Source organism: Brachionichthys hirsutus, chromosome 1 (genome assembly GCF_040956055.1).
Source record: "Brachionichthys hirsutus isolate HB-005 chromosome 1, CSIRO-AGI_Bhir_v1, whole genome shotgun sequence".
NCBI lineage: Eukaryota > Metazoa > Chordata > Actinopteri > Lophiiformes > Brachionichthyidae > Brachionichthys > Brachionichthys hirsutus.
The window spans coordinates 7,195,159-7,265,048 of NC_090897.1; the positions used below are offsets into that span (position 1 = coordinate 7,195,159).

A 69,890-nucleotide genomic window follows, 5' to 3' on the forward strand; every position below is an offset into this window, starting at 1 on the left:
GTGATAGTAATAGGAGGTGAATACAGACGCAATATGTTTGTTTAAACTTTATTAGCATAACAGTGATACAAATGCGTGCAAAAGGAAGGAAAGAATGAGAAGGACAAGAAATAAATAGAAAAACAAGAAAAACATAATAATATACTATCGGAAAACACTATCGATGGTGATGGTGTCATCATTTGTGATATCCAAAATTAGTGTTTTAATAGTTACAGTATTCCACATTTATTCACGATGTCTTTTTTGGCCTGCGCGTGTCTGCCTGTGAGATGGAGGCGGGGCGTCAGCGCTCGGAGGGGCGCGCGGGGCTGACAGTCGGAAGAGGACCTGTGGGCTCGCGGCTCGCGGCACGCGCTCATAAGCTGCGCGTGAAGGTCACATAAGTAGATGAGTCAGTCTCCGCGCGACGTGTCGCTACCTTTCCGGAAAGACACTTTAACTTTGTTAAAAAAAAAATATAAAAAAATAGTGGCGCCTGGAGACATTTCACGAGGGGGAAACGCGTGCGTGATTCCCGCACGGCGGAAGGAAAGGTGAGTTCATTAAAACCAAGACAAATTGCTGCCGTCCAGAAAAGGTTTTGGTGTCACGGACCGTAAATGTCGGCCGAACTTCATCCCAAAATGTTAGATTGTTACCAGACTGGAATTATTTTCTCTCTCTCACATGTTGATGCATTTCGGGGTTTCTCGGGGTTTCTCGGGGGTTCTCGGGCCAATGAAACGGCGAGGCTGCAGCGAACTGTCTGGGTTTGAGCCGCATCTTTTTATTGAATTTACAACCCAGATTCGGCGATCAATCAGCCACAAATTCATCAAAACAATAGGTGTATGTCTCTGATCTTAAAGTTATGCCTCTTTTTCAAAATATGCCCACTCTGGAAAAACACATTTGAACCTCTGCTCGTGTTTCCTGCAGCCATTAAGGTGTTTGTTGTTTGTTTGTTTGTTTGTGCACCTCGCAAATGAGTTTCTTTGAGTGAGAATGACAAGTTGCTGGTAAATCACCTGACCCGACCCGAACATTTGCAGGGCAGGAAGTGTTTTTTTTTGATTTTTGTATGAAGCATGCAAAATACTGCAGCTAAGATCAATACCACGTGTTTGCATTGTGAAGCCTGAATTCAACGTGTTTGAAACGGGTCACAATTTGTCATTCCTGCCACAATCGCTCCCAGAGTTGGGGGAACTTCTACGATTACCTTTGTCTGATTATTTGTCACATCCTGAAAGGTTGGTAACGAATATTCGTGTCATTTGTTCAAGGAATTGGTAATAACGGACATTTTTGATAATCGTTTTAAAGATTTGGGACATTCCCATTGAGTCTGATCTCATTCTATGTACTCTACTATGGTGGAGGTTATGGTCTGTAGCAGCCATTGAGTCTGATCTCGTTCTATGTACTCTACTATGGTGGAGGTTATGGTCTGTAGCAGCCATTGAGTCTGATCTCATTCTATGTACTCTACTATGGTGGAGGTTATGGTCTGTAGCAGCCATTGAGTCTGATCTCATTCTATGTACTCTACTATGGTGGAGGTTATGGTCTGTAGCAGCCATTGAGTCTGATCTTATTCTATGTACTCTACTATGATGGAGGTTATGGTCTGTAGCAGCCATTGAGTCTGATCTCATTCTATGTACTCTACTATGATGGAGGTTATGGTCTGTAGCAGCCATTGAGTCTGATCTCATTCTATGTACTCTACTATGATGGAGGTTATGGTCTGTAGCAGCCATTGAGTCTGATCTCATTCTATGTACTCTACTATGGTGGAGGTTATGGTCTGTAGCAGCCATTGAGTCTGATCTCGTTCTATGTACTCTACTATGGTGGAGGTTATGGTCTGTAGCAGCCATTGAGTCTGATCTCATTCTATGTACTCTACTATGATGGAGGTTATGGTCTGTAGCAGCCATTGAGTCTGATCTCATTCTATGTACTCTACTATGGTGGAGGTTATGGTCTGTAGCAGCCATTGAGTCTGATCTCATTCTATGTACTCTACTATGGTGGAGGTTACCCTTGTCGCTGAGCTGAGATACGTGGGGTTAGAAAACAAGTTTGAATACAAACAGGGCATTGATTTTTTGTTACGGAGCTCATTTGGGGTTTATTGGGAATATAAAATTATAGAGTGGATCATGAGATCCGTGCGCTGCTGCAGTGCACAGGCCATTCATTCATGGAAAAACCGAAATGTGAGTTGTGACGTATTTACATTCTGTCATGCGCCTCATGTGATCGTGTTGTCAGCATAATGCGGCGGTTCCCAAAGAGCGTTTAAAGTACTTTCTGGCCTCTGTCCAGAAGGCTTCTCCAAAAACGCGCTAACGGTACACATTGAGTACTTCCACTGTCCCACCCATCATCATTTCAGTGGTAAATCTGAGTCCGTAGAACGAAGTGAAGCAGATCATTTAGGCCTTTGTGGACTAATGAGCATGTGTTTGGGCTTCTTCTTCATCATCATCATCATCATCAACTTGCATCCCTCGATGTGCTGTCAGTCTGACCAGGCTTTGGCTATGGTTGCTGATGAACAGGTGCTCTCCTCGTCTGGTTCTATGAGAAGAAGTATTTGTTCTCCTAAGTTAGATGTTTGTGTTTTATTTTTGTGTGTGAGGCTTGTTATTTATGCAAAACAAACTAATTAGTGTTTTCTCAACGCTGGTCTCAGAGAGAATGCTGCTGGCCTGCGTGGCCTGTCTGAGCGTACGCACAAATCTGCAGACAAACACCTCGAGTATTCCGTCGATAGGAAGTATGGGGAATCTCCACAGGAAATGCGAACGTGACTTGTTGCATTTCATCACAACTTGACACCATCTGTCAAGAAGAAGACCCGAATGCTTTCTTTGCTTTCTTTGCTTTCTTCTGCTACAGCTATCAGTATTTTTTTCTTATCTTTAAAAAGTTACAAAAAAAAACAAAGTTCCACAGAAAAGCAAGCAACGTTTGATTCGTGTGGCGATAACGCAGTAAACCCCACCCACCCCTCCAAAAAACATCATTTCCTTAAACGTATTTCATCACGATGAAGGTGCACTTCCTCTCTCTCCCGACTCGTCTCGGCATCTGGTTCTGCGTTCTCTAAACGCGAGCACAGACGCTGGCTTGCTCGTGTGGAGATTTCTGCTGCCGTTCCAAATCCTTCTGGCTACACACGGAGCTGCTTGAACGATTTCTCACCTTTCTGTTGTCTTCCGGTTCCCTTCTCTCTCTCTGTCTCTGTCTTCTTTAATCTACACGTTCTCGGATCCACTTTCGGAAAGTCTCCCTCCTCTCATGGACAGTTTGCTAATCCCCGAACGCTCTCTGGCGACTAATCGCCCCCAGGACTGAGCCTTATTCAGGGTAGCCCTTTCCGTACATGTTCCACACGCTAGCAAACTTTACAAAACTATGGAAAATGATGCTGTGGTCCACTTTTAGCTCCAAACATCACCCAAATGCTCAGAATGTATTCATAATGCACATTTATGAGTTTGTGACAGGGTTTGACGTGGCAGGGATGAAAATACAGGTCTAAAAACGGATCATAGGTCAGTGAGTCATTTGAATTGTTTTTAATGCTGTTTTCGGCTTGTTTGATCTATTTAAAGTCGACTCGACCTCATTTTAGCAATCAGTGGTCTCAGCATGTGAGGCTAAAGTGGAGGTGGAGATGACATTTGCTTGGTTGACTCCTCTTTCCATCTCTGACTATGGTGATGCTACTCTGACCATTCAAATGCGCCACCATCCATGTACAAAAACACGTTGAGTACGATCCTTGTGTATTCACTCGCTCTTGTTTTGTTCTTCTTTAGTGAGAGGTCTGAAGACATTGTTTCGTTGAGTCGATACTGGAGTTATATTTTGTATTATCATGTTTTAGCCGATGCAGATTCTTCAGTGACACTCAACAAAGAAACTTTGTGGTATCCTTATTAAAAAAAAAGGTTTCGCTTTATAATTCTGCAAATCATCGCAATACTTAATCTGTATACATAGTATACATGAATATCTCCCGTACACAGTCACACCACTTCAAGACTACTAATGTATTTTGCTCTGAAACGCCCTTGAAGGGCCGTAAAGGGCTGTGCACCAGGGTTATAATAGTTTTGGATTTTTAATTTTAGTTTAGTTTTAGTTAGTTTTGAATTTGTTTTCTCCAATTCAGTTAGTTTTAGTTAGTTTTTAGAGTGGATTTGTTAGTTTTTATTAGTTTTAGTTTTGTTTTTATTAGTTTAATTTCGTTTTTATTAGTTTTAGTTTTTTATACTTTCAGTTATTTGTCAGATGCAGGATTAAAATATAATAAAATAATACAACTCAACAAAAGATAACATATAAAACATTTATTCAGTAATTTTAAACAACCAACCGTAACAGTCTGCAGCATAGCTGCTAACGTGCTACAATCTCGGACTTAATACTTCATTTGCCGCTGATGATTTGCTCTCAGCGTGGACGAGCTTTCTGGCTCTTGATATCAGCGAGTTCTTGGGTTCTTCAGGCAGCGTTCAGGGTGAGCTGAAGGGTGAGAGCACCCTTCAGCTGGAACTTGTTGTTTTCTCCATCTGGCAGGTCAAGCTCTGAGCAAAAAGAACGAACAAATGTAAAACACACAAAGAATAGTACAGTTAAATAATTATGTATTAATTAGGACTGTCTGTAATAACCCTTGTTTTTACAGCAGGGATAATAACGTTACTTGTTTCATGATGTTTAATTTCTTACACTGTTAGCACCCTAAACTAGTTTCCCCAGGATAACCCATTTAATATTGTATATTTATAATGAAGCCCAATATTAGATATGAAATCATGACATGACAATAACGATGATTTCAGTGTGACAATTATACATTTCAGGTTTTAGCAGATGGAGGCTCCAACATTTGTGATTGGCATTTTAGGTTTTGGATCAGAATGAGTAAAATAAATAATTTATTTCCTCTCCTTTTGGGACTTTATGGGGTTTTAATATCAATTAAAGTTTACAACACTGATTATTGTTACATTTTATATCAGCATAAAAGGTCAACAAGACTAATGTATTTGGGACTAGTACCACTCACCAACGTGTTCAGTGTCCTCGTCGTCCGTCTCTAATCCAATCCACGGTTCATCCAGACCATCTCCAGGGCCTCCTGGCTGAGGGGGGCTCCATCAGGGGGGCTCCATCAGGGGGGCTCCATCAGGGGGCTCCTCACTCTGGGCTTGGCCTCTATCTCCAAGCAGCTCGTATTCTCATGTCTCATTAATGCAGCGAGCCATGCCCCCCCCCAGTGTGTGTGTGGGGGGGGGGGGGGGGGCTCCAGTCGGTGCAGGTTAAAAGCAGTCCCTTATTGTTGTCTCCTTCGCGGTGCTAACTGCTAGCCGGGGGGCTGCTTCTGTTACGGGGGGGGGGGCTACTCGCAGTTAGCTTTCTTGTTTCTCTCCGTCGTAATAAACACATCCCACACGGGGCTGGAGCGCTCGGCGCTTCCTGCCCTTCCGTCGCTAGTGACGTCACCAACCCGATTCTCAACGAGCAGTGACGGGAACAGCCGGACGGAGCCGCCAGCACGCGTAACTCCGAGCAAAATAAATCAATTTCAAAATCGATAAAAACGAAAACGAAGAGATTCGTGTCTTTAATTTTTATTAGTTTTAGTTAGTTTTGTGAACGGACAATACCGTTTTAGTTAGTTTTCGTGTTCTATTTTAATTATCGTTTTTATTAGTTCTAGTTAACGAAAATGTTTTTTCAATTCTCGTTTTCGTTTTTTCGTTAGTTTTCGTTAACTATAATAACCCTGCTGTGCACTCTTTTATTCCAGCTGTTTGGGGAGGATGAGCGCTGCGGAGAAGGAGAAGGGATGTTTTGGAGCGCTATTAAATAAATGCCTCTTCACCCCATTGTCTGTTCAATTGTTCAATTTGCTGGACACCTTCTGGCCCCTTTGTGAAAACACTAATCACAGTCTGCCTTTAGGAGTCTGTTGTTGAAATTAATTTCAGTGTAAGCACTCGCTCAAAGTGAATTATTTATAACCAGAAACATCCCACCAGTCATTCTTTCATATCCTGAATGGTTCATAATATGTCTGTAATGCACTGAGAACAGATGGATGGGTTGGCGTTGAGATGCTTTGGGCCACGTGTGTATGACATGACCTTTCAGAGCTTACGCTTCGATCGAACGCTCTGCCAAATGTTGCAGAATGGCCTGAAACCGACAGGAACTGATGCACGCCTCCTGTGCGTGCTCGTTTGTGTGGGTCTCTCGTTCGCTCCCTTTTCCCAATTCCAGTTTTTCTCTTTTTGTGTGCTTGCTGTGGTTCAAGGACATGATGGAGTGTCTATGAGAGCCCCCCCCCCCCCCCCCCTCCCATCTGGAGATGATGCTGAGCAGTAACCGAGGACACTCAACGATAAAGCTATTTGCAGTGCAGCAGGTAGCCAGCTCACAACACAGAATTGTTTCCCCCCCACCTCTGTTTTGGTGGCGAGTTTAGAAGACATGCTTTAGAAGACAGTTTGTTACAATCTGAAATTCTTCAGTGATGAAATCCGACTTCAAAATTGAAAGTTTAATTGTCATCACATAGAGGACTACGGCCGAGTTTTGCTCATGCACCTTCTGAGTAGGCCCCATTTGGATTATAGTACTTTGGAGTATTTTCACATTGCACTATTCACTTTTACTTCAGTACAGGATTCAATATGTCTTCCATCACTGAGTTAAATTTTCTAAATAGAAAAGCACATACTTTGTCCATGACTGGGCTTTATTGTGCCGGTATTTATGATATACTGTATACATTTAGTTTGGACGTGGCCTGTTTCTAAACATTTAGGAGGTAAGGCTTGATCTTTTCACTCACCTGACTGGAGTTGAAGTAAGGGAATAAAAACTATGATGCTTCTATGAGTTTCCTTTTGAGATATAGTCAACTTAAAGTGTTATTCCTGTTAGGATCACATGGCAACTAAGGAGAGGTGTCAGTAAAACCAGGATGTAGCACTGGTCACCAGTTTGCCAGATGAAATCAGAGCCCTGGAACAAGATACTGTTGGAAAACGGGCCTGTTGAAAGATGGAAAGATGGAACAAATAAAATATCTGCTGCTCTGATGCCAAGACTTGCAGCCAGTGGCCCAAAAAATATCATTTTCTCTCATAATATGTGTTTTAAACAGAAATCTAGCAGCTTTGAAGAAGCTGCTGGCTGCTTCACCTGCATGCAGTATGCCACTGTTGTCATGGTGACGCTGCAGCATTGTTAGGGAATTGATTCACTCCTACTGCTTTCTAAAAGATAGAGAAAGCGGTGTCCTTGTCCCTGCAGCATTGTCAAGGAAATAAGTAACTCTCGGAGGGATATTTATCGTTCATTAGAAAAACGCAAATCAATAAAAAACAGCGTTGGGACTTGACTAACTTAACGAAGTGACTGTTCTTCCTGGCGTTACTTAAACGCAGCGGTTGCTCTTGCAGCAGCAGCCGTGTGCGACTTGCTGCACGGGGGGGCTTCTGGTTCCTTTGTTCATGAAGCTGTCCGTCCAGCATCGTTAGGGGAATCATTCACTGTTGCCAAGGAAGTGCGGTGGTGCGCAGTCGAATGCGTGTCACGTGGTGCGCTTGGCCCTGACTCGAGAGCACCGCGGGCCGGCCTGCCGACTGACGTCAGCGCTGCGTAGAAATACGTTCAATTTGGGGGGAATTTCCTCCAGCGTTGTGCGGTCTGCTCCAGATGAAAGGACGGTTAACATCGTTTTTTTTTTTAGTAATAAAGCCTTTGATGCAAGACTGTGTGAGGATGCCTGTGTGTCAACACAAGGTGACAAATAAAGGTGGTGTTCATAAAGTAGAACTCCGCACCGGCTGGGGTTTGATTCACTATTGTTTTTCCAGCGGTGTTATTAGGCTTTCCACATGCTGCATTTAAAAATCCATTTGTCACACATATCTTTTATTAACTTGACATTGTGCCTCTTAAATAAACAGAGGATATAAAGATTGTGTTTTCTCTGTGCGGCATGGAGAGGGCTGCAGTTCTTTTAAGGGAGACGCTGGAAGCCAATCCCTCCTCTTCCCACTCAGCCCCAGAAATCCCAGGAAGGGTGCTGCTACACGCAGACATTCCTAACTGCGTGAGTGTTCAACAGCCATACTTTTTTTTTTTTACACATTCCTTGGCTCGCAGTGGTAGAACCTGAGGGCAGGAATAACTAGCTGTGCGCCGTATAGGAAGACGGCCACAGACAAAGCCTCCATTGAGAGTCGGTCGGGGCGGCGTAGCCACTGTAAAGCCCGACGTGAGGCGGGCTAAAGAAGCGCACCGAAAGCGGTTCTTCACTCCGAACCACAAGTTGTGAGGCGCGCTAATGTAGACGCTCGGCGTGGAGACAAGGATGCGATTAGTGTACTCCCCAGGGGCGTTTGAGGTAATGGGATCCTTCCGTGGTCCGACCGCATCACTCCCGCCTCCCGGCCTCTCTGCTGCTGCACAGCCGTAATTAAAGGTTCAGCAGAATGTGCCATGATATGACAGTCAGCATTTATGTTCCTTGTTACACGTGGGTTTATTTATTTCCACGAACAGCGATTCAATTCATGCAGTTTGACACGTCTCCACCAGGGAGATGCGAGCGGTTAAAGGTGGAACTCTTCATTTTAGAATGATTTCCATACTTTAACTAGGACATCCATCCCTTCTTTTTGATTGATCCTTATACGTATAATACAGCAGAGATGTGTTCCATGCCTGTGGTTCATGGAGTAATCAATCAATCAATCAATCAATCCTTTACTCTCTTTATTTATACGTGCTGCATATCTCAGAGGTTTGTACTCGCCTCCGGCTCCCTGCACACAGATACTCTGACCAATCACGCGCTCGTACGTCCGGCTTGACTTTCCACCCACACATTTCTGCAACAGCTGTTGAAAAAGGAATAAGATAATTAAAAAAAAACAGGCTCTTGTGGAAAAAATGGACCGAGTTCAGTGTATCAGTGTGTAGTGCTGTTGCCTCACAGCAAGAAGGTCCTTGGTTCAATTCCACCTGAGGGTCTTCTGTGCGACGTTTGCGTGTTTGTTCCGTGTCTGCATGCGTTCTCTCCAGCTTCCTCCCACCACCAAAAACATTCAGCTTGGGTGAAGTGGTCACTCTAAATTGACCGTAGGCGTGAATGTGGGAGTGAGCGGGTGCGTGACCCTGCGATAAACTTGCACCCTTACCCAGGGTGCATCCCACCTCCTGCGTGACCCTGCGACCCGGATTAGGATAAGCAGCTGAAGACAAGACGTTTACTGATTGTCTCATCTTCAAGAAAATGAATGAATGTATCCTTCGTCACAGATTTAAATGTTAACGTGACGTGACCACAGTACATTAAAAAAAAAATCATTTAAGTTAAATGGTGAGTATGCCTCACGACAGTGTAGAGTGCATTATGTGAAGCTGTTTTTGGTAATGCTTGAGCGAAAGGAAATCTCTCTCATGGTTACCATTGCATGAAACTGAAGCTGGACATGCACAATGTATGTTTCATACGTGACGCAACTCAAATGCAAAACCAGGTTTCTATGTAAACCTTACGTAGTAAGGTCATTTGAAAGCTGAATTTTCAATTAAGAATCAAATCGGAAGGTGACGGTTTTGCTTTGCTGTGACAGCCTTGTGAGAAGGAGACATTAAAATCCTTTTTTAAACCCAAACAGATGTGATTTACGCAATCGCCCGTCGCCATGTTGGCAGCGCTTCACATGAAGACCTTGAAGACTGCACGAAGAGGCACGAGCATGATTGTCGCATTTGCATCATAGAAACCCCATTTGATATGTTCCATGACAAAAATGTGATTTTTTGGGGATGAAATCAGTCTAGTCTGCGCTTGTACTCGCCCGGGGAATCTTAATCCCCTCAATCTAAAAGCTTTATTCCAATCTCACACTAATGCATCCCATTGTGTGAACACCAGATCGGCCAGTATGAGAGTTGCTGTTTTGTGTTCCAGTAAATGCTGTGTGGGGATTGCTACTTTTATCCGCCTGATGTTATGGAGCACAGGAGTATAGCCTAGAACCGTAATAGCTGCTACTTCATAGGTCAAATTCATATATGATCAGCATAGTGGCACAATACTTCCTGTCAGGACAGCAGGACGTATCCACAATGGAAGGAATAATACACCTGTGATGAACTGGCGACTTGTCCGGGGTGTACCCCGCCTCTCGCCCGTTGACTGCTGGGATAGGCTCCAGCGCGACCCGGTAACAGGCGAAGCCGTTAAGAAGAAGGATGAATGAATGAATGAATGAATGAATGACACACACTGCGTAGTCGGTCTTGACATGCAGAAGCCCTCTTATACTTATCATACCTTATATGTTCCTGCGTATTCTTGCATGTTCACATGATGCTAAGTGTGCATAGGAATAATATCGATATCGAGAATAACATTTTAACGGGACTGGTGGAACAAATAATGAAACTGTTTTAATAGAAGCAGAACCTTTGAGATAGCAAAAACAAAGTAAACATATTAAATATGAACACTGGCCAGTATATGCTGTATAGAAACTTGATAGTACACGCATTTATGGATTAATACACATAAAGGACGTCGGGAGGCACATTGGTAAACTCTCGTGCTCGGTGATATTTTGTAACGTAGAATGTAATCCCATTGTCAACACGGTGTGGAAATCACTGCTGTCGAGGCGCCATTAACCCTAATTCTGCTTTTGAAGTGGAGCGAGACCTCACCCTGTAATACAAACATTTGTGAGTCACCCAAATGCACGACGGTGTGTACGTTCACACAATGGGGCCGTAAGAGTCCAGGCCAGCGCGCTGAACAATGGAAACGTTTCAGTCTATGCCGAGTCATCACTATTTGAATGTGGACTTTGATCAATTTAGCTAAACACTGGTCAGCCTGCATCTTCACAGATTGTGTCGTGAGGCTCATTGCTTCCACTGATAATGTTCTATTTAATCATGCATCCTGTTGTATCTTTATTTCAGTCCGTTATACACACATGGAAAACATGAACAGCAATGGCCCCTCATTGGGTTCTGCTTTCACTGTCTATTGCTAGAAGTTAGGCCACGCATCAGTGACATTTCAGGGCGTGGCTGTGATCAAAAGCTTCACACAAGAAGAATTGGCTTGCAGGTCAAACTATTGCAGCACTGCAGGGATTTTCCTACGGCTGAAGAGCGTGCGGCGGGACCTGACGCAGGCGTGGCCTCCATTGTCTGCACTTCCTAACGATAACAGAGAATAAGCTTAATGAGGATGGCCATCATGGAATATGTCTCCCTCTGTTGCACGGGGAATATTTGATCCGTCCCGCTGAAGCCTTATCGTTTATATTCATTTCTTTCTCTGAAACAAATCATGGCCAAGTGCACGTGCGCACGCACGGCATGAATCATGAGCAGAGTTAAGAAAGACAGCGTTAGTTACGACATTCGATTGTGGTAAACATGCACCAGATGGCCCCGTCAGCAGCCCGGGCTTTATTGGAGCCTGGAAAATGACCATCATCAAGCTGATCTGAAGCCGCCACCCGTCTCTGCTGCGGCAGCCGCTCTTCATGTTAGCCACGCCGGGTTCAGTTTGGCTGTGTAAACGGCGCTCTGCCGTGCTGGTTGCAGACGTTGGGGCTTCTCTTGGAAGGACGGCGCCGGTTGGGAACTGGCTGGCAGAGGACGCGATCGTTCTGCTTTTCTCATTGGTGGTGGAGCAGTTGAGAGGCCTCAACTGCTCCAGTTGTGAAACCTGAAATGGCGATGTGGGTAGAAACGCCCAGCGGAAACGATGGGTTCTCTCACTGTAGTACTTTCTTTCCTCGCTGTTTTTCTTTTCAAGTTTCTTCCCAGAATATGAATATTGTGGGGGAAAACAACAGATTTAACAAAAAAAAAAAGCTCCTCTGTCGGTGTATGTGTGAGTGTGTGTGTATACAGTATATACAAACAGACACACTCACACTCGTATACATGTACAGTGTATAGTAAAATTCCTACAAAGGTTTTATAAAGAGATAAACTTTGTAATGTCAGGCTTAAACGAGAAATTGTACAAACGGTAAAGAAATGAGTGAATTGAAGTTAGAATTTACGATTATTATTATTCGGTGTGCTGAATATCTAAAGCTCCCCAGATTTGACGGCACACTTCCTTTGGCCTTCAACAACTCACATGACAAGTTTAAAGCGAATGAGGGGAACAGTTATTGAGGTGGGCAAATTACAGACGGGGAGTTTCCTCACATTAAAGTTAGAAGAACTACATTGTGGTATTATCATTATTATTATTACATTCTGCAGCTTACACACCCCTCTAACTAGCTTCTGAGCCTCGTCTCCTTCGGAGGCTACGCTAACGTTATGCTAAGTATGGCTTGTGTGACTGATGAAGAACATTTATTTCCTTTTGTGCAGGTGTTTTTCTAACCCAAATGGCCGATGAGAAGGAAATGGCTGCCTAATTCAATGAATGTTCTTTCAATATTGGATTTGCCTCTTGGTTGATATGTTTAGATCTCAATTCTATGTATCTTTAAATCAATAAACCTCTCTTTGCACTGCCGTTTGTGCCAAGCAGCAGATTGGTGGCTTCACTTGTGGCGGAGCGACTCGACTCCGGTTTGTGGAAGTGAATGTGACGTATTTGGGTGGTTATGGTGTCCGAGCAGCGTTCTTCCTGAATTTATTGTATAAGCAATGGCATTTGAAGCACAAGTCGACGCGGAGCTAGCATCCTGTTAATAATGTTTGGTTTCAGCAGCTCCTTCTGGTGAATGCGGCTAATTCAATACCAGTAGAGAGTACTGGGAGGAGGGAAGGGAGATGGGGAAAGGACAGAAGGCCTAATCTAATCTATCTATCGTGCATTTCTGTGCATGCATCAGTCATCTGTTTATGGAAAAGCTCTGAGTATGAACAGGCTCCTGCAAGATGATAGCACACACACACACACACACACACACACTCCTCACGCTGCTGCTGTTCTGTCCATCAGCAGTGATGAAAGTGTTCTTAAACTGCAGCACGTCTTACTGTGACGCTGCATTTTAGCACTGCAAGGGGAACGCACTCGCACTCGATGCAGGAGGCGACGTGCGTGTGTTTGATTTGTGGGTTTTCTTACTTTATGGCATGAAGCATCTGTTGCTGTTGCTGTGTGAGCGACAATCATGAAGCAGTGACTTACGCACACGCGCAGGCACACGCACGCACACGCACGCACACGCACACGCACACACACACACACGCACTGCACAGTGATATTAGAACCAGAGGGAAATTGGTTTTCTATTGACAGTGTTGCAAAGTTCACATGTATTAGATTCAGATGACCCTCGTCTAGATGAGGCACATCTTAATTCAGGGATCTGAACATTTACTCTCGAACCCTTTCCAGGTAAATGAAGCCCCCAGTTACAGCCTGCCTTTTTCAGAACTTGTGCTCGCGTTCTTTTTCAGCCCAGTAAAGCCAAATATTTTCTTATATATGCCTGAAAAATATGTCAATTAAAAATAACATGTTGGTGTAATTGTAATTATTTGGCAGCACTTGTTGTGTGTGTGTGTGTGTGTGTGTGTGTGTGTGTGTGTGTGTGTGTGTGTGTGTGTGTGCGCGTCATCAAACGTTTATTCACTATTTGTGCTTTTTCTGCTTGTCCCACTAAGGAGTGGAGAGTCCAACGTCACCGCCGTGTTACATTCCAAAACCTGGGGGGGGGGATCGCTGATGACCTTTGTTGCTGCCTTCAACAGTTCCTGCTCTCCTCCTGTCTCTCTCTCCTCCCCTTTGTCTACCCAAGCCCTGGGTTTATTACTCAAGCCCACTAAAGGAAGCAGCACAGTAGCTGGCAAAGGATGAAGCGCGTCTGCCTGCCAGCGCCAGACAGAGGATAGAAGACTCCAAAGAACTAGTGAAGGGCAGAGAATCGGAGACGCGCCGAGGACGATTAGTGGGGAGAGCCACAATGAAGCTGTGAGGGAAGCAAAAGCAGCATTCAAGATGCTGCGCGGGAGGGAAAGCATCATGAGCTAGTGAGGGAACCTCGCAGAGCTACGACTTCTCAAAAAAGGACCGACCTCTGGCTCCGACACTCGGAACGTTGCAGAGGCAAACACTCCTGCTCTCTGGGGCGCTCTGATGTGCCTCTGTAAGAAAGGAGAGCCATGCCAGCAAAGGGGAAGTACCTGTTGAATGACCAGGAGCTGAAAAATGAGGCGTTATACCGCAAATTCTCCTGCATCAGCCAGTATCAGCCGCTGGTGCTGCTGCTGGGCCTCTCCATGCTCACCTGTGGACTCCTCCTCATCATCTTCTTCGCCCTTCAACTGGTGAGTCTTCGCTTTGACATGTCCTCCTGAAAATGAAGAGAAACGTTGTTTCTTTTTTCGGATCTTCGGATCATGCAACGTGAAAAACGTGTTTATTTGCCCATGAGGCACTCTTACTGCTTATGTTTATTTCTCTGAATGGAAAACGGTAACTGTGTATTTCTTGCAGTGTAGTTCACTGTAACTCAAACCGTGTGCGTCTGACCATGCGCGCGCAAAACGATTAGTCGTTGGTAGTCTGCGTGAACTCCTCAGCATGGATTATGCAGTGACATGAAACATTTCTAGTTGCACATTTTAAAGCTGGCAAATGGGATAATTCCTCTGGAAAAATATGGAATATTTTATGTGAGCACTTTATTATAAACAGCTGTATAATCCCATGCTGCATTTTAACGAGTGCTCCGTTCCTTTCTCTCCTGGTTTGTAACCGACATATTATATTGAAATAGTCATTTAAACTTTGTTTTCCTTTCCGTTGGGATTTGTTACTGTTCTTTACAAATGCCAACGAAGCAAGTTAAAGAGACCACAATCCTAAACTTGGCCCAGTTATTATCTTCAGATTCTTCGTGTTGTTAATGAGTTCTAATCGCGGCTGAGACGCACAGAAAGCATAAGATCTTTTGCAGTTTATCATATCAGTTTAAGAGACTTTCTAAATCCTCGTGCCACAGGTTCTTGTTGCTCATTGAATAACAGTGCAGCGACTTCAGCGCTGAACCGCCTTCGATTTTGCTTCAAAATACTCCCAACGGAGGTTCCCCCGAGGCTGCCTACTCGATGCAGAGCCCCGCCGATCTCACCGAAACCATCGTTTTAAGCTTTGTCGGAAAGCTGAAAAGCAGAGAATGACTCCTGAAAGGACCATGACAGGAAACGATGGTTGAAACAAAGCCGCTGTCACTGCAGAGAGAACAATCGGAGCTCTGACTGTGAGGTATTCACTGGCGCTGACTGAGGGGAGGCGTGCGGTCGGTTTTGGCAAGATAGCTGGTAAGAGAGCAGTCAGTCACGCTGTCACTTCATCTGGTGAACTGACAGCATCTGTCGCTAGAGATTATATTATTCTCCCCGTTGGATAAAAAGCATCTTAACCTTCCCTCTATCGCAGTGGTCCCCAAACTACAATTTCTTTTTTCATTATTATTATTTTACTTTCCATACAACATGAGGGGATCAATAATGGTATGGGGTGCATTTAAGTGGGGGTCATTAATTTGATCTTTTGTTTCCTACGAATAATATTGATAGAGGAGAATATATTAATATTCTGAAGAAAAGCATTCTTCCTTTCGTTTGGGACAATTTTAATGATGATCACGTACGACCAGAAAGGTAATGTTCCATGGACTTTTTTTATGTGACGAACCCGGAAAGGGTTATTTGGTTATTATTTATTTCATTAATAGTGTTATTATTCATTTCCTGACTTTTTTTCTGTCAAGAAAGTGTTATTTTGCGGCCGTCTGGAAAACAATAAATGTTTTTTCATCCTCGTATCGACCTCTGAAATGGGACCATCCCTTATGTAAATCGATATTCCCGTACTCGCACGCACTTTCCGCTCACGCTGTCCTCCTTGCCACTGAAATCTCAACATTCACACGCCATTCACATTTCTCTATTCCTCTTTCTCCCTAGCTGTCGTCCCACACACTGTTGCCAGGGATACGGAAGAGTTGAGGGAAAATGTTGGGATGGAGCTTGTATAAAGGGACGGCAGAATACCTGTCAGGCGGTGACGGTGTCAGAAAGTCACTGTAAACTTGTATAACCCCGCAGCCATTATGGGATGGAGGGGAACACGGAGGAGAACGGAGCTGAGCGGACGACCCCGTTGTTAGTAACGACACTATCCTGTGGCCGATGCGGTTTAACGAGGTTAAAGGTCATCGAGCAGCCTGTTCTTGGGGTCTTCACGTGTTTAAAAACAACCTGGATTCTGGATCGCAGCTTTGTGGCCTGTAAAATACTTACTTTTGTACTCTTGATTTACATACATACCCAATATGCAATATAAGGGAAGTGTTATTATATTTATCTATAGAAGTACAGTTTTATAACTTTAAGACAACAATGCATTTGGTTTGGCCTTTCCTTTTTCCACCTCTGTGCCATGCTTGGAACATCGCAGCAGTATTCTGTCTACAATAAGGGTTTGTCGAGACTCGAAGCTACGTAGGGAGCAAAGCGTTTGGCCTTTACCAACGCTGCCATGGTAACTAGAAAGCTCAACATACAATGCTTGTAGTGGCCTTCCACTGAGCAGCGATCTATTAACACTGACTTTGTGCATCTGTCTTTCATGAGCACTCATTTAACCCTTTGTTTTCACTCACCTTTTGCTTCAGATAGCGATTCCCTTCCTTTCCCACTGCTGCAGATATATATATATATATATATATATTGCATGCACGTGCATGCACAACAATCTGCAACCTGGCACAGACATGGATGTGGGATACCTGAGGGCAAAGTCGCAACGGCATCATTTTCTGTCCCGTCGAAACTTAAATAAAGTTGTAAGAAAGTCAGCTGTTGTCGAAACAAAGCAAACAAAACTTTAATTATATCACACCTTTCAAAAAATGTGCTTTACAGTGATAACGATTTAGATTCCACAACAAGGTAAAGAATAAAACATGACACAACAAGAAGACAAGAGAAAATCAAATAATGAGATTCTACAAATAAGTAATTTTTATAATCATTAAAATTATTAATTTTATTTAATTTAATTAATTAATTAAATTAAATAAAACCAGAAAAGCAGCTCATTCCAGTCATAATTAGACGTACACCGTCCACATGGTGATCTGGATCATCACCAAAAGGTTCTAAATCGGTGTCTTTATAAACCAACCGTGAAAATTAAAAGTGAATCAGAGTTTGTGTATTTTTAACTGATTTTTGAATCTGTAAATGGAGTTTTAATGTTAAAATGTATCTTTTTTCCTGACCTCATTCTGGAGCCGATCCGGATGAGATTCGGTGGTGAGATAGAAGCCCCCACCCTACATGACTGTGTCACATTCCATAAACATTGGTCAATAATCAACCGAGATATTGAGGAGCAAATTATGAAGCTCCTTTGAATGCAATGTTACTGAAAATGTCAAACTAATCCTTAATCCAGGATCTCTTCTGGATATTCACCTAAATGTAATAATCTGTTCCTGGTAACATTCCCAGAAAATTTCATCAAGGTGCGTTCAGAACCTTTTGAGTTATCTCGCCGACAGATAGACGGACAGACAAACGCCGGCGATCACATGACCCCCGCCTCGGCGGAGAACAAGACGTTGATCTCTGGAAGACTGAGCCAGTGGCTTGGAGCCCAATAGAGCTCTATAAAGCTTGTGTTTTTAATATGACGTTATGAAACTCGGTTGCATGATCTGCACGGAGTGTAAGATGTTTCAGAGGAGTAAGTCTGTACGATGATGAAGCCTTTCATGTTTCTCTTGTCCCTCGCTGCTGGAGCAGAGCGCCGTGGAGCACTGTGCGTTCGTGAGCGTGGTCAGCGGCAGCCTGTGCGTGTTTCTGGCCGTGTTCGTGATGGTGTGCACAGAGATGCTGTCGCAGCGATGGAGGCGTCTTCTGGGCCTCGTCGTGTGGGCTACTCACCTCACCATGGGCTACACCTTCGTCTTCAGCGGCCCCATTGTCGTGCCGTGGGACCAGGTAGCCTCACCCCTAAGCTGGGTTCAGTTGTTACAGTGCAACCAACGCAGCTTATGCAGACCCGTTGGCTTGGTGATATCACACGGCCAATGTGCATAGCGCTAGAAGTATTTTGATTAGTAATAAATTCATTCTGAAATATTTCCTATGTTTAATTTGTATTGCTTGATCAGATCTTCCTTTACATGTGTCAGGGACACCTCATAAATCTAAATAGCTTTATATGGGCATGGACATGACTCCTATGCTTCATTGGTTGTTTAAAACTGTTTTAATCTCCATTCGTTTTAGCTGCCGAGTAAAAATTGGGTTTTAGACTTTTTTTGTCTTCATTTATTTGATTTTATTTGTGACGCAACAGGCTGACATGAATGAACCTTCCCATTTCCAGGTGCCGTTTTTCCTCTTCATCATCTTCACTGTGTACACCATGCTGCCTTTCCAGCTGTGGTATGCTGTGGCGCTGAGCGTCATCTCCTCGTTGTCCCACATCATCGTCCTTACGCTGCGCCTCACCATTTACAGTGAAGCTACCGCTCCTTACCTTGCCAATCAGGTACAAATGGTTACAGGCCGTGTCCTGTATTTAGTTTATTTCTTATTTCTTTAGATGTGATGTATATGCATTAAATAGATTCTATAACGTTGCAGTGATCATAACTCTGGAATTGTGGGAGATTATTTGTTTATTTGAACATAGCAATAAAAACATGCAGACATATATAAAAAAATAAAAATAAGCATGGTTTGTGCTGAATTGTGAATAAACTGCTGTATTGTATTAGAATAATTTGGACATGGGTCTTACTGTGGCGTCTGCTTCTGTGTCTGTCCCTGCAGCTGCTGTCCAATGCGGTGGTGTTTCTGTGTGGCAGTGTGGTGGGAGCCTTTCATAAGGTCTTAATGGAGAAAACACTCAGACAGACTTTTCAAGACACGCTGAGGTGTCTGAGCATGCGGATGAAGCTGGAGATAGAGAAGCGTCAACAGGTTGGTGGCTATTAAAAACCTGTTTATAATAAAGAATGGTTTAACAGCGTGAGCTGTGAAAGCCTGCAGTACGCGAGCAAAGCCTTTCGAATCTCTGGTTAGGCTGTTTTAAAAGCAGTTTAATGCAGTACGGAACAGAAAGAGGCACGACAGACAAATGGAGAAGTAGCGCGTGATTGTTATTGTCGTACTCTCATGGTATTTCATGGTTGCCCTCACATTGACTCCCGTGGATGTTCTCATTGTTACAAACACATGCTGCTCAAATTAGATTTGACTGTGATGCTGTTTTAAATTAGACTCGTCTTGTATGGACTGGCTTTGACTTCAGAGGCACTTTTACAGCCAGTTTCCCTCTTTTGTCTCGTTTGTTATAACTGTTGCTTAGTGCGTGACATAAAACACGCTGACGGGGGAAGCTGCCGTGTTGCCTGGCAGAGCAAAAAGGAATGACGTAATCGTTAACGTTGAAACCTCCTGTTGTGTTTGAGCTGGGGCTGAAAAAGGGAGCCTGTCCTGAGAACAGAACATAAAAAGCTCTAAAAGTGCTACTACTTTGTCCCGCATTCAGTCCAATATTTCTGTGTATCGGTGTTTTTAAGCGGGACAGGAAAGATGTTAAATAAGAGATCATCTTGTCCTTCTAGACCAAACGTTTTAACATCGCTGCATGCATTGAACCCTGTAAGAGGTCAGTCACAGTGAAAGGGAATGGTTCATATTACAGCCGCTCTCACACACACACAGGTGCACAGAGAATTAACAATTTGATATATTTTCATAACATTATGTTTTTATATGTATGGAGGTTTTAAAAAAAAAATGTGAAAAATGGAATGTTTGGTTCAAAAGTTCAAAACACATTCGCTTCATTGCAGTAAACCACCAAATTAAGTTGTTATTTCATTAATCTGTAGTCCTTGGATCGTCTGTACAGCATGGAGAGAGTCCAGAAACAAAGATAAAGCAGGATATAACAGGGCAAAGGGCCACTGGACATTCTAACATGATAAAGCAAGACATCCAGAGGTGTCATTAAAAGTACGCTGAATTTGCTGTGGACAGACTATGTTGCAACAGGGTTTACATATGGGGTATAAAGACAAATGGAACTGCTCCCAAACAAGAATCGGAATGCCATTAAGTGAGCTGGATGAAGCTCGGAACTATTCAAGGAGGCTTTTATTTAATTTCATTGTGAAATCCAGCAAAATCAGTTAAATGGTGTGGCTCGTCGGAATTGCAGTTACGCAACTGATTCCGTTTGCTGTGTGTGTGTGTGTGTGTGTGTGTGTGTGTGGGTGTGTGTGTGTGTGTGTGTGTGTGTGGGTGTGTTTGTGCCTGAATTTACAGGAGAACCTGCTGCAGTCTGTTCTTCCGGTCTACATCTCCATGAAGATGAAGCTAGCAATCATGGAGCGCTTGCAGGACTGCAAAGACATAGAAATGCAGCAGCGACTTGTCAAAGATAACAACTTCCACAGTCTTTACGTCAAGAGACACGAGAATGTCAGGTACATCCCAAACTCACCTTAAAATACATGGAACGCGGTAGATATCCAATCAATATAAGGAGCGAAACAGGGCGCTTTGTGTTATTATTCTTTGTAAAGGATCGTTGGAACTATATTGTCCCTGTGGATTGGCCTCGAGACAGAATCTCAGACTAGACTCAAAGATGAAAGTTGATGAGCTGTTAAAAGCTGTGTCTTTTAAAAACAGAAAGTTACAGCATGTTTATTTTGCATGTGCGCTCTAACCACTATTATCTCTTAAATAAGAAAGATTTGTGAAGCTTACTAACGTAATCATTTTGTAAGCTATTGGAGCTTGCTATACGTCTATATTTCTAATATAAAAGTGTGTATTCTCCTTGCTGTGAATTCTCCTATTCTCAAGGAAAGTTTATGCTGATGCCTTTTCTATCCGCATCATTAGAGCCTTTGAGGAACGGTTTCCAGTACCTAGCGACGGAGACCAGTGTGTCTGTTTGTTCTCTGACCGCTGACCTAGTTGCAGCCCTTTGTTTTATGAGGCTTTCGTCGATTTAGCAGGCGATGACAGATATTGGATCAGCTTGAATTGAACTCTGGCAGATGGCTCAGATGCTCAATTGTGGGATGAATACAGGCACGATTCCGTGTTTGTCCTACCTCATTAGGGGAATTATATTATAGAGGTTTGTAAGATTTTAAAGTTTTTGATTTTACATGTTTATATCATTCTGCAGCTTCCTTATGTCTCAAAATTAACTCTCTCTCTCTCTCTCTCTCTGTGTTAAAATCTTTCAAACTCACATCCTCCAAGCTAACATGCCAGTTAATCTCCATTTTAAATTCATCAGACAGTCTTTCTTGACTTGGTTAGTAAAGATTTTCTTTTTTCTTTTTTGTCTCGACTAACCAAGGAGCCATTGTGAAGGAATCCGTCATGTTCATTTATGACTATAGTACGAAGGCGTTGAATGATGGGCTGCATTACCGACCTATCCTTATAATTACCCTGGTCAGACCAGCCATTATCTGTGTTATATCTATGTCATGAAGCACCTGGCTATTTTCAGTCTGTGTCCCTCAGCAGGTGTTCTGTGCTTGTTGCCCTGAGACCCATACTTTGCTGTTAACCCTGGTCTCGGATGGACAGTCGGGGTATAATTCCTCAGTAACTTGACACATAACCTGCTCTGGAGGAGCTTGTGTTCAGAAATAACAGGGCGTTTTGCTTTTACTGGCTCCGTAGGGGTGGTTGCTCCGGCGTTTGACACCTGTTGGGATAACATTCGGTATACCTACCTGTCTTGTGTCTGACTTCATATCAAAGCAGTTTAAAAATGTCCGTACTTGTCCAGCCCTATGTTGTCGCTCCGTTTAGAACGGTGAAGGCTCGCGTTACAATGGCTAGAATTCCAGTCTTCACAGTGCAAAGCTGTGCTAAGGCGGGACGGCAGGGCGCATATTCTGAGTGTGCTGGCCTTTTGCCAAACGTCCAGCTGTTGGAGACTTTATGAAGTCAGAGGATATAGATCATAGGTCTATATCAAAGCTATGACACCGCTTTAATCAACTGTGACATTTTCTTTTATTGAACATGGTGATCACAATAGTTTTTGTTTGCATGCAGATTAAACCTCAAGGCATTACATATGTACTCACTCTTTCTTTCAGTATTCTCTATGCTGACATTGTTGGTTTCACCCAATTGGCCAGCGACTGCTCTCCCAAAGAGCTGGTCATTATGCTCAATGAATTGTTTGGAAAGTTTGACCAAATCGCCAAGGTGAGTAACCATTCAGAATTTCTTTATGCCATTATTAGAAAGATTGTGGCTAACGGATTTAGGCTAAACCGCAAAACTGGCGAGCTACGCCATCTTCTTATCGTGCTGAGACCACGCACTGCCAATGCGGAGAAGGTGACGCGTCTTCTGTTTCGTTTCTCTTCTATTCACTTTCAATTAGGAAAATGAATGCATGAGAATCAAGATCCTTGGAGATTGCTACTACTGCGTGTCGGGGCTACCGGTTTCTCTGCCCAAACATGCTAAAAACTGTGTCAAAATGGGCCTGGACATGTGCGAAGCCATCAAGTGAGTTTGAGAGCTTTCCCTTTCAACCTTTTGTTGAAGCATTCTGCACACAGTGGTGTCTCCTTCTACTAACGAGAGGCTATGAATGGTTTAGATTAAAGATGTTAAAGGTTATATGTGGACTCGCTCGTTGTTGAATGGTGTTCTATCTGTATGTCATGTCTCTAGTTTAACTGGCACAATTTAACCTGTTTGCTCACTGTTGCTTGTAAAAGGCTGTTGAGGAAAAAGACTCGTCATTTTAAAGAATACTAGGAAAGCCTGAAGGAGATCTGACTTGGACGGACCGCCGGGCACAGAAGTCTTTCCTACACGGGACGCTGAACTTAGTACTATTGCAGCTTTGCTTTCTTTCAGATTGACTATAATAACCCCTAGATATGCTAATGTGCCTTGAAGGTCGATGTTCTGCATTTAGAAACTAGCCTCGGCAACAATGAGCTGTAGCTGTGAACCTCCTCCAGGCAAGTTCGCGAGGCCACGAGAGTGGATATCAACATGAGGGTCGGCGTACACTCGGGCAATGTCCTCTGTGGCGTAATTGGCCTTCGCAAGTGGCAGTTTGATGTGTGGTCACATGACGTCACACTGGCCAATCACATGGAGTCAGGGGGCGTTCCAGGGTAAGTGGTACTTTTGTTCTAGCTCACTCATTTCTTTCCTAAACCTTTGTACACGTCATGCAAAACTACACACAACATCTCTGACAAGATGAATAGGTCATATGCCATTATATTTAGCATCAGATATTTATCACCGGCTGCAGCACAGGCTACTTGCATTAACTTAAAGGCGGTAGCATTTGTAATGCTAAGCAGCCATTCTGTAACCGCTTTGACAAGGGCTTGATGTCACACTGGCCCAAAGTGTGCAGCTGTACCACGTCGCTCTTTCTGTAAATTGGAAAGCATTTTAAATGGCATCAAATGAGATAAATAAATAACCTGCTAGTATTTCACTGTCCCCTGTTCTCTGTCCTTCACTGTCAGACGTGTCCACGTCACAGAGGCGACTCTGAATCATCTGAACAATGCGTATGAAGTGGAAGAGGGTAGCGGCCACCACAGGGACCCCTACCTAAAGGAGCTCAATATCCGAACATACCTAGTCATTGATCCACGGGTGAGTTTACTACACGTAGGCATATTCTATTTAAATATCCACATTGGGATCAGGAAGTATATTTGGAAAAACACTTTTTTGATAAAAAAAAATGTGGGGGATTGTTTAGCCTTAGATTATATTTGTTGTCCCAAAGTGCACTCTAATAATAATTTATCTTTGTTACAGCTTCGGCTAAATGCTGTGATGATATAAAGGTCGTATTAATTGTGTGTTTGAAGTCTAAAGACCCATTGCTGAACAGCCGGAGTGCGCCTAAACCTCGGGTGAATGATGGCTTGAAGATGCGGGCGTCTGTGCGTATGACCCGTTACCTGGAATCCTGGGGGGCTGTGAAACCTTTCGCCCACCTTCAGAACCGAGAGGGCTTCGCCCCTGACAGCATTGTCAATGGCAAGACCCGCAGCAAGGTTAGCATGCGTGCTCTTTTCTCACTTGTTAGCAAGGCAGCAAATACTTCTCTGCTGCAGCCGATGTGAACGCGTCTGAAATGGTTTAATACATAATCTGTGGGTATTATATATTATATATTATAGACGAAATACGCAGTGTTGAAGAGGTACCGCTATGAAAAGCAGAACACACGACGGAAATACTTTTCTTTGCGAGTGGGTCAAGTAGCTCTCAGATGGAACTGTTAGATAACTTTGGCGTCAGTGGGTTTGTATTTTTTAATCATGACTGTCTCTGTCTTTTCTAGGACATCCCTCTACGATTAGCCGCCGGTACCAAGATCACTGAGAGGTGAGAACGTCTCCGAGCAGCTGCTAAAGACATGCTATTGTTGACTGTACTTGTACTCTAACATTCTATCGAATAAATATATTCATCATCATCAAAGAATGAATTCCCTCATTAAGTCCACATTTGTTGACTATTATTATTTTCAAGGTTTATTGAGCTTTCACAGACTTAAGTATTCACAAGATGATTACGACGGTCGCTTCATCAAGAAAATGAATGAATATGTGAAAATGCTTCAAAAGGATATTCTACTATTTTTATGGGATAATGTTTGCGATGAGAAGTTATTACCTTCATTTTCCTCTTACGTCCTACTTCTCTTCCTTTCAATGCATTATCTACGTTTGAGACATTTAATATCCAGCTCCTTGTCTTATCTAAAGTGATTTACAGCGATCGTGCAGGACGGAGGCCGTTGTGACGTAAAGGTGTGTGAAATAAACATGTAAAAAGCCAGGTCTAACAGCACGGACGTGAGGAAACGACTGTGCAAGCCGAAAGTCTTAGCGGCACGCATTCATGTCGATGATGCAAGGTGTGTCGTCTCCCCCTCAAACTGGACGTACACGAGTTAAACGGAGTTCTAGCAGTCATTGATCATGTTGATGTTTAATCACGTTTTTAATTATACCATTACTTTCGTCTCCTGCTGAAATGAAACTCTCGTGGACTCTCGCCCTTCTAATGAAGCGGTCTCCAACAGACTTTCATCACTGAGGGTCTGCCGAGAACAGCTGCGGGGCGTTGGCGGCCCTTTCCTCCAGAGCGGTGGGAGTGCTGACCTCGAGATGGAGAGCCTCCATTAGCCGCAAATTATGCACAGACAAATTGATTATGGTTGTAGCTTATAATGGCTAGTTCTCTTTACCTTTCTGGCACGGGCAATAAGCGTAAGGACAAATATTTAAACAGTCTAGGTGCTGATTAGTGGGCAGGACTCGCCCGCGCACATTGCGTGGGCTGAAGTAACGCGATTAGAAGAGAATAAGTGCATGCCTGAAAGCACCCCGTGTGAATGGAGGCTCGCGTTATCTCTCAAATGGTAATAGAATTTGTACAGTCCGCTGGAGCGGAGGCAGGAACCTGGAGGTCTGAGGCTGGACTGAGACGAGGTTTAACCCTCTCGGGCTTTATGATATTCTGTGCTTAAAGTAACAGACGGGACGATGGGCAGGAGTTAGTCTCACTTCCAGGCCACTCAGCCCGGTGAAGGCGGGGCTGCTCACCTTTACTGAGCCTTTTCATTCTGCATTAGAGGAGGATTGTTGTCGTTTTAGCGTCATGGCGGTAGCAGCAGTGACAAAACATCTGTATAAAGGGAGTAAGCTCGTAATGTCGCAGGGCAGGTGTGTGTGTGTGTTTCCTATGCTAATATCGATGCAAATATAAAACGCAGCGCTTTTACTGGTTTTACTGGAGTGCTGTGATGCTGCAGCCAGTTCGCCAATGCGGACGAGGGTCTTCGTCGCAGCGATATTGTGTGATGTGTCGAAAAAAGACTCAAAAATCACCATCAGTACTCAGTTGCTTGTTTATTTCACGGATTTTCACCTTTAAATGATCATCTCGGGGTTTTTCATGTCCCCACTGCCCTGCTGTGATTAATGTTATATGTGTGTTGTTGTTGTTGTTGTTGTTGGGCCCTGACAGCCTTGATGAGCCCCTAGAAGAACCTTTCTCCTTGTCTACCCCTCCATTCAGCAGCTATAAGTGAGTTGGGCCTTTGTGGCCTGCGAGGTCCTCATCCCATCCGTGCAGTAGTTCTCAACCGTTTGGCTTGTGGCCCTTAAAGCTAAAACAAATGGAGGCTCCCTCCTCGCCATTTGTTTTGATAAGTGTAAATTCGCTCTCACAGCCTGTAAGCATGAGAGCAGAGTAGCGTGCGGCCGCCAGCGTGCTTCGTGCACCTTTCAAAAAAAACCTAATAATTTAGATATTGATGAATCGATTAATTGTTTCTGTGAGCGAGTAGAAGTGATTCATTTATCGCTGTTAACACAATAGACGACACGTCTGACACGTTACATTTACACTGTAAATGACCAATAAAGCAGATCTGATTCAAACTGAATTCTGTACTTCACATCTTTAAACACGGACTGTCCCACAGACTGAGAACTACGGCCCCAGAGGAGAGCCTTGCTGCCCCAGCACTAACCTCAGTGGTGGAACACTAATTGCCTCTTTGTCACCGGGCAATAACCCCAGAAGCCACCAGCAACCCTGTGCTCTCTGTTAGTGCTTCTATTAACTATTATTGCTATTAATGATCACTGACTGGGGTTCGTGCATCTGTGTGTGTTTCCTGATGGATTCGGGGGTTTCCAGACAGAGATCATCTAACGGGGGGGGGGGGGGGGGCCTTCTTTGTCCAGCACACTCCCTCTCTGTGACTCTCTCTGGGGCATAAACTCGACTTCTCTTTTCTCACTAATGCTCAGAATGGCATTAACCATGTTGTCTCCAAGCACAGCTAAACTGGACCTGCATGACCTCACCTGGTTTTCCAGCATCTGTTCCAGTTCCACTCGGCGCCAGCCTGCCTCGTCCTGATTATTCCTGTGCTTCCCTGTGCAGAAATAAATCCCAGAAGAGTAAGTTCGATGAGGAGCTTCACAATGAGATGACGACCACCATAGATGAGCTGAGCAGCAAGTAGGTCCCTTTTCTCACGCGCGTCGACATGATGAAATACTGCATTGGGCTTAGTCATGCTAACAGTACGGCTTTGTGGAGGGGAGTTCCGTTGTGAGCGTCTGAGCATTCTCATGCATAGCACACAGCTGCTAGCATGGCAATGGTAGCATAGCTTGGTATTGGAGCTCACAAATATAATAGTAATACACAGCGATGTCGAGGCAGTCGGATCCATCTTCGTTGAAGTATTCTTCGCTGATTGGTATTTGTCTCCTTCGGGGTGACAGAAAACATGTGGCTTACCTTCCAGAAAGCAGTCGCTATGTTGATGTTTCATTTCTGAATCGTGAAGGGTCAACAAAAGAACAGATGTGTAGTCTTTACGTTTCCTCCTGCCTCGCCGCCCTGCTTCATTATCTCGCCTCCCCTCCTCGTTCGCAGGCAGTGGTCTCACTCCGAAGAGAGCACCAGTTTAGCACTCTGGTTTCCAAAGAAGGATTTGGAAAAACAGGTTAGTTGGACACAATCCTTGGAAGCATTTATGTTGCCACATGGTCACGTTGGTATTGAAGCTTTCCGGGGCGCTTCGTGTTTTTACCTTTTAGTACCGATCCCTGGATTTGCCGATGTTCAAGCACTATGTTGGCTGTGCTGCCTTCATCTTCCTCTGCATCTTTGTGGTTCAGATGTTTGTCACTAACGAGTAAGTATGACCATGAATATTGCCAATCCCTAGCAAATGGTAGTTGGGAACACAGAACAGAAGAAGAAACCATGACGACACTGTTTCTACTGGTTGGAATGAAGAGGCTCTGGGTTTATCTATGTTTACGTACTTTTTAATCTCTCAGTCGGCAGATGTTGGGGATCTCATTTGGAGTGTTGGCCTGCGTGCTGCTGCTGACCCTGGCCGTCTGCTTTGCAGGCCACCTACAGGTCAGTGTGACGTGTAGCATGTATTAATGCAGTTCCGTTATTAGGTCTGTTGGGAGACTTCAGATTTAGTTAGTTTATTAAAAAGCTCCAGAGGCAAAGCGCAGCTTTCAACCCGACCCCGTGGTACCCGACCCCGTGGTACCCGACCCCGTGGTACCCGACCCCGTGGTACCCGACCCCGTGGTACCCGACCCCGTGGCCTGTTATGAAATTAGCTCATGTAGTAAATGCCATAAAACACAGTGTATAGTAGTAAGCCTTCATGTAAAACCTAGTTTTTCTAGCTAACCAACAGTGTTCCTTTGGATGACTCCCCTTTATTATGTGGTCTGTATTATCCAATGAGCAACGCACAGACGAGAATTGAACAGGAGCTCCTCGGCGTGTATGAGTCTGTTTTGGGAACTCAGATATAGAACTCTCAATAAGAACTGGTACATTCTGGGTCTAGTGATGTGGGAGTTGAACAACTGCTTCAGCTTTTTGTTTTTAAAGTGAAAGAGAAACTTTAAATATTCACCTTTGTTGAAGACATGCCAGACGATATGAAGGCGTTTGCTGAGTGCTCAACTGTGACGGTTCAAACACAAGAATGTTCCGAGAGGCAGATGCTGGGCTTAATAAAGGAAAGGGTGTGAGGCGTGTGCGTTGGCTTCACAGTGTAAGAACGGAAGCATGTCCTCGAAGGCATCCTGTGCATTCACTGCTGCTTTCTTTATCGAGCCTCCTGACTCGACGGTTGACACCTGATATTTAGTCTCTGACTGTTTTCGTCCCTCAGACAGACGGCTTCACTGGAAATAGCCAAGCGACGGGTGACTGGTGTCTGGAGGCGGATGACTGTCCTCGTGATACCTGTTTGATTTCTCATCTCTCCCCTTCGCTCGTCTTCCTCCTTCCTCTGCAGCGCCTGTTCCCAGAGAAGCTGTCGAGGTTCCAGTGTCTGCAGGCTGTGTCTGAGGCGGTGGTGAAGCGGCCGTGTGTGCGTCTCCCTATAGCCACCGTCACGGCAGTGGTCATCACTGTGTTGGCGGTGTTCAACCTGGTGAGAGTGGAGTACATTAGATGTACAGAAACTATTGCTATTTCTGGCTGTGCTACTCGAGGCATTCTGTCCAGGGGTTGCTTGTCAGTCAGACATTTTTATCCCACCGCAGTGCTTCACTCAGACGCCTGTGACGGAATGTTCCAACGTACCCCTCGCTAATTATTCTCACGAGGAGAGAGTCGAGGGAGATCTCTTCTACCTGCCTGTGAGTAAAACGTTCGTTCCCAACAATGAATGCTGAGTTGTATTTTATTTATGTCCTTAATGAGACTGGATTAAATGGTGTTTTAAGGAGGGTCCACACATGGACCAAAACATCAGAAACTTCTATACAGTTTTACAGTACACCTAAAGATGCTTCACAGAAGGAATGGCAGTTATTGTCAAATAAATTAAAACCCTTTAAAAATATCCTTATTACACAATATTGTGCTCTGAAACAGTAAATCAATACACTGCTAGTAAATAAACGGCAGCTGGGGGTTGTTTTGATACTTGTCGTTTCATCTCTCTCCTCCAGTACTCCGTGTACTGCTGTATTCTATCACTCGTCGTATGTGGCGTGTTCCTCCGGGTCAGCTTTGAGCTCAAAGTGCTCTTCCTCGCCTTGGCCTCCACCTTGTACTACACCATCATCCTCAGCACCAAGAGGGCACTCTTTGTGGCCTACGGAAAAGTCCTCTACACGCACGTTTCTAACAGCCGGAACTGCAGCAGGTGGGACTGAATTTTAGAAGGTAGCGCGTGTCAGAGCCGCCTCCACCGTAAACTAACTTCATATCCAGCTCTTGCCAGTGTCATAAATGCATGTAATAACTGAGCGAGAAACATCTAAATGGAGGTGAATGATCTGCTGTGTTCTCCAGCATAGAGGCCGCCTCCATCCTGGAATCGATCGGGCTGGTGAAACACCCCCAGGTGATGAGCTGCATATACATCACCCTGTTCCTGGTCACCATGCTCATCATTGCACAGCAGGTACTGACACCCGTCTAGTAAATAGTGCTGTGAGATATCTGGGAGAACCCCAATGAAAATGGTTTTCCTTGATGGACGACCCTCTTTCTGGCTGCTAGAACGAGTATTGCTTCCGCCAGGACTTCCTGCTAAAGTATAAGAACCGCACCGAGCAGGACGAAATCGAGACCAGGGAGAATCTGAACCGCCTGCTGCTGGAGAATGTGCTGCCGGCCCACGTTGCAACGCTGTTTGTCGGGGAGAATAAAAAGAACGAGGTGAGGCGGCGAGGCCAAGCAGCCTGCTCCTGGGCAAACCAATAACTGATGTTCTTTTTCCCCCGACAGGACCTTTACTACAAGTCCTATAACTCTGTGTGCGTCATGTTTGCTTCGGTGCCGGATTTCAAAGAATTTTACACAGAGTGCGACATCAACAAGGAGGGCCTGGAATGCCTTCGTCTCCTGAACGAGATCATTGCGGACTTTGACGAGGTAAAATTGAATCCCCCTTTTTTCCGTGTCCGTTCTGGAGAGCCAGCTAGGCAGTACTAAATGGCGTGAGGTAGTAGCTGCAGTACATGTAGTCTGTATACATCCTAAAACACAGATGCAGACATGACAGGATGAGCACCGATTGAGGAGTCACATTTATAGTTCCTGTTTGGACTATAAACTATTAGGTTTGATTTTTAGGGGGGGGAAGGAGGAGAAACTTAAACATTTTGGAGAAACTTATTTCATGGTTATTATATATAGAACTAGAAAAGCACTCAGCAAGCGCAGACCTCCGCCAAGCAGCTTATTCTCCTCGTAATTAGATTCACACCGTCCCCATGGTGATCTGGATCATCATCAAAAGGATCTAAATTGTTCTTGGTATCTTTACACACCAACCATGAAAAGTAAAAGTGAATCGGAGTTGATGTGTATTTTTAACTGGTTTTTGAATCCGTAAATGGAGTTTTCAATGTTAAAATGTAATATTAATTTGAAATTTGGTGGTGAGATGGAGGCCCCCTCCCTACATGACGGATGGAAATGAACATCTGATGACTCATTTTGTGAGGGACTGTTTTACGTGTAACGACTGTAAAAAGCTGAAAGATGCGTTTCCTACTGTGCCAACAGCTCCTGTCCAAACCAAAGTTCAGCGGTGTGGAAAAGATCAAGACGATAGGAAGCACTTACATGGCTGCTGCGGGGCTTAGTGGGACGCCTGGTCACGAGAACAATCAGGTGGAGCAGCGCGAGCATCAAGCCAACACCAGGCTCGGCCCTTTAGCAAACCAAAGACACCAGCTTTATCTGTCATAAAACCAAACTGTAAAGGTCAAAGCAGCCACGATGAGATGGTTGAACGACGTTCCCCTGCCGTTTCACAGGACCGAGAGAAGCAGCAGGCTCAGATTGGGAACATGGTGGAGTTTGCCATCGCTCTGATCGGGAAGCTGGATGGCATCAACAGACATTCCTTTAACAGCTTCAGGCTGCGTGTCGGTGAGTGTTCTGAGCCGCTCGGGGGGACGCAGGAGCCCGACAGGTTCCCGTGATCGTCATTTATGCAGCGACATGGTGATCCTGTTGTGTTGTTGCATTTACCGTTCCAGAGAGAACTCATCCACAGTAAAACCCGGGTTTGTTAAATTAAACACAAAAGTAAAAAGGAAGCATAAACTTCCATCTGCAGTTCTGAGACGTTGATTCTGAGCAGACGTGCTGGATAACATTTTGGTTAAAACATTTACATTTATTGTGAGATAAATGAACACGAAGACGTAAACAGTGAAATGTTGCAGTGAGCGTGGTGCGTGCACTTTAACAGAATGTCGCTCTGAGCAGCGGCCTTGATAGAAAATGTGTTTTCTCTTTTCAGATAGAGGTTGATTTTAAAACAGGTTGCTGGCAGTGATGGATGCAGCTTTACTAAGTTTTGAAATAATTAGCCTCGCCAGGTATGAGCAGTTAAATAGAACTGAAGCTAAATGTGTCCTCCTCACCACATCAAACCATCATTTCTGTCTCAGGGACAGTCTGGGTAACGAACAAACAGCAGCTTCTACTGCGACGCTGGTGCGATCGCTGCCCTGCCTCATGTTGCCCCGGCTTCGCCCCAAACCTCCTGACCTTCTATAGGGGCGGGCTAATTTAACATCTGGGAGCAGTTACATAAAGCCATCGGGACTATTTCTCTAAAAATGTTGTTTTCAAATGTAAAACTCTTATCACCAAACTGCTCTACATATAGATAGCAGAATAAATTTCCAATCCCTTGACGGATTATATATTGATACGTTTTGAACATCCAATAAAGAAAATGACAGCTTTATATTATTGGATGAAATGTTTTTATTTTTATTGTGGTCGACCGCTAAACTGGATTAGCGTGCAACAACCTGTGCTCTGTGAATGGGCAGCTCTGGTTTTTGATCTTGTCGTCCAACGCAGAGTTAAACTTCTTTCTTCACAGGCATTAATCACGGCCCAGTGATAGCTGGAGTAATCGGGGCGAGGAAACCGCAGTACGACATCTGGGGCAACACGGTCAACGTGGCCAGTAGAATGGAGAGCACCGGGGAGCTCGGAAAGATCCAGGTAGGTCCAGCACAGCGCGAGAGAGGCAATGTCTCATTGAGGTCAGTCACAGGTCAGATCTCGCCACAATAAAGGCTGCATTTAGAAAAATCCATCCTTAGCCAGACTTAAGAACATTTAATTTGCTTTTCCACTAGTTGCATGTCATTGTTCTGTGGCATCAAATGAAGCTTGATACTAATAGCACTGTTCATCCATCGCTGCATTATGTTAGTCATGAGGAAATTGGAATGGAATACATTCATTCAGCCAGATGCTACGTTTGCTGCAGGGAAGTTCCCACAGCAGTCTCCAGACGCGGTTTGAAATCTGTTTAGCAAGAAGCGCCACACATTTTCTTTTCAGCTGAGCATCATTTGCCTCCAGGTCACGGAGGAGACGTCTGATGTGCTGCAGAAGCTCGGCTACTCCTGCGAGTGTCGAGGATTCATCAACGTGAAAGGCAAAGGGGAGCTGAAAACCTTCTTCGTGTGCACCGACATGAGCAAACAGCTGGGCATGGGGCTGAGCTGAGGCCCGGCCAGCACATCTGGACACGACTCGCAGGTCCAAGTTTTTATCGTGCACCATGAAGTATGAGCGGTTTAATATCAGAAAGATGCTGGAAATGCTTTTCTTTTATCTTTGGGACATCTCGACGTAAGAAGCTTCAGCTTCTGGCCATGCCGCTGTATCGTTGATTGTCCAGTAAGTTCAGGTTCAGGTGGAACGACCCTTTATGTGAACGTTCTGGATTAGAGCAGAATATAATCTAGTGGACAGATCCGTGCTCCTTCTGTTAGAAGTGTTATTGCATGTCCTGGAGTCTGTCTGCTGTGACTGATTCCAGATTCATTCGGGTAAATCCGGTTTATTTTCATTCGATTCAGCTCCATAACGCAAGTTCAACGCAGTTTAAGATCGGTTACTATGGAAACTAGCCTGGTCCAGCTCAGACTGTCGATTGATCCAATCTAGAACGAGCTGAACCCGCCTCCTATTCCGCTTCCTGAACTGATCTGGATCCCCGTGTTTATGGAAACTTGATCTCACCTGATATACTGGTTACATAATTATAATGACGTTTGGCCTTCATGTGAACAAATGTGATTGTTTTGTTTTGTACAGTTACAGAATGTGAGAAATGTTTTCTTAAGTCTGCAGTTTAAGGTCGATGGTGTGTAAAAAAACAACTTTTATTAAATGCATACAAATGTCACACGAGAAGCTCTTCTCGTTCTCATGGTGTTATTCCGCTGGATGGAAGGGTGGAGTCCAGCTACACGGCGACGACCGCGTCCCGACAGCCAGACGAGGTCTCCGTCGGCTCGGCCGTCTCCTGCACTTGAGAGGGATTAAAGAGAGAACGTTAGACTCCGCTAACAGATTGACGCTCCTTCAATCGGAAATACCTGAGCGGTACACGTTCAGGTATTCCAGACATTTACCTGTGGTGAGGTCGACGAACTGCCCCGGCGGCTCTGGAGGCAGAGCGATGCCCATGGCTCTTCTGATCCCGTGCACAGTGCTGACGTCACACGGAGCCACCTGACCGGTCATGTCCGCCAGGTTCCCGGTCACCTTCTCAGCTGCAGACAGAGGAAGCCGGGAGAACATCAAGACGTCCGTTCAATCAGGTGCGTCGCCCTTTAGCCGACCGTTTACGCTCGGTTCTCTGTGCTACACGGCGAGCCGGCCGTTTTCATGATGGCAACGCTAACGAGGTTCTGGCTGTAGCTTCATGTTTACTGTGCAGACACAAAGGGCGCTAAGTAGCTTAGCCTTAGCCAATGTAAACTCCTACGACAGGAAATCACCGCACACATCTCGCCTGGTAAATAGTCACAAAACCAAAACCTAGATTTAAGAATCCCTCCTTGGGAATGACGTCACTACCCAGCGGAATTCTTCTCTGAACTAAAACCACATTTGCTGAATGGCTGGAGGGCAGGAGCGGGGGCCGTTGTTAGAGCCCCCCCCCCCCCCCCCCACTGGCTGGGGCCACACATGAAAGGCTCTTACCCAGCTCCAGCTCCTTTGGAGACGGGGCCAGCAAGCAAATCATATTCGGTGGCTGCTTGGCGCTCAAACGCTCCTTCTGTGCTTCCTGCAAGTCACGCAGGAGCTTTGTGGTCTCGTCCAATTTCTTCTGGAAGTGCAGCGCCTCTGCGACAGACGGAGAGAGAGACGACACGCGTGCGGTTATTGCTTCCCCTTGGCGGCTCCGGTTACCGGGTGGAAACCTATCCTGACCCTGCTCACACAAAAACAACGCACACTTTCTTTCTCGGTCCCGATGTGGAGCCCTCCGAGCTTTTGCGGTTTCTATTTCAGAATCCCATGGGAGTAAACTTTTGCATGATTTCTTTTTTTTTTTTTCTCTAAACACGGTGAGATACAGTTTCAGGATTTATTTTAATGTATAAACTACTTCCATGAAACTTGTAAGTTTAGGAAATGAACTGTTTTTGGGGTTTACTTTAAGTAGAAGACGGTTAATTCTTGCAGACAACTTTTTGTTACCGGTATGTCTGTTCTCATTGCTAAGCCACGATTAGTCTCAGTTTTACCCCCAGAGAGCTCCTCAATCGTCTGCTGGCCCGCAGCGAACGCCAGGAAGTCCAGCCTGTTGGAGCCGGATGCTCCGGGTTCAGATACCTACAGGAGGGACGAGGGGACGGATTAGAAAAATGAACGCCGCAGGAGCCAGATGACGCACCCGAGGAACATCCAGGCCTTTTGAAGCCCCTTAGCTACAGTGCAATCAAACCTGCAACGCCCGGGCAGTGGACGAGAGCAAACTGGAGCGTGTCCAAAAGCAACAAAGAGAGCACAGAGGGTTGCTGTGTGCCTGATGGTGGAGCCTGTGCTCGTTTCCTCTGCTGCTGTGAGGAGCAATTCAGCCTCGCAGCCAGCAGGCAAGGAAAGAAAACACAGGACCTCTCTGAATCCTCCGACAGCGAGCGCTGTGGGCGTAGCGCTGCTGCAGCTTTATGGGAAAATCTGTTTCTTTCCACGAGCGGCCGGATCCCTGCTAAACCCTGCTACAACGACAGTCGGGTAACGCAGCGGGCGACTCGTAATGACGAAACGAAATGGAGTACCCACGCGGGGTGCGGCGAACGATGGCGCTGAAACGCAGCACAAGTCGCCGTTTCACATTATGAGCTTGATGTCTGCTTCCATTTGTGCGACGGGAAGCAGCAGGAGCAGAAGCTCATTTAAGACGAGTTTACACGGTGCCAAACCTCACCTCCATGTCGTTCATGTCCTCTTGTGAGGGCGTCCTCTCCTCCACCTACAAGGTAGAGATGACAGAAACAAGCGCACCATTGTGCTGTTTAATCACCAGTAACAAAGCCATCTTAAGTCAGAAGAGACATAAAAGCGGGTGTTTACTGGCGCCGTCTCCTTCAGGGATTTTGAATGCTCCCCGTTCGTCATTGCATCCAGAAGATTGTCTGCCAGTTTGTAGACGTACTCGTGTGATGTGGCCAGGAACTCCGACATGCTGCCAAACAAAACACACAAACATCAAAGCCGGAATCACATCCTTGGATGAATAATGAGAAGCCGTTCAAATGTAGGGACTGAATGAAGCCCAGTCTGCAGCGGACAGTAGGAGAGAGAAACATCTGGGACGCAGTCGGAGAGCGAAGCCTCGACCGCGCGTACCTGTCTGAGCCCTGCTGGCTGGACTCCTCGCCGTAAAAACTGTAAATGAGGTCAGAGTCCTCCTTGCTGATGTTGGCGAAGCTGGAGTCGTAGGTGGGTGCGTAGGAGGTGAACGGCCCGTAGTTGATGTAGGACACTGCAAGGAGGCGCCATTTGTTTTATCGTAAGGGAAAGCTCAAGCAGCGGGGAGGAGACGTCTGATAATGGGTGGTTGTCATTAGCAACGTGCGGAAACAAAGCTGAGGCGGCGCGGCACCTTGAGTGATCCTGTTCCGCTTGTCCTCCCTGAATCCCTGCAGAGTGTTCATCCCGCTCTGCAGCCGGTTGGACATCATCCCCAGCTTCACAGGACAGTAACCAACATCTGCAGCAAAAAGAAAACATTCTCAATCTCCGCTTCTCTCTCTTAAGAGACCTACGTCTAGTATGCTTATTCTTTTTTCTTTAAACCACCTGGAAAAAAAGCTGAGAAATAGTGCGTCAAAGCTGCGCTACACGAGCTGAAACCAGAGAACCTGCTCTTTTTATTGATTTCATTATCTTCGATGTCGGCGCTCTACTGTGAGCCCAAGTGGACTGACCTCCCACCGACGGATCTGCTGGGTTGAGGATTGCCAGAGAGGTCGAGCCGTCGGACTTGCGCCTTTCAAACTCAAACTGCAACACAAAACGTTGCACGTTGGGTTTGCGGTTCAATGATGGACAAGTTAGCGGATCCTAATGCCTTAAACGTAAATGAAAGTGTGGATCTCGTCTGAACTGAGGGCTATACATTTATAAATCAGCTGCTATTCTTCTTGATTGATCTTTTTGAAAGAGCAGACGGTCTTTTTTCTTGCACTGAGGCCTCCTCACGTCACACTGCAGCACTCTGTCGGACAGCTTTCCTCCAGACTCTTTGATGACCTTGCGGATTTCCTCCAGCTCTTTCTCCGTTTTGGCTGCTTCATCCTTAGAGTCCTTGTCCTGTCTGAAAACGACACACAGTTCAGAGCAAGGCGAGACACGTTGACCATGAATGAAAAGGTTTTCACTGTCTGGCGTAAAGAGCATGTAAACAGCCGTAGAGTGCTGCAGCGAGAGAAGCGAGCCTCCTCGGGTAATTGACCTGTAAGTGTTTTGTTGACACGCGAAAATGCCATTTAGAATGCCTTCTCTGTCTTCTATTGTCGCTGTGGAGGAAGGAAAAATAAATCCTTGTCCTCATGGGGCGCCATGACGACACGTGTGTCTATATCTGCTCCATCAACAGGCAACGACGGTGCTTCATGTGCAGCCACGACTCCTGGAGGGCACGCTGCACATCCTCAAGCTCCAGCTTCTGATTCCCTTTAGGAGCGGAGGAACGCAAACGCAGCACGGACAGAGTGACAAACCGTTTCCACCGGTGCGCGGCGTTCTTCACTTCAGAGCGATTCGCTATCTCAACCTCACAAGGTCTGACGACCAACTATTTCAGCTTTCATGTCTTGTTTGTTAAATCGGTCGCTGAAGGCGAGCAACACGGAGAACGCAGCTCAAATATCTCTCAATCAACGTCAGGGCCGTTTACAGCTATTTCATGCGTGACATCCCGACTTCAGATTAATGCAACCTATGGAGCTCAAGGAGGCTACGCGTTGGTTGTGAGGGATCCATTTCACATTCACATCGGGGCAGGCCTTGCATTAGAGCATGCAGCTACGTGCTCTAATGCATTTGAAGTGAGCGGGCTGAAGGACCTGGGGGTGCCGGGCGTCTGGGAGCGCTCGCTGCTGCTTGAGGTTGAGGGTCTCTCCTTGTTCGGGTTCAGGACGCCGTCTCCTCGCTCCTCGGCTTTCCCCGGGAGTTCAGCCGACGGGTCGAAGGTGGCCATGAACGTGATGCTCTGCCTTAGGCTGTCCAGCCTCTCCTATTGGAAAGAAGCAGAAAATGATCATGTTGATGCTGTGTGTATCCAGTCAGGACTAATTCTGAAGCTATCTGCTGCCCCCCTCTGGTTTAATAGTGTTCTGAGCTTTAAACCATAGAGCTAGTGGATACGATAAATACTTTGAGAATATCATTTTTAAATGTAATGGTTGTCTACAAGCCCTTGGTGAATACTGGTGGGAATGAAGCCTCGCAGCCAGCAGGCAAGTTTTCTTCGTCCCACCCCCCCTTTCAGGCTGAATTGACATATTATTTATTGTTTAAATGTGGCGCGGTTTGTTTTGTTTTGTTTGCTTTTGTCATTGCCTGAAAATAAAATAAATACCAATGACCTGTGCAGTGAAACCCACACAGCAGGAAGTGTCTCTGGGATTCCGTAAAGAGGCGTCGGTTCCATACCGGGCTCAAGATCTTCATTCCAGAGTGCAACAGCTTCCGAGCTGCTTTGTGGTAAATTGTGTCCGGCTTGTTGTAAATCATGGCGTTTTCACACATTATTCGGAAATCCGCCTGCAACGAAACACAGGATGCATCAGACACCTGCCATGATGAAACCAGCTCTCATCAACAATGATGTTTAAAGAGCGTAGAACGCTGGTTGTTACAGCCTTATTACGCAAACTTTGCTTCGGCTTTATTGACGGTTTCTCGGTCATCTCTCGTTGAAAGAGAAGTGAGTTTCAGACCCAACACTCACATTTGGCCAAATGTTAATTAAATGTGTGTCTGACACACAGCAGCAGCAGATTACTATATCTGAGCCGCTTTTTATGTCATTGTTGTCGATTTGAGCTGTGACAAAGCAGCTCTGGAAAATTAAATGAAAGCACAGAGAGATAAAAAAGAAATAGCGAGGCTGCAATACCGTAAAGTTAAAGTCGACAGCAAAGAAAGAAGCAAATGAAATAAACCAGCGAGATCTGACCTTGTATCAACCATTACATAATGGATCAACAACAGGCATTACTGGTTACTTGGTTATGTAGTTAGCAGGACATAATGTAACTTGCATGACAAATACCTTGAGTTCGTCCAGTGACTGGTAGCCGCCTTTCTTTACTTTGTCCCTCATTGTACTGAAGTCCATCGGCCTTTTGATAACCGCGGTGTAACCAGGAGCAATGAGGTCCGTCACCGGGAATGTGAAGAACGCACTGGGATCTTTCCTACAGAAAACACGCGCGTTCAGCCTTTACTCAGGTGCCAAAGCGAATTGGTTAGAAAAGACAAGACGGGTTTGTTTTTATGGCAGCAGGTGGGAAATATCACAAATGTGTTTGAGCCTCAAACCATTTCCTGCTTCATAAACCAACAACCGTCTCTGACGCTGATTCTTTGAGCGATGGAGCTGACCCGATGCATGTTCCTGGTCTGAATAAGGATTCAAGCTGCAACATTCTTAATCACTTGGAGCTGGCTGATCCGTTTTTAAAAACATACACACACACACCATTAAGGCTGTCTGCAAAACAAAAATTAATTCATGTTTTCTAAATCCTGCTGAGACATCGCTCCTCCAGTTCCTGATACAAAGTGAGAAGACTTTGTGATCGATTTAACGTGGGCGTCACAATTCACAAACATTTCTGACCGGGTCTTTGACATTATCTGAGTTCGATAACGACTTAAACAACCTATTGATTACTAATTTACACACAAGATCATAGCCTTTTTTTATTCTGGAGTTTTCAACCTGACCACACGAGGAGACTTTCCGCTGAATGGGACGCAGCTCAGGAATAACCAAACACACAGATGTTTTGTTTCACTGAAGAGGGCGTACCTCTGAAGCTGCCTGATGAGCTGGTGCAAAGCCTCCTGCAGAGGAGTCTGCTTCTTCTCTGAGGAAGAACGATAACCGTGCATCAATGAGAGTGTTGTGGGAAAAGGTGCTGACATGAACGGACCAGGAAACACTGAAATGACCTTCCAGTTTATCCAGCTCTGAGCGGATGGGAGTTCTGTTCTGCTCTCTGTCGTCGTCTCCCTCTCCATCCTGCCCTTTCTTTTTCTTTGTTAGCTAACATAAAAAAAAGAAAAGAATAAAATCTATATTCAAAATTCTGCACAAGTAGCCATACCATCACATCCGGGCAAAGAGGGTAGTGAGGTTACCTTCTTCTTTCCCGTGTCCTCGTCCGGCGACCCTAAACTCCTCTCTTTATCCTTCTTCTTCTTCTTCTTCTTGTCCTTAGGTTTGTCATAGTCCGCCGGTTGATCGTCGTAAACGGTGTCCCGGCTCGAGCTTCCCGTTGTCACCTCGTTTCCAGATACTTTCAACACCAGCTTCAGCGGCCTTTCTCCATATTCTGCAGAAATCACCGACGCGCAGCATCGACGTGAGGAAGCATGTAGCCTGATGATCCCGTATACAAGCTAGCAACAATGGCTGCTAACAGCTACCTAGCAGAGCAGGCTGGGGCTAGTTCTACTGTTATGCTAATGCCTTGCATCCAAACCGCTGACAGAAAGATGTGCGAAGTAAACAGCTAATAAAAACCGGCTAATGCAAAAAATAGCTTGCAAGCTAACCGGCTCCGTTAACGATGATTGTGCTAGCGAGCGCAAAACCACAAACCTCCTCCTTGATAACGTTATCTAAAAAGAGGGCCGTAAATAGCTGAACATATAAAACTAAAATACCTTCATATCCATGTTTTTCGGACTTGTGCTTCTTGTGCTTCTTGCCCATTGTTTGTATTTTTGATCAGGCACCGCCCCGGTCGCTCGCTCGCTCGGATCTACCTTAGTGCCGGAAGCGCCATAGGGGCTTGGGCGCCACCTGCCGACGAGGCGGTGTTAGCGCAAGGTGTTGTGGCCATCATCTTTCTGGTCGGTAGGGGGCGAAGCGATATCAGAATTACAAACATTTCCTGCACAAAACCATCCAGTTTTGTTTTTTTCCTGCGAGAAGAAACTTGAATGACTTTGTTTGATATTCCATTTCGTGCGAGGATGACAGAATCATTTGCAAGTCCACAAACACACTCTTTGGAATTGCCTCTGTAATTATGGTGAGTCACACACACCAATTTATGTTTGCACACATGAAGCATTTAATTCGCTATGGACATGCGTCTTTTACTCATTAAAAGTGTTGATGCTTGAAAATGATATGTTTAAGGAAGAATGGTCTCAAGAGAAGCTGCACAGGTTGATATCTTTTTGTAAAACTCCATGTTATCATTCTGTGGATTTCTTTCCCACATATGTTAAGCAGTCCAGTTGGTCTGCAGACTCCTCTTTAACTGTTGGAAGTCTTTTAAAGTCCTAGATAAATCGGTCCGGTCTCAAATGTTCAACTCCAGAGCCACAAATGACATTCCACAAACCTTTTGACAGACTGAACATAACGAATTCATAATAAGCTGCAGAACTTGAAATTGCTGCAGTGCCCTTTTTACAGTAAGACTGATTATATAATTTCCCTCTTGAAATTAATCAAATTATTCTGATTTTGATTTGTGTTTTAAGATTTCTAAGCTCTCTTCTCTCAAAGATACAGTCCTCTTGTACAGCTAACAATCTAGCATCGTCACAAAATGTATAACATGAATTAATCTCTTTTAGCTTCTAAAAAAATATATATGACGAAACTCTGGAAAAAGTGATTCATAGAGTTGATACCTACTTTGTATCTGGCAAAAAATAACTCAAGTTTCAATTTGACCTTATAGCTGAGTCTTGTTTAAATAAACCAGATCAATATCCAGAGGCTGAGCGAAGGCAGTTTTGCAGTTATGCTGTTAAACTAGCACTTATTATGCCACCTGATGAATGACAGATGTTCTAGTCACGGAGGAGAGATAGTGTGCGTGCTTTGAAGCACATTCCACATTTTATGAAGAGGGTAGAAGATGAGGACAAAAGTTTGAAAGGAATGAAGATTGACTGAATCCACCTTTCCAGCCATTCATTCCTGCCTTCAGATGAAAAGGTGATTTTGACACTCTGTTGATGTTTGGGTTTCCTATCAAAGCTAACTGATCCCCAGCAAACGACCTGAAACTCCAGCATCGTGGTCGACCCGTCACACGCTGATTACTAGCTGATACTCATTTCCTAATTTTTTAAATAGACTTTTAAACTACAAACAAACGAGGTCAAGACCTCTGTAGGTCTTCAGATTCATCAATGTTTTGATTTACTGTTGTATAAGTTCTCATCAACTGATGAGATGTAAAGACAGTAATGAAATGAAATGATATCATTTTTATGACAATTTTAAAGATTAAACTCCCACTTAAAATATACGGCTTGGCTTTAGTTTATTCTAACTGTATATTTGAACACAAAAATATATTGTGTTTCCAAATGAGTATTTGTGACAAAACCTTGATCAACAATAGACAAGTGAATGAAGTAAAGATGATTGTTTATTGCAGCAGATGATACGTGATCCTTATAGGAATTCTGTCAGGAAGCCTTTGGTGCTTCTCAAAGGGCATCTACCCCGAGCAGCAGAAAGGTAAATGTCCCATTTGTGTCCAGACACTGGTCGTAGCGTGGCTCCTGTCTCTGCTGAGACTGAAAGGCTGATGAAATGATGAAGATGGAGGACCTGCAAAGATCAGACGATGATGGGGAGACGGATGGTGCACGAAACAACGGCATGAAAGAGCTAGAGGTACAGAGAGACTCATTTAAAAAGTCAACAGTGAAGATGTGTCACTGTGTTATTGAATAAATGTAACCCACTGCTGACAAAAATTACACGAGAACTGAACTATGGTGTAATTGTGCAAAGTAAAGTTAGAGTCTTACGGGCTGATTGCCCCCCCCCCCCCCCTATATTGAAAGACACACGGGCTAGAATATGACATCGGTCACACATAAGTATATATTTCTCACTTGGGTCTGTTCATTTACAACAGATGAAATGTTTGGGGTCATTAGAACTGTCGGCGCAGAATGGTTTTGAAGTTGTAAGCAGCGATCACAAGTAAGTCAGACAGAAACATCAAAGAGGAGAAGCCAATCATTCTGCTTCGGCGCTTTTCTCCCGCCTGCCAGTCTGTCACATCAAGATCTTTAAGCATCAATCAATCATTTCTATCAAAGCGTTCTATACGGTGGCTCTATTTCAATCTGCAGGCGAGACACATTGTGCTCACAGCTTTGATGATCACTTTATCCACGGCCCGTGTGATGCTGCAGTCCTGTGGTCCTCTGACATCCCACCCAGGTCTGAGAATGAAGGTCTGGGTCAAGCTCCCGATGCAGTGAACCAATTCTTACACATTTTAATGTAGATACTACAAATAGGTTTTGCTTCTAGATTCTGATCCGGTGGAGTTTATTTATATATACACATATATGTGGTTTTTTTTTGTAAGATGGACCAAGAGAATTCCTAAGTACTAAAGGAGCAGTGATGTGAATCTCAAAGCCAGACTGTGACCAGTGAGCCCGACGTTTGAAATGATCTGAAATTGGTGAATGTGTCCAAATCTTCCACATTCTTCTCTCATCCAGTTTCTGTGTATTTCAGTCATCCTCCTTAATGTTTTCCACTGAACATCACTCTGTGCTTTAAGACTTTTTCATGTATTATTCTGTCTCTTAAGGCGGCATTATAATGGAGGTTTTTTTTGAGTTGGCCGGTCTGATGTGGACTCGACGGGACGCTTGTTGGCAGTTGCCTTTTGCGTGGAGCAATCGCATCAAAATCCTTGCACGTCTCATAAATTTGCAAGCATGCATTTGCATGAGCGGTAAGCATGTGTGGATGAGCTAGGTAGGGCAAGGGGGGGGGGGGGGGGGAGGGTGGCCACCGCTGATTTCTTATGATCTGAGCCTTTATTCTCCGGGAGCCTACGAAGACAGTGGTCCTGGGGTGGCAAAGCTACACGGGGGAGATGTGTTAAAAACCCTGTGTGCTCGGGGACGATCTTCCGTAAGATCTTTAACCGTTTGAAAAGTTCATTTAAACTGAAAGACAGCCGCAGGGAAACGGTTTTTGCAAACTCAATGAGAATGTATCATCTCAACACAGGGAGAGGAACCGTTTGAGGTGGAAACACACGGCTTCTAATCTCCGTTCCCGTAGAGGTTTATCACGGACCCCTCCTTCCCCAAAGGGTAAAGCTAGGTCCTTAGAAACAAGGTATGTCAGTTCTCATCCTTCTCAGCTTGTAGCTTGCCAACAATGTGACTCCTCCCGTTTTGAATCGTTTCTCCATTTCCTAGAACTTTCCTTTCCCCAATAACTGTGGGAGAGGCTCTGTAAAAAAAGCCAAATGTTTAATATGATTAAAACAATTAAATTAAATGACCAAGTGGGCTGTTTGTGTCTAATACAACAAGATTGTGTGGAAATCAGGCAGCATTCATCTCGCCTGTACCTGGTGTTAGTTACTGCCTTTATACACACATACTGTACATATAGACGTTACGGTGATCATGGCATCATATCCTCTGCAAACGTAAACATATCATAAGATATTCCTTTATTAGTCTCCATGAGGGTAAATTCCAACTTCCAAAGTGCCCAACAGTGCAGCAGAAGAACGAGGCTGTTCCCTGATGTCTGACATGCAGCATCAACTCACGACGATGAAGAGGCAGATTCAGCCTCGCCTTTTAGTTAGATATCAAATATCCAAGTAAAAAAACATCTTATACTGGTTTAGTGTTATAAGGCAAGTCCTTATTATTCATCTGCAGACAGACACACCAACGCCCACATGTTAAAATTACTGTATCCCTCCACGACTGAAAGCGTTTGCCTCCAGTGAACCTTGAGCGTCTGATTGGCTGAATGTGCTAAATGTTCTGCTATCTGGTTTAGGCCGAAACAGAACAATCAAATTCTTCCCACTGGTTAGGCAGAAAAACAGCCACATGAGTTATTTCCAGGGCCTTGGAACAGTGGCAGGAAACTAGCGATCACTGTGAGGGGATGAGGATAATCGTCATTTAACGGCTGATACCCACAGGTAAGCGTAATTAAGAAGGAGTGTGTGTGTGTGTGTGTGTGTGTGCACGCCAGTCGATTACAAAGGTGTGTCTTTCACGCAACATCCGAACGTGACAACGTGAAAGACAGAAGCGTTGATCAACGCAGAGCGTCTCCGAGGGCGTCGGGGCCCATTCCGCCGCTCTGCCGTCAGCGTGACAGATGGCATGGGCCTGTCTGCGGCCCCGGCAATGAGGAGTGCAGCGGCTTCAAAGGCCCTCTGTAAGGCGGGGAAGAAGTGACTGTCTCCCAGACACCCACCCTACTAAGAGGGCGAACGAGGCACTAATGAAAGGCAGATAAAGGGATTGCAGGCACAGACAGCGCCTCGTGAAAAAAACAGAGCGAGAGGGAAAACATCAGGTAGGCTTCCCGCTTTTCCTTTGCCTTTCCTTTCCTTTTAAAGAATCTAGATAAATGGTCTCGTCAGTCCTTTTGTGTTTCCCCCCGAAAAACCGCCACACACAGATAAAGAGTTATTTTCAAAGCTCTCCTCCCCCCCAGTGAGTGCGACTCCATTCAGACTAAATGGTCAGTGCTGAGTATGGGGTAAAGTTAGTGATGATGGAGGAAGGCAATGCCACCAGTTCCCTGTGTTTTTCTGGCAGCTTTGATGTGCCAGTCAGTACTGGCGCTCACTGACAGCCACAGCATTAATCAGAGGGACCCGGTTCGCTGTCGCGTTCATTTATTGCCCAGGAAGGACCGGCATCCTTTCATTTGGACTAATCAATTCGTTCTCTTTTGTGTGACATCTCGGTTCCCCGCAGGTTCACGTCTCCTTCTGGGCAACACTGATGCCTGACAGCACTGCTATCAATGGCACAATATGTCCATTTACTTTGGAGGAAACGGCAGGGTGGTGTCTCGCCCTTTTCACACGGGGTGTTTTGCTTGCAACACAGTGTCGTCTTATTTTCGTCTTATATATTTTATTTTCTGTATTTATTGCACTAAATCCCAACAAATGTTAGCTGGCATCACGTTCCACAAGTGCAGATCCAAACTACAGAGACACAACTTTGCTCATGAGCGTGAACTTTAGCAGCTGGGTTTTACACAGAACCCTTCATTTCGATTAAAATCGGTTCACAAGCTCAGTCGGGAATGAAAATGAAATCTTCAATCAGAATGATTTCAATCAGAATAGAGAAAGCTAGAACCCAACTAGGCTGCTTTTTAAGAGGCAGAAATCTCAAAGCACATCCTGAATCTAGGTTGATGGCAATCTGCCTCCAGTAGCTGGGTTGAGAGGGAGGGAGGGAGGGAGGAGGATAGACACACTACAGCAGCTACTCTTAGTAATAATACTGGTATCTATAATAACTATTAGTATAATTACACTTCTCTTACTGCTGCTGCTATGAGTGATGATAAGATTTGATTTATGACCACAGTGTAGCTCAAATCAAAATCAACAGGAAACTGAGAGACGAGTAACGTTTAAAAGACAAAGAAGTCCAGTTAGTAACACGGAAGTTAGTAAAGTTCACATCGTGTGTGTGTGTGTGTGGGGGGGGGGGGGGGGGGGGGGAGAACAACATGCCTCACACCATCATTTTATTTCACACGCTTGACACGGTGGATCTGGGAAGCGAGCAGGTCCCTGCAGGCTTTCACAAGTTCACTTGGAGCGGTGCTTGATCTGGACAGGTCCAGTGGAGCGAGCCGTTCTGCAGGCCATCGCTCCAGAGCCCGGGGATTTGTGAGCTGCTCTCAGGCTAACCAGGCCACGCTCCATTCAACACGTTCGCCCGCTTTCCTTCCTGACAAGCCCACTGGACTGCGTCGTCCTGTCATGACCGCTGAGGGCTCACACTGTCAGGGAGCGCCCACAGCCCTATGTTAGCAGCTATTATTATTAGCTAAGACACATATCACAGGGAAAGAAATATGATTATGTGAGATCAATACATTCTGTCTGTGTGTCTGGTCCACCAAGCCAGCCTGTCTTTCTTTCTTTCAGGGTGACATTTGCTGTAATGAATGGATTTCTGGCTGATGCGGTTCAACCGTTCCTTCCAGTGCTGAATCCTCTTAGGGGGAAATGCTTCATCTCCTGCTGGTTCTTACATATGTGTGTCAGGAAATACTTTTAAGCCTCTGTTTCGGAGCGAGTCTGCCATCAATTTAGGGAAATTGTATAGAACCAGTTTGATTTCATGCTGATTAACATAAAGGTACATAACCTGAAACAGTGTGAAACGGTTTTAAAATTTTGTATTCATGTACTGAAACATTTGATCAAAATGTCTCACAGGAATGTGGATAAAGATTCATGTTCAGGGTTGTGCCACCATGGATGCCAAATCACATCAGACACTTCTCCCTTTGTGAGCGGTTTCGATGTAATAGATTCACGATGCCAGTTTTGCTCAGGTTCACTTCACACTGGCAGCATGACTCTGGATGTTTAGCGTCTGCACACACACACGTCACATTGGTCCACACGAGGTTGACCTGAGGTCCGAGCCACTGTGTCCCGCAGCATTACCACTAGTTGGATGGATGGATGGATGATTTTGAGTTTCCCTCTTGTGTCGGTTTGGGTTGGCAGCTTTGTGAAGGGTCTCAGTGGATTGCTACGACATAGCTGGATATATTTATGTCAACATTTCATCCGTCATATCATAAAAATATCTGTCTGACTGAATGTACATCCATTCATTTTTATAACCGCTTAATCTGAAACTGAATGCACAATTAATGATGTTTGTGATTTATTGCTGTAAATGTCATGTTAGCCTGCTTGTGGTTAGTTCACAAAGCGCGTGAAAATATTTTGGCGGATCCATCAGTTAGCCCAGCCAGTCAGTCTGAGCCCTCTGCAGATGAGGGGTGTCTCCATAAAGCCCCAGATTTGACTGAGAACAGCGTAACGTGTCTGTTCTGTCCTCCCCACGCCCAGCCAGGGATTCAAAAGTCATTCAAGAGTTGTGTAATTAGCTGGAGTTTAATTAAAGGACACATAAAAAAAAAAGCTAATTAAAGAGGCTTATAAAGAAGAAAATGAGACACTCAAAAAGGACGAACTTCACCATTCAGAGGCCTGCTTCACATGATGAAGGGAGTCTGTGTTACTGGGGCTGGTACTTTGTGAAGCTTAACAAAACACACTTTAAATGTAGGATATTGTTCTTCAAACTGCCACAAAGAATTAGTCCTCGTCGTGGGCTTTGCACAACACGCAGAATTGAATGGTTAAATCAACATTTAAAGATCTGCTCATTGATTAATCCTTTATTTTGTAGAACCACAAATAGAACAATGTTAATTGTAAAATGTGGTGGTTTATGCAGTTTATAAGTTATACTCCAGCATTTTCCATTAAAATTCGACGCTAACCGTACTAGCTTCTTTAATTTCTTTTTATATATATCCAGAAATGATTCAGACAAAATAATTGTCATTCGCTAAAAGACTTTTACTGAAGTTGTAAATTATCCTCGGGGCTTTAAAACGAGCTTTGTTTTGGCAACTACGGTACTTTGGCAGAACTTTCATTTTCCTAAAAACGTAGCGTTGGAATGACGCTCCTCTCGTAAAGATCATGCTAGTTTTGGAAATTATTTCAGCATACAGAATTCATTTTTTGATTGTTGCCATGATTTAAAGAGAGCTGATATTTGGGGGGGGGGGGGGCTTAAAAATAGAAAGACCCTGTAGCTCTGAAATCAAATGAAGAAATATGACTATTTAATTTGGAATAATTCAGTTACTGGTGTTAAACCAGGAATCTCTCAACTCATTAGTGGTGAAAAATGGAAACTTGGATTATATGCCCCCCCCAATTAAATCAATTTATGCGATCTCAACTTTCAACAAATGATAAAAAACATTATTACCCTCTGCACGTTTGAGGAGCTCTTTCTCTGCCAAGCCTTTTGATGAGGCTGTGGAGTCGCCCAACGGCTTCAGCAGATGTTGCGCTACACTGAGCCGGACTCGTATCAGACCCGTTGAGCGATCGTCTTCGATTGGGGCACTTTGAGGTGACAGCAGCACGGTTCAGTCACAGAAGTGGTGCTACTTTGACCCATCAGCTTTTTCAACACACTTTCCTTGGTGTGCAAAAAAAAAAGAAGAAAAAAAAAATCTCCAGACTCAACCTGGAACTTCTTTTCCTTCAGAGCAGTCTCCTTTACAGAGAAGCTGGCATGACCTTGTTTCCTTGGGAGTGAAAGATACAGAAAGCTGGTGGGGCTGGGCAAGGAAGAGGAAGGGTGGCAGAAGGAGGAGGAAGAGGCGGGGGGGGGGGGGGGGGCTATAGTGGAAGAGGTGGGGTAACTTCAAAACCAAGATCAAAAGGAATAAATAATTGTTTCTGCTGGTTTTGTTGTTGTGATACGGATCGGTGAAGCAGCAAGTGGCACGCATGAAGCTTTGATTTGAGGCAGCCTTCCTGTAGAGGGCTCCTTCTGTCGGCTGCTGAGCAGAGAGTAGCGGGGCCACTGATTAAAGTCCTGTTTGTTTTTAATCTTCTCTTTTGCCCAGGGTAGGCCCACAGAGACGGAGAGATCCTGTTGGAGGGTGGGGGGTGATTTTCTCCTCTGGGGACCAGTTCTGAAAAGGAGGCATTGAGCGTAGCATCTCTAGACACCGGTTGAGGAGTGAGGGATGGTCAGAGGAGGGTGAATGGTTTTCAATCTGATGTAAACTAGACAATAATAAGAATGTATTAAGTGACTGAATCAAAAAGTTTGAGTTTTAGTGGGTGGGAGTGGAGAGAAAATTCTACCAGCAAGTTTTGATCTATATGTGAAGGGGATTACCTGATGAGTTGTTCCACAATTTTGGTGCAGCGACAGAAGGTTCTGTCCCACCTGACCAATAGACGGGTGTACGGGTAAACACATTAGCAAAGGTGCAATAAGGCCTTTCCTTTTTGCTGATGTCATCTATTTGATGCGAGGGATCCCCCACCGACTATTGGCTGCATGTTGAATGTCAGAGATCGGGGGGGGGGGGGGGGGGTTGGAACCCACTTGGCCACTTAAAATCACAACAAAGGAACACATTCTGCAGATGAAGCACACACACATTTACACGCATCCTCAAATTTGAACACATAACTCAACCGACAGTTGTTTATTTTCTAGTCACTGAATTGCCCCGGAGTCGGCTTATCATTCCACTTTGTAGTTAAAATGACACACAATGAATAATGACTTTGAGTAAATTAAAAGTTATTCCTCTGGACAGAAGCTTTACACAAGCTGAGTGCCCTGAGACAAGATAAGATACATTTTCTCTTTCCTACAGTAACCTGCAACACACGGTGCATATATTTACATTCATTTCAATGTCATATTCACAGATGAAATAGTTTGTGCCTCCAGACCTCTCCATTGAACACGGTGAATATTTGATCTGTGATCCTACTGATTTGCATCAACGCCATGTGTGACGCCAAAACGCTTTGATTCTGGCAGAAATCCAGTATTGGCAAAAGTGTCATCAGAATTGCTGAAAGAATGAAATAGAGTTGCTGAAGCAAACATTGCTGGGAGCATTGGATCTTATGGACATGTGACGAGACCACGGAAGGCAGCGTTTTCCGTCCCTGACGGTAAACAGCCGCCCCGTCCACAGGCCTGTCAGTGTTAGAGACAGAGCTCGTTAAGAGCTGACATCAAACGCTTACGGAGACTGACGATTTAAATATTGAATCGACTACAGCGCCGGCTCGGCTTGCAGGCAGATCGGAGCTGGAACATGCTGACACTAAGACAGATGTATATTTTATCAGTCGCTTCCCAGCTAAACTGCTTAATGGCTTCAGGGACGAGGCAGATGAAAGTCACACCTGCAGATCTGCTGCGACGTCGCTTGTGTTTGTTGTACTGCGAGTGACAAAGACCACCGGTTGCCCTCTCCTTCCACCTTCCTCTGTCCCTGCCCCACAGTTTTCCTTGCATGCGGATTCACTCAGGAAAGAGGGATCAGAAAAGAGGTCCCCCCCTTGCCAGGCCCCAGGCAGCTGCAGTGACCTCCATATGGAAGAAATATGGAAAAACCATGTAACAGCGACTATTCAGGGATTGCATTTAATATTTTGTGTATTTCCAAGGAGCCAATAAAAGGTGTTGAAAAAGGAAATTATTACATCACGAGAAATTTAGATCAACAAAGACAAAGAGTCTCACCAGTTTTGCTGCTGTGGTTCATATTACTGTAGAATAAACAGGGCATTTGTCACAGACAGACACTTTTAGGAGGAACTGATGTTTGTATATTTTTTTTTATGTATTGCAATATCGCTTTCAGTATAATTTGAATAAAATTCCACATAACTGGATGAATAAACAACAAATCCCAGCTGTTTGCATCTTTTTTTCCCCATTTTCAGCGCAGACCTGGTGCGTGCAGACACTGAGACAGATTTGTCTCTTCTTCTAGGCTTTTGGAAGGCAGGAAACATTTGCTCTCACCAACAAGACCAAATCCATTCTCAGAAAAGAACCATCAAAAATACATCAAGAATTCTGGCATGCCAGCCAGGCTGGATGGAAAAGACTCACAGAAGTGAGTGCATCAGCAACATGTGTATATATGTAACACAGCTGGTTCCTCATGTAACGACGGAGTTACATTCTGAAGACCCCCCCCCCCCCCCTTCATTAAGATAGAAGTCACTGTCCAATCCTGGAAAACAAAGTGTCTTTGGTCTTAATTGAGTAAACTTCAAAGTTCTCTGGTAGCTCTGTATTCGTTTCCATCAGTCTCTAAGTCCCTTTAAGACATTCAAGTCAAAAGGGAATTGACTTGAGTGTCTTAAAGGGTCCACTTTAAAATAGCGCAGGACACGCTTTGCGTCCACCCCTCCACCCTGGATGTGAGAGGTGTGGGGCATATATTTCACATCGAACATTGAATAAAATGATCACGAATTTTCAACATTTTGATCTCAGCATTGAGAGCAGATAAAAGGCTCCAAAGTGCATCTGAAAAAAGGAGCTTACATTTTCTGTGATATTAAACCTAAGTCAAGTCTTTGATCTTTTAATCCTGTGCTCATAAGGTTGTGAGATAAGCAGGCGTGACTAACGTCTCCTCTAATAGTCAAGAAAGAGCAGCATCCACATAACGAGCTCTTTGACCCCCTTTTGAAGACAAATTGGACTGAAATATTTAATGGGTCCTTCATTTCAATAGAATTCTGATTAAATCCAAAGGAAAGATGGCCGGTCATGTTAACAGGGCTGTTGAAGACAGTGGGGGTGTGTCTGTTTTTCACTGTCTTCCACATGTCTTGTCCTGTAGCTGTCTTCGTGTAGCTGGTGCGAGGTGCCGTAACCTCCAGTGCTGAACGCAGGTTGTCAGCGCTACGTGTAATTACTGACGGCGTCTCTCTGCCTGTAGTATTTGGACCATGGCTGTGAAGCCAAACCAGAATCAAAGCCACCCACGTAAAATAAGATAAATGCAGGATCCTTAAGAAATAAACACAGTAGAAGCTTTAGGAGGGGATTAAGCGTGTCCATCAATTTGTTATTAAAGAATATTTATTGCTGTAAAGTTGTGGCAATATTTAAAAGGGGAAAAAGAGATCCTGAATCCACATGTGTATCTGGATCCCCTGAAATGTTTCGCTGCTATACAAAATTTCACATAAATTGTTTGTCAGTTTTTTGAGCCGTCATGTGCACAATTCTTTTTTAAATTAAAATAGATGGGAGAAGGCATGACCTCATTCAACTGTCACTGGAAGAGGTAAAGATTACAAGTTGGAAAGATATGATACTCCCTTCCTAGAAATGAACTTCCTTGCATGCGTTTGGAGAGGTTACTGTGAAGACGCTACCATTTTTGCATGTCAAGTATGTCGAGTTTTGAGTTGATTTTAAAGGGAATCTGACTTTCGCTTCCCATGAAAGATAAGAAAAAGAGGACCAATCAGCAACTCTAGCTCAAAGTTTAAAACTCATTCTCTCAGGAACACAAAAGATTTTAAAATTATTCGCCGTGTTTTAAATTAAAGTTCAATTAAATATGAAGCAAACCTGAACAGTTCGGTTTGCACCTCGTACCCTGTTCAGACACCTGCTGAGTCTGAACAGCAAGTCTGAGACGGCCCTGATTCATGTGTGGCATGAAGTCTATAGTGTAATTCTGTAAAACACTGAAATAATAGCTGACTGTTACCCTCTGCAGGGCGCCGACGGATCGTCTAATCACATCCAAAGATTAGCGTCTCCTGTGTGCGGCTTTGGAAGAACAGCCGGGTAACAATTTCCCTCTGGCTCTCCCACAGTCTCTCTCGGCTGAAACATTAATTGGGTGACACACATTCCTGCATCCGTCTCCGTCTCCGTCTCTCTCTCTCTCTCTCTGTATCTCTTTAAGTGTCTCTGTCTCACACGCAGGCAACAGCATTTAAATAGCTCTAATGCTTTCATCTCGTATTCTCTTTGCACCATTGTTATGCAACCAAAGACACTGGCGAATCGCTTTCTGATTCTATGCTTCTTACTTCTTTGCAAAAAAAATCTTCTAAGACAAATTGCACTCCGTGTGAATTGGTGTTGGGAGTGTGAGGTTCAACAAGGGCAATTTGCTTAATGACTGGTCTTTGGGACAAGGCCCCACCACAGAGCTATATTCATATATCACATTTGAATTTTTTACACTTCTATCGTGTGGCTTGTTTTCATCTCTCCTTTTGATGCTGGTTAAAGGAGAAGGCAGCCATTGTGCTCGCTGGCCTGCAGGCATGTTGTGAGCCACGCAGAGTGAGTTATTGGGCTGGCTAAATGTCAGGCACACATGACCACGCTCACATAGCTTAATGCAGGCCTGTGTCTGGCCCGTTGTCCCTGTCCCACCCCAAACGCTGTGTGTCTTTATCCCTTTGTCTCCCAGCCTTGTCCCTCTGTCTCAGATGTAGTTGCCATCTGGTCTGCATCCACATCTGTGGATATCCTTCCTACAAAGCCTGGACAGCAGCGCTCTTTGTGCAGTGACTCTTTGCGCTCTGAGGCACCTGCCATGGCTTAAATCACTTTCCCCATGCAAAAAGAGGCGAGCCCGTTTTGTTGTGTTGCACTTCCGAGGATATCCTCACAGCTTTGGAGACTGGAATGTTGCTTTTGCTTCGGGACCTTACAGAGGAACAATTCAGCGGCTCGTAAGGCTATAGAACAGATCATCAATAGAAGGAAACATGCCTGTGATTATAGAGGTGGGGGGGGGGGGGGGGGGGCACTGATTGTGTTTGGGGAAAACTTAAACATAGACAGACTTGTTAATTTGTGTTTATCAAATGAACTAAAATCACTTCTCTTTTTGATTCCCTTTTTTTCTCTTTTACTGGCTTCAAACAAATATAAGAACGCAAAGACTAATTATTCTTCCCCATGTTTGGCTTTGGCAACATTTTACTCCACAGATGGGTTCAATATGGGATCAGTCACTGCTGTGACACAGATGCTTCCCACTGGGCCAAACGAGTAGACATTTGATTTATTATAGAACACTACAATATGCACCATGGACTGTGTTAAATAAATCTGTTTGTGGAATGTCTCAGGCAGCTTGTTTTAAATCTCCATCAGAATTATATGAATACACAGCATTAAAACACTTTTTTTTTAGTTTTTGTGTCCTTGTTTAACTGGGCACAAAATGAAGAAGACTCTCAAGACGATGTTTAACTCTTTAACTGTTTTGTTATGTGCAGCGCACAACAAATATCAGATTCTGTTGTTTTTAATATCTCATCAAAGAACGCTATTTTATTGCGTGGCAAATGAAAGAAAAATGTTACTCACACATGACTGAAGCGTTTTGATTAAAGATGGAAAATATTTGATGCATTATCATCTTTGAAATATGCATGGCTGTTTAACATTGTCCATGCACGCAAAGCTCTAGTTGCACAACATTATTTTCTATTGAGTAATTGTATTGTCATTAATGCATAGTTGTAATATCTGCATATATAATATATGTCACAAAAATATTTGATCAAATCTTGTTTGAAATGAAACTCTCGTGATAGTTGAGTAGAGAAGAGAATGCCCTTGCACGTTTAGGATGCAGTTTATGACCTCCGCCGAGGCGAGAAAGAGAGTGAGAGAGAGAAGTAGACAGAACCCAATACAATAACTAATAATAGTGGTTCATACTGCTATACAGGAAATACTGAAACTACAGATGCTAATGGTAGCAGTGATGAGAACTACAGATGCTAATGTTAGCAGTGATGAGAACAGTTGGGCTGATGATGTGCAGCAAGGCGTGATTGTCACAGATCCATGTTCTGCAGCTCCATGGACAGAAGGGCCTGCAAACTGAGACAGATGGAGAACCGGAGAGAAAGAGAGCAAACGACAAAGAAGAAAAGAAGTCAGTGACGTGTGTTTACAGGCCAAAGAACCCTGTATCCCCAAATTTAATGAATTGGAACATTTCAATTGTTTCAATCGTGAGTTTGAGACGGTCTGCAACATTTGTTAAAATAGGATAAACAGCGTTGAACACTTCAAAACAAACTCCTGGAACAACTCAAAATGCACTACAAGTAGGACTTCAAAGGTTCCACCCACAACAGCAACTCAAACATGCATGTGAGAAAACACTTATTGCATGTGAAACCATGTTTTTAAGGTGAGTATGGCAATAAAGCATTTCAATTGGCCGGTAATCTGATGCATCGGCGTCCAGCTCGCCGCCCGTCGATCCACTTGCCTTGTTTGGTTACCATCGGTCTGCTGCCAGAGATTTGAGCAGCGTGAGCTTGCCAGGGTCTGACCCAAAGTTGGAGTTGAGGGGTGTTTTCAGCTCTTATAAATAACACAGAACACACCCAGGCCTTGCAAGCCTTTCCAAAATGATCACACATGTTCTACACATCCTTTTTTGGTAAATAAAAGAAAAACGGGATTATGATGTAAATGCACAAACGCAGCAGAGGCTGAACTACCTGCTGCTTCCGTCCATTTTCAGTGTCAAATTTCATTTTATTTTATTTTTCAGCAGTATATGAGCAAAAGAAAAGAAAATTGAAAACACATAACTTGCGCCAGAGTTCCGACTCCAATGAGATAACACATGCTCTCTTCATGTTTTGACGGTGGCACAGAAGTCTGAGGCGGAGCGGCATTACCACCCAGCATGACACGGTGAAAGTGATTTTACACTTCAATTGTGTTTTTAAAATATATACAGATTTCTGTGCTGCGGGCAGCATAACATGACGGCGCAGTGATCCTTAACTTCGGATCGCCGTCAAACAGCCTGAATTGTGAGAGACTGTGATCACAGTGAGCTGGGTACTGTGATAATCCTATTTCAGGGCTCCTGAGGTCTCGCACAGCCTTTCAAATGTGTTATTTATGTAATTATTGTGCTCTTGATTTGCGGATTGTCAACAGTAGATTGAAGATGAAGCCCTTTGTCAATTAAAGCGATCTGCATTTGAAGTTGGCATCATCCACCACTACAGAGGCAGCAGCCTCTCTGATGTGCAGCCTTGAATACAAGAAAGTGCATGTAATCAAATATTGTTTCCTATTGTTGTTTACTTGGAGTTTTCTCTGAAGTTAATTCTGAGAGACTTTCACAATGAATCCCTTTGAGCTGCACATCAGAGGGAGAACTTTAAATCAAATACTTTTGGATTTTGGCTTTCTCATGGAAAGTTATTTCAGAGATTTATTTCAAACGGCTCGTCTTTTCAAGCTGATCTAAAGCGTTTGGCATTTTAGAAATGTGCGATTCTCTCCAAAGCTGTCATCAAACCAGACTGAACTCAAACTTTCCACAAACACGAGTTCAGATGAATGCGTTTTGGTGCTTCTTGGAATTTTCTCTCCGGATGTCTAGGATTGTTATTGTAACTTGACTGATTTCTAATTTGGCATTACAAGTTCCCCTGTGGATTGTGATATGATTTGATTTCATTCTTACTGGAAATGCGCCATTTGGGAAGGGATCTTACTGTGAAAGTCATGATCCAGTTTTGAAATGCAAATTTGGAAGGCTGAACTGGTTCAGAAATCAACATATGTGGTGCCAACCAGATCAAGGGAAGTTGTGCTTCCTTTCAAGGGTTCTATTTATTTTTGCTTTGCCATGCCTTTCCTATAATAGCAAGAAGAGACAGAATGAGATGATCTGCCTGCTTGTTTGTTTTTGTTTTCATACTGTTCTTTATGTGCGCCTTTATTGTGGATGTTCATTAATTAGCTGAAGGGGGGGGGGGGGGGGGGGTGGTTATGCAGTATATATTCCTCTGAAAACCAGAGTGACTTCCAAATCTCTGATGACAAGCCAATGCTAAATTTACTCAGAAATAGTTACAGCATCACTCTTACTTTAACTAAATAATTAACTAAAAACCTAACTTGTTGCTTAACATTTTATTTACGCTTAGAATGAAACCAATATAGAGACAAAGCTGTTAGCTAGCTGTTCTGATTATCAATGAAAATGCACGTCTTGCAAAAATTAATACCTCGAGAAGGTGAATTTTCACACATACGCATTGCATGGAAGAAAAGCAAAACCTTTCTGGCCGGTCACATGAAGGATCTGTTGCTGTAGGTTTTTCATTTTTCATTCTCTACAGCATTTAGATATGCAGCACGCTGTTCCAAGAGATGAGTGTTTAGACATAGAAGAACACAGCTGACCATGTGAAGTGTGATGCCTTAAAGTGCTCAACAACGTGTAGTACCCAAGTCCCGATCGGTGGTCTCTGTTTGCCTTGGGTATGAGCCTGGTGCAGGCAGTTTAAGAAACTAAATTTCCCTTCAGGGACAAATAAAGTTTTCTCAACACATTCCCAGTGCACACTTCAGCATCACAGCAAGCCAAAAAATTAACAATACATGTTTTAAAAATACTCCCCGTATTCTTGCGTCCTCCAAGAGGAGAACGAAGGAGTCGGAGTGGGTGGCGATCCGAAAAACTTCAGACAACAAACATTTCTTTTGACTCTACTTGGCCAAGTCTGAATCAAAGCATTGGAAGCGATCTTCTCTTTCATCTCTGTGAAGCTCTGAAGGAAAGAGCGGTGTCCAACCATGGCTGTGAACTTCCAGCTTAGTGCAGTGAAGGCCAGATTCTTCCTTTGAGTGTATTTTTTTTCCCCTCTCTAACCTTTTGATCTAAATCTTCTTAACTTTAAATTAAGTACTTCAGCCTCTCGACAATTCAGACCTTTCATGTAACTCTATGCCTTGAGATGTAAATCCTCTTGATGACTGTTGATCAAGTACAGCTGGAACTTAAATATAGACATTCTATCTCAGTCAATGTAGAATGCAGAAAATCACTTGTCAAAGGGAGAATGAAAATCAGAGCTCCAGGTCTGACATGTGTTGGAAGTTTTGTTTTATCTTTATTTAGGTGAATGTTTTCATCCTGTTATACTGACCATTCCATTCCATTCTCAATTATATATGGAGAATTGTCACACAATTCTTCCATGAATCCCTCTCGGTCCAATGATGCAACTCCATATAATACTGTACAAACTAGGGCTAATTCCTTTTCAACAAGCTCAAATAAAATGTAAAATAAAACCAGTCTTCTTGAAGTTAAAACATTTATCATTTTTTCTATATGCTCTAAAATCCACTTTGCTAAATTATTACAGATGATGAAAGCACAAACACACAAACGCACACACACACACACACACACACACACACACACCAATTGTGAGTCATGGAGTAGACAGAAACCCCACCATGTTATTGGCATGAGAATCGGCAAATGACAAAATGTCATGATTCAGCTTTGTAAACTACCGTAGGCTCAGCTATTAATACCAAATCAAAGAGGAGCCAGCGTGGAGCTTTGGGGACCCAGAGAGTCAAGCGAAGAAAGGCTGAGCATGGCAATAATTACAATATGTCTTCTGGAGGAATCAAACCGTTTATTGCACTTATTGCAAATGACTGACATTGATAAAAAAAAAAAAAAATCCAGATCAACAGCAATGAATCACTTGGATGAGGAAGGAGCAGGGCTGAAGAAAGAAATATGTCCATACCAATTTAAAGGTCAGGGTCAGGGCATTTTCTTTGCTGTATTATTTTATTTTATTTTTTTATTATTATTATTTATCATCCATCCATTTTCGTGTAGAAGAGACGGTCGTTTCATTTACAGCCGCTTTTCCATTCGGCAGGTCACTGGACTTGCTGGAGCCTATCCCAGCTTGCTCTGGGCGAGAGGCGCCGTATACGCCGAACGCGTCACCAGCGCATCGCGGCGCCACACGGAGACAGACAACCATTCACACACGCACAGTCATACACTGTGGACAATTAATTATCCATTCACCAAACTCGATATGCAGGACAGTAAGAAAGAGACATTCCTGCACCTGAGCCTACCCCGACCTTCCTGTGCCAGCGTTGGGCCAGACGGCCGGTGGAATAAGAGAAGTCCCTGATGCTCTGTGCTTGGTGCTGCTAAACAGGCTTTTGTATTTGCTTTACACTGTGCTCCATCACTGGCACTTTGGACAGCATAAGGGCTCCGCTGCCAAGGGAGCTCCGTGCTGTTGTTCTTTTCATCTGCGTTAAGCCACTTGGCCTGCAGCAGAATGGACATGGAGGAGAAAGAATGAGCAGAGAGACTTGTGGGATATGGCAGGATTCCTCTCCACCCCCCCTCTGGGACATGTTTCCCCTGCATCTTATCCTCACACCCTTGGTCTGATTCAGCGTGAATTCCTTGGAACATATTGGTACCTCTTAATTCAATGCATGCCAACAGGCTTTTAATGTATTTAAAATTTGGATGCTGTTCAAAGGATGCTATAATTCCACTTAAATGGGCCTTTTGAAGGTTTTATCGTGTTCTTTCTCTTCTGGCTAATCTTGGAGCCCCTCCATATGCCAAAGCAATTTTTATGATGTCAATTAAGCTTGATATTAGCATAACACTACTTTCAAAAAACGTTTTTAGGAAAGACTGATGTTTTTTTTAAATATTTGTTTTTACTCCAATGATTTATTTTTAGGAGTTTCAACGTTGAACAACCTCACTAAAAATACAAACTTAGGTCTTTGTCTCTTTTGTCCTGATATTATAGTTTAGATGGCCAGAGATTTCTCCAAACACAGCTCGCTTGCATTTCCCCAAGTGCAAATAAAGGTCGTGCTATTGTTGGAGATATCGGTAGTCACTTTTATTTCTCCAAAGAACTGTAGTAATTGCCACAGAGTATTCAGAATCAATTAATTACCACAAGGGCTTCAATCCAGAGCAGAGCGAAACACACAGAAAATGTGTAAATGTGACCCGGGGGGGGGGCATGAATTCTTTACAGATATCTATCATTTTTTTAGTGGTAGTTAGTTGAGCCTTGTTATTTCTAAGCAGGGAGAGCTTGGGACCCATTCCACCCCCCCCCCCCCCCCACCCCCCCAAAGAGACAGTGTAGGCCCCACTCAGGGGAAAACTCATGACGCTGCATTGTGTTCTTGTTTGTGAGAGTAGTAGCACCAAATAATTGCGCAGTAAGCATTCTATTAGTGTGTGTTATAGGTTTATTTAAATTATGATTAACAGCTTCATTTACCAAATCATTCAAAGTAACTGTTAATTAGGCAAGAGCGCCTAACTGGGCGGAAGGGCCTATTGTTTTTGCAACTATATCGTAGCGTTTAATATGTCGATGCACGGCCATGGTGGTGTAGTGGGTAGCGCTGTCAGCTTCCATTAGGAAGGTACTGCATGGGGTCGAATCCTAGGATTGCAGCACGGTTTCTTCTTGCTTTTTGCAAGGCTATCGCTTTATAATGTGAAATGTTAATTCCATTAAGGAATCCAAATCCCGCCTCTCACACGTAGCCATCTTGGATAGGCTCCATCAGACCCGTGACCCGCAAGGCAAGTAAGCAGCTATAGATTAGATGATTGCAATCGTCTCGTCGACAAGAAAATGGAGGGATAATTTCCTTGAAAGGAGATTAAGAGCCATTCCTGTGCTACTTTGAAACTGAGCCCGCACTCCCCCAATTTTTTTTTTTTTTTTCTGTTGCAGCACACAAAGTCTCTCACACTGATTGACAGAGTTAGAAAGTGCTTTCAATGCTGCTGTCTGTCAGCAACTCTGGCACCTTGGAAACGCTTTAGGTTTGACCCTGACTCTGCTGAGAGGATGTGGTCAGCAATGACAAAACTAGTTTGAACTCTTGTATGGAGGATCTGTTAAAAGGGGGTTCAGATCAAAGCAGCCTGAGTGGGTCAAAATTACCTTGACCATCTGACAACATTTTGCAGGGGGCGGGAGTAATTGGCGATGTAGAGGGTAGATTACCATTTTGCTGTGAAGATTTTTCCCAAAGACATCAGATCAAAGCGGAGTGAAGCTTTTATTTCATCTCCTCTTCCTCCTTCCTCTCGGTGTTAACTGGCTAATTTCGGCTGGTGCTTTACGCTGTTCGCTACGATGTGAGATACTTTTGTCGTGATCAGGGGAAGTACCACATGGACTTCTGTGAGCTCTTGATTTTCTTCCATCGCAAAATTTCACAATACAATTTCTCATTAAACTTGTCACCTTCACCAGGTTAAAAAAAAAAGTCCAATGTTTTGCTTTCCGATTAAATACCTGCTAAACTAATAGCATTACGTTCACCGTAGAGTGTTCTGTGGGAACGATAGTATGATAGTGTTGGTTTAAAAGTGTTCCCAAGGATTTTCAAAAAGGTTCCAAATCTCTCACTGCCAGAGCTTTGTGAGCAGCGAGCAAGATCTCAGAAATAACCTGATCTGTCCGTCCAGGCAAAGATTTTTTTGAAGCAGTAATGAGCCGTGGCAGTTACTTGCTGGAAGCTCTGTATGAGTAAATGGACAAGAGGAGACGAGCCATAATAGATTATAATCAGACGGAAACCTGAACTGCTGCTCTCTCTGGTCTTTCAGCAAAATCTCCAGGATATTATTCCAACTGGTATAAATGCATATACTTCCCTCTGATTTTATTCCAGAGAACTGCTACTGCATTTTTTAAATCTGCGCCAAAATCTGCAGTTTCTTTAAGTACCCATACATTTTTTTTAATGGTACATGACAGTGGTAACTGCTCTTGTTTTGCTAAAATCAACTTGCCTTGGCTCATTAGTGGAGTTCACTTCCGTTGTAACGTAGGCCATGCTGATTCCAGCCTACATGTGAGGCAGTCCTTTAAAGACGGATCGCTTTTGAAGCCCGCTGGTCGAGCTGTTCAAAGCCGCAGCTGTTTTTTTTTTGTGGTGTTTGACAGCTTTAATTGATGTTTATTTTGGCATCAAGTTTAATTCCTTTCATGCAAATGTCCTGCATGCAGTGAAATGGGTCAGGGCAGCACTAGGTGGGCGCAGTTTGTGTGCGCCAGGATAAGAGCAAAGCGCTTAACGAATTTACATTTTAGATCACAACATATCAACGACCAGGGCACAACAAAAAGCACCCATCAAACTGCTTAAAATGAAAAATGGCCTCACATGTCTCTTTGATTAGATAACGGGGGAGGCATCTTAATATGTCTTAATGTCTTAAGAATTGTCTTAATTTAACAGGGTCTAATAATTATAATAACAGGGCTGTAAGTCTGAATTTCATATCCATTTCCTCTGTGAAAATGACACATTCCATTCAGATTTCTCTTTTGATGCATTATGAGGGATTTGCTTAATAAATGTTTCTCCATCTTTGATGTTTGAGCTCTTTGGCTCTGCTCTGTAGAAGGTTTGCTGCCCACCTGTAGACCTGCAGAGAGAAGTCTGCTTCTCAGACATTTTGGCTCACCACATGTCCCCCCCCCGTTTTCCCTCCATCAGGTCTGACATCACCAAGGAGGCACGCAGGGGCCTCCTCATCTGCTCCCAATTACAGCCTTGCAAACTCCTCCGAGGAAAAGCCTTTAAACTGTTATGAAACCGAGAGGAACAACTTGAGACGTCGAGAAAACATTCCAGTGACAAGGCTCGCCAACAGCAGGTCTTGAAGGGTGTGGATCCGTGTGAGATCATTCAGTGACACTTTCCATCAAAGCAAAGCATCAGCAAGGCTTAGAGGATATTACCACAGGCACTATTGTGGAAGTGGATGTGGAAATGTAAGATATTCTGGCAGAGCAAGCAAAGTCTGGATGCATCGCAGCCCATAAGAATGAATAGGAATACGATGCTGTCTCCCATTCCAAAATAATTTGTGGACGAATAAACCAAACACATGACCTAACTTCTTTTTGAACTTTGAGGTTGTCTTGTGCCAGAAATATGAGGGGCCTTAATATCCAAAGAGTTCAAAAATAAAATGGAACAAATGGCCCTTCACATTTGTTGCTGTTTTTGGGTCGGTGTCAGCGGTCTCTTTGCATACTCAGATTTATCCTGAGCCATTTCTCACTTTTGAAAAAGCCGTTCTGCTTTGATAGATGGAGCGAGATCCGTGCTTACTGAGAAAACAGTTCTAATCTTGGATTATGCTGTGCTACCAGTTTTAAGGTTCAGAGTTACAGTAGGAGTGACCGTTCATCAAAGTCAGACAGAGAAGCGAAAACAACGCTCAGACATTGTGGACAGCCGTTATGAGTCTGCTGTGGTCAGACTGGGAATGAACAATTCCAACTTACATTATATACCACCAAGGGAGGTTATGTTTTTGACCGTTTGATCGTCCGTCTGTTAGGAGGATTATGGAAAAACTGCTGGATGGATCTTGATGAAAAAAAAAATCTGAAGATGAGTCTTGGTCTAACTTAGATCCCATTAAATTTTAAGAGTTATCCGGATACCTGTCTTGATACCCCCCAAAAAAACTGATTAAAAGTGGAGTATTCGTTTTATTATGTCAAACTCACAATTTTGCAGGTTCAACGGAAAAATAAAGTTGTTGTTTTTTCTGTCACCGGCTCAATTCTGCAAAATGAAAAAGATATTTCCAATTTAAATAGGTCAGTTGCACTTATATCCATGAATTAACGTTCGCCGTCTCCTTATCTTCGAAAATAAAGACCTGCAAGGATTAATGTCGTAAAAAAAGACTGTATCTGCAGAGATATTGACTCAAAATATTCCGTCTGTCCTAAACACACTGAGCGCTGCAAGGATTCCGTCTGTCAGTTCATGTGAAACCACCCAAGTGTCTGAACAGTGTAAAACAGAGCCGGCGATGCTTCACTGCCCCGTTAGAGTCACGCCGGCAGTGTGGCTGTGAATCGAGTAACTGGCAAACACAATGTTTGAACAGGTGATTGTGAAGGTCACTGGCCTGATGGAGAATCTTTCAGTAGCCCCATTCAGGCAGTGTTTTCATTTCCACTCCTCTTGGGTCTTTATTCTACCCCGACGTCTGTCTGAACGCAGCGAAGGCGTAACGGGGTGTCAGTTTGTTCCACCTCAGTCACACCTCTGTGGGGTAGTAACAGCCGTCTATGGATGTGATGTTGAATGGGTGTGACACTGTAGTAATATGTTCATATGTGTAACAGGAAGTCTGGCATTTGAAGAATAAGCACAGAAGATGCCGGCTCACCGGGGAGATCGTCGGCTTTTATGCTCGCTGTGACATCATGCACCGCACCTCTTAAGGTCGCGTTCAGACAGACGCTAGGGCGGAATCAACGCCCAAAAGGCCTGCCTGGATGGGATTACTGGGACACATCAGGCTGGTCCAGTTTGAACACACCAAAGGGGTCACAGAGAATGGTCACTGTTGTACTATACCTGTCCGGAGAGTTGTATTATATAGCTATAAAGCACTCTGATGCATGCCTTCAATGCATTATCATTGAAACGCGAGGCAAGGATAACTGTTGCCATGCACAATGAAAGCTATGAATAAATCATCAGAGATGTGCGACCATTCGATTACCATCCCCACCAGTTATAATCATTCATATTAGTCTAATAAATACAAAATAATACTTATACTAATAAATCTTTTTTGCAGCAGTCTTGTTTGAAATAGCCTGACTAAAAGCAAAACAACAGACCTGTAGTCTTTTGGTAAAATGACTCAATGTAAAGGTTATATTTAGTAGAAACTGAATAAGGGAGCTCAATTAAGAACTGTTTGTAAGGCTCTTTGATGCTTCACTGGGACGCGCTGTAGACCGTCGGTTGGACAGGGCCCTTCTTTTCTGTGATTACAGTGCAACTTGATCAATTTACACACACGTGTTTGAACTTGATTTCTGTCAAAGTAATCATCACAGTAAATATGAGCCATTATTTATTAATTACATCAAATGATGTAGTTCATTACTGTATATTGGTGTTGTATTATTAAAAACATTTATTCCATCCTATCTTGTGATGTTTAAAGATCAATGGATCCTGTTCCTATTCCGCTCTTTTGCTTCTTATCCCAGTAGGCTACAAAAGCCTCAAGCAAGATGACATCAATGGCCTCTACGGACCCTCCGCCCTCCCTCCCCCCACCTTCAGACCTAATTGTTTGAGCGCCATCCATCCAGCCAGCCAGCTTTTCTTTCTCCGGGGGCACAACTTCATTACAGAAAAGAATTGTCTTATTGTGAAGGCTCAACTGCCCCGTTTTGCAGCAGAGGGTGGGGCCTTGCCGGACACTGGGGCATCACTCAGTGACCCGGCGTCAGGGGTCACTTCACCCACTGTTTGAAAACATCTCACGTAACGCATCGCTGGATAACGGCCCCTTCCTCCCAAATGAGGGCCCTCTCACAGCCCCGCTGAGCTTCAATGCGCTCAAAATCTTAGCTCATCCTTTACAATATTTAATGAAACGCTTAACGTTCTATTACATCATGACTACTTCATCGTAGAGAACATTTGTATTCCATTATTATGTATTTAGGATGATTAAAGACTATCAATACGAGCAGTGTTTTAGACATTTTTAGCTTTTATTTTTGTACAATGTAATCTGACCTACAGCAATGCGGCACTGAATTCTTGTTTAATTCCCCCATTTTCAATTGAAGTTCAGATTTACACCATGAACCTGAAGGCATCGCCCCTTCTCACGATGAAAGGAGTTTGTGGATGGTCATTTGCTAGCGCAGGCAGAATGTCGTGTCTTTGATGGTGGTCTATTTGAAGACTAACAGTTGACCTTGGTCACCATTATGCCAAAAAGGGTGCAATTTCTCTGCAAGGCATGTGCAGTGTCAGGTCCAGTCAGCTTCATGAAACGTGTGGAAACTCTCCATTTTACACCGTAGACACAGAACACCTGGGAGGCACACATCTGTGGGGAGCGCTTTGAAGAGTCAGAGTTTGTGATTAGCTCCTGGAGGAGGCCGCGTGTTTCCTCTCGTGGAGAATGTCGTTCATGTAAAGTATGTGAACTTGAGCACATGCAGCCCCGACAGGATATTGAAACAAACAATTACATAACTAGAAGGGCACTCAATCGAGAGCACACCAATTGTGAAAGGGGCATTTAGGTTGTGGTGACTTATAGGAGCTCAAAAATGTTTTACTGCTTTGCCTCGTGCATTGAATTATCATTGTGTTGTTTTAAATATAAAAAGCTCCAAGAAGACTCCATCCATTACCTACACAGAGAACCGATGCAGTTTCGGAGTCAGTGCTGAGCATACTAAAGCATTTAGCAACTCGAGTGTGAGTGTTGGACTAAAAGGCAACTTAAGAGCAGCATCTTATTCATTTGGACTGTTCATAGTTTGCCAGCTAATCTAATTTAATAATCACAGTTTTACTTTGATTATGTGAAGTGTTTCCCATGCAGGGCTTAGGCAGCTCACTGTGACATCACTGGGTGTGGCTACAGCTGTAACAGAGGAACTACTGACTAAAGCAGAGGTGAGGCATTGAACCGGATTTTCATAACAATGTAAAGACAGAGAGGTCATAGCCAATCATTCATTCATCTTCTCAACCGCTTTTTCCGTTACCGGGACGCCTATCCCAGCAGTCAACAGGCAGGGTACACCCAGGACAAGCCGCCAGTTCATCACAGGGCCACACACAGACAAACACACACAAACCAACGCTACCTTAAGTTATGCTGAGCAAATTTATACTCCTTCGGTCAAATGTAGAAACTTTTTCTGTGAAATAATTAATTCATTAATTCATTCATTTATTTATTTGATAGGGACAGTGCACATTAATGGACATCATTACAAAATAATATAATAGATGTAAATGTGCCGGATTTTAGCAAAAATGCTAATTTACATCCGCAGTCCCTATACATGTAAAAGAAAAACACAACAAGACTTAAAAACGAACGAGAGGTTACAATAAAAACACGGCGCAATACAGTAAATTAAAAGATTTTTAGCTAATGGTTACAGGACTGGTTTACTTTCAACCACTGCTTCAGGTGAGTTTTGAAAGTTTGTAATGTGGGACGCTCCCTAAACTTGAGTGGTTTAGTGGAATGAAAATGTTGAAGGCATTGCTGGGTTTGTTGGTTCTGAGTATTGAAAAAATACCAAATAAAATCAACGTTCATGTTCCATACAGGATAAATGGTAATATCTCCGGTTGTCTTAAAGCATCTTTAGGTTAAAATTGTACCGTTTGTTCTGATGCTTACAAAGAATACTGAGGGTATGCTTGATTTGCACACCTAAAGAAGCAATGGCACTATATTTAGCTGCTTGGAAATGATTGAATTGTTGTTCCAAAGCACAATCCTGAATCATGTTACATATCCATAACATGGATGTAACATGAACTGAGGGCGTTTTATTCCATCCAGCACATCAATTATTCAAACTCCTAACTTTGTTCTTGTCGCTACAGCCCTGTATTCGAGTGTTGAAGCTGGCACTTTAAATAATTTTGCCTGTGGCAGACGCTGGGCTATAAAAGGAATCAATGTGCTTTATTATGCATTTGTTCATTGTAGCATACACTCAGTGAAATATTTTATGAGGGTAAAACCCAGCCAGTTAATGAATTAGTGTTGCTTTTATTGCTTTTCTTCTGAAATCTCCTCAATGCTTTCCTGCCAAGCAACTCCAGGCAGAGGTCTGTGGGGGTGGCGATGAGCCAACCCAGAAATGTTGCTTTTTCTTTTTGTTGTGGAAAAAATATTTTAAGTACTTGGTTCACAATACTGCTTGAGGCATTTCTGTTCCTGCTGAGGGCACGCTGTAACTCCCCCCCCCGGTTAAATGTTATGTTTTACGAGATTTTTGTTCTTAGGTAAACAAAAGAAAAATGTCAGAACATCTGTCTTTTGAAATACACTTTGGATTAGTTGTCAGAAAAATGGCTGCACACATGTAATTTCCTCTCGAGCAAGATCAGTGAAAACATGACCTTTAAGATGGGTCTTATTAGCTCTCAATGCAATGAGCCTTTGTTTAATCACTTGTCCATTCATTTAAAAAAAAACCAACACTTTAGAATTCTTGTGCATGTTACCTTGAAGCCCCTTCTGATTGGATGGCTCCAGTAATTCTAGACCAACATGGGACTAGCCTGTTTTATCGCTAATCTGACAACTTGTGACATCTTCAACAGCAAGCTTAAAACGTAGATTATATTAAATTATACATTTGTGTTACTGTGAAAAGCATCTCCATCAGATCCATCTCTTCCTCTGCTATGGAGGTGAAAGGTTACAGTTCAGCGGACGGAAAGCCTTCCTGTAAAAACGACCCCGAGGTTCACCTCACTGAACCATCGCTGTGTCATTCCAAAACAAGCCTCCTGTCGGGGGATAGAGCTGCTAAATGTTTGGGTATCAGCCCGCCAGGCTCAACACGAATGCTCTGAAAATGATATAACACTGAGTGCAATCTGATCGTGGCCTCAATGATTGAACCCAATGGAGAGTGCAATTTCAAAGCCTGCTGAAACTATTCCAAACACCAGTGGCCTGTTAACGGCCCAGGATTATGAATTCCATGGCGGCTCAGGCTTCTCGGTGCGGGAGACACAGAGCTTAGCTAAATAAACCTTGTCTGGCTGATTGGGCCGACTGGTTCGGCCCTTTGGGGCCGGGAGCGGCCTGGTTTCTCACAGGTCACTGGACGAGCTCAGTGCTACCGCATCATTTACCCTAAACTCACCGCTCCATCCACGAGCAACACCCCACAAGTCACATCTCCGCTCCATCACAGGGGACGGGCCACTTTTGGCGAGAGCATTGTTCGTGGCTCAGCTGGAAATGACAAACGATGTCTGCAGAGGATTCCTCTGTGCTGGTGGAGGCTGATAGCAGAGATCACCGGTCTTCCCTGTGGTGGTGCCGACAGACTCACATTTATTTTTTCTTCTCTCTTCATTAACTATTCACGTTTGCACCTTCTGTGCACATCACCATTGCCACTTGACATGCGTCCACGCAGTTCAAAGAAAGTATTACTTGGAAGTGCGCTCGCCACCCCAGGAGTCGCCCGGCCCAGGACTCCTGCAGAGTGGTGGGTGCTGAGCTCGGACGTGTTTGGATCAGGGATTGCGTTTTCCTCTGAAGATGAGGAAAAGGTTTATAGCGCACTCCCATGGGAGCGTCTCCTGCTCTTTGAAGCTCCTGTATTGGTGACTGTTCCTATCTTGGGAAAGGATTATATTATCTCCTCCCGTTCCTTTCTTTCTCTTCTTCTCCGTCTTTTTCTGACTGTCCATCATCTCAGATTTTGCGTGGCTCTCATAGGATAGCTTCTCCTTGCCCTAGCGTTTCCTGTCCACACAGTTCCCATTTCTCCTTCCCAGAGCACACCCTTCTCTCCATTCGTTGCCCCCCCCCCACTATCTTTCCTCTGCCTCTTCCTCTTTCTCTCTCTCCTCCATTCCAC

At 44.1% G+C, this 69,890-nt stretch overlaps 2 protein-coding genes across 2 annotated transcripts; one reads left to right on the plus strand and one right to left on the minus strand.

Moving 5' to 3' along the window:
* The first annotated feature begins 14,190 nt into the window (after nt 1-14,190).
* On the plus strand, nt 14,191-33,685 carry adcy7 (adenylate cyclase 7). The gene is made up of 26 exons (XM_068741269.1): nt 14,191-14,355; nt 17,845-18,042; nt 18,434-18,598; nt 18,883-19,032; nt 20,386-20,546; nt 22,197-22,308; nt 22,490-22,617; nt 23,082-23,240; nt 23,607-23,739; nt 23,961-24,149; nt 24,440-24,483; nt 26,134-26,193; nt 27,061-27,138; nt 27,562-27,631; nt 27,726-27,823; nt 27,972-28,056; nt 28,964-29,101; nt 29,214-29,309; nt 29,625-29,805; nt 29,976-30,082; nt 30,181-30,339; nt 30,409-30,555; nt 31,192-31,299; nt 31,446-31,560; nt 32,531-32,655; nt 33,022-33,685. The coding sequence occupies exons 1-26, from the start codon at nt 14,191-14,193 to the stop codon at nt 33,166-33,168; spliced, it is 3,318 nt and encodes a 1,105-aa protein (XP_068597370.1). The 3' UTR covers nt 33,169-33,685.
* Nucleotides 33,686-33,812: 127 nt separating this feature from the next.
* On the minus strand, nt 33,813-40,912 carry brd7 (bromodomain containing 7). Its single transcript, XM_068753628.1, has 17 exons — nt 40,864-40,912; nt 40,336-40,529; nt 40,147-40,240; nt 40,004-40,061; nt 39,242-39,386; nt 38,620-38,730; nt 38,031-38,200; nt 37,165-37,279; nt 36,891-36,966; nt 36,566-36,673; nt 36,310-36,445; nt 36,034-36,145; nt 35,888-35,932; nt 35,205-35,292; nt 34,657-34,800; nt 34,083-34,223; nt 33,813-33,978 (listed from the first exon to the last, which is right to left on the minus strand). Exons 1-17 carry the CDS (start codon nt 40,910-40,912, stop codon nt 33,914-33,916), a joined length of 1,851 nt encoding a protein of 616 aa, XP_068609729.1. The 3' UTR covers nt 33,813-33,913.
* Between the last annotated feature and the right edge of the window lie 28,978 nt (nt 40,913-69,890).

Bases quoted from the DNA above. Each gene is read 5' to 3' on its own strand.
- adcy7 (XM_068741269.1), top strand. From the start codon at position 14,191: ATGCCAGCAAAGGGGAAGTACCTGTTGAATGACCAGGAGCTGAAAAAT. The intron at 23,241-23,606 runs GTAAGTGGTACT...CTTCACTGTCAG, and splicing joins GAGTCAGGGGGCGTTCCAGG to ACGTGTCCACGTCACAGAGG. The intron at 32,656-33,021 runs GTAGGTCCAGCA...ATTTGCCTCCAG, and splicing joins GGGAGCTCGGAAAGATCCAG to GTCACGGAGGAGACGTCTGA.
- brd7 (XM_068753628.1), bottom strand. From the start codon at position 40,912: ATGGGCAAGAAGCACAAGAAGCACAAGTCCGAAAAACATGGATATGAA. The intron at 40,062-40,146 runs GTCATTTCAGTG...GTTCTTCCTCAG, and splicing joins AGAGCTGGATAAACTGGAAG to AGAAGAAGCAGACTCCTCTG. The intron at 38,201-38,619 runs GTATGGAACCGA...TCTTTCCAATAG, and splicing joins GAATGAAGATCTTGAGCCCG to GAGAGGCTGGACAGCCTAAG.